The 72,089-nt window shown below is 39.5% G+C and overlaps 3 protein-coding genes across 3 annotated transcripts; 2 read left to right on the top strand and 1 right to left on the bottom strand.

The window, feature by feature from the left end:
• Window positions 1-28,016: 28,016 nt before the first annotated feature.
• Window positions 28,017-30,288, top strand: LOC103420622 (protein DNA-DAMAGE INDUCIBLE 1-like). Its single transcript, XM_029090449.2, has 8 exons — window positions 28,017-28,069; window positions 28,363-28,425; window positions 28,505-28,549; window positions 28,787-28,848; window positions 29,569-29,662; window positions 29,754-29,846; window positions 29,962-30,031; window positions 30,125-30,288. The coding sequence occupies exons 3-8, from the start codon at window positions 28,508-28,510 to the stop codon at window positions 30,271-30,273; spliced, it is 510 nt and encodes a 169-aa protein (XP_028946282.1). The 5' UTR covers window positions 28,017-28,069; window positions 28,363-28,425; window positions 28,505-28,507; the 3' UTR covers window positions 30,274-30,288.
• A 10,494-nt stretch (window positions 30,289-40,782) lies between these two features.
• LOC103438956 (glucan endo-1,3-beta-glucosidase-like) lies at window positions 40,783-42,657 on the top strand. The gene is made up of 2 exons (XM_008377497.4): window positions 40,783-41,241; window positions 41,510-42,657. Exons 1-2 carry the CDS (start codon window positions 41,151-41,153, stop codon window positions 42,457-42,459), a joined length of 1,041 nt encoding a protein of 346 aa, XP_008375719.1. The 5' UTR covers window positions 40,783-41,150; the 3' UTR covers window positions 42,460-42,657.
• A 23,810-nt stretch (window positions 42,658-66,467) lies between these two features.
• Window positions 66,468-66,977, bottom strand: LOC103421074 (uncharacterized). The gene has a single exon (XM_008359111.1). It carries the CDS (start codon window positions 66,975-66,977, stop codon window positions 66,468-66,470), a length of 510 nt encoding a protein of 169 aa, XP_008357333.1.
• Between the last annotated feature and the right edge of the window lie 5,112 nt (window positions 66,978-72,089).

Genomic DNA, 72,089 nt, shown 5'->3' with positions numbered 1-72,089 from the left:
TGGATGAGCCAAGTAGAAGAGGAACAAGCAAGGAAAAGTGTGGAGAAGAGTTCGGCCACCATGTTTTTGCTTACTACTTAGGAAGTTTGTTAGGCATTTAAAGATAGTCTTTAAACTTTCTTATTTTGATAAGAACTTATTATGTGGCTTCATATGATGGAAGACCACTATTAGTGCCTAAATGTATAAAGGTATTTAAATTAGTCTCTAAATGTATAGAGCTAATACTTTTTGTATTAAACATTACGAATGTTTGAATTATCATATTAATGTAATGTGAAGAATGCCTTTTCAATATACTATTTCCTTAAAGTAGTGTTATGAATTGAAAATTATCTTGTTGTATCCTAGATGAGATACAAGAGTTATATCACTTATTGTAATGTGATAACCAAACTTTAGATTTATCAATTATGGATAGATCTCACATGTAGAACATAAAAGGATACAATGAATCTTTAGATTTGGTTCCATTTGTCTACCTATGAGTTCTATATGAATTGACAAAAGTCTAGAGAATCCTTTCTTGATGAAAAGGAAGATCACATTATAATGATATAAGTAATAAGAAAAACGTTTCTTATATGGTTATCACTTGAAACACAATGATCAAGATCACTCTTGATTCAATTAGTAATTTTGAACAACTAATTGGGCATTCTTTAAAAAGTTTTTAAAATGTCAATTGTGTTAGTGATTAAACCAAGAAAGAAGTGTCTAAATCTATAAAATGTTTAAAGACTTTAGTCACTTAATAACAAGACATTAACTTAGTGAAGATTGAAACAAATAAGCTTGAAATGTTTTAAAGCTACTACACAATGTCTTCTTCCAATATACTCCACTTTCATACATTTTGAATATATGAAATGATTTCTCATTAAAGTCATGAGAAATAGTGGGAGGTGTGAAAATGGATATAAACTTGAATATGATTGGTTTATAGTTGTCTAAAGAATAATAGTATTTGACTATTATTAAGAGTTTGCAATTTTAATTGTTAAAAGACTCAAGCTCTTCAAACGTTAAAATTCTATGTTGTGTGACATTCTAAAGAATAGTCTTTGAATGTTGGTTTCGTCAACCTAGCATAAAATGGTTATATGTTGGGAGTTGTCCATAATTCTCTTTTATGAGAACAAGCTAAATAACCAAGCATATGGACAAGTTGATGAAACAAAAGGGAATAAGTTTCAAAATGAGTCACAACATATGGTTTAACAACAAGACAAACCAAATTCAACATCTCATGTAACAATATTGCTCTATGTAGTTTTAATAAAGAATTATATCAACCACCTAGAAGGAATGGTTGAGTTTCTATATCCTTAGTAGGAGCCATGCTTCCACTAAAGACTTGGATAATTCTTATATGACTACATTAAAGGTCTTAGTATGACTAAAACTTGAAGTATGGTGTATGACACCATATAATTTAAATGAATAGACTTAATGAAACAAGTCACACATTTCAAATGGAATTACTTGAGAAGGAATTCTTTAGTGTGTGATTCATTTAAGTTAGTGGGAGCAATATGCATTCAAATCAAGAAAATATAATTGTTATTTTTGAATGAATGCTAAGTTATAATAAGGCCAGTGGGAGTGATGTCATAATTTGAGCAACAAGATGTGAATAAAGTCTATTCGATAGACTTGATAAAACATAGATGTTGCTCGAGAAATGACAAAACATGACACGATCAATTTTGAAGTATAGACTTGAAATTGGACTTATTGATATAGCAAGGCTATCTCAATAATGTTATATGGGAATTAAATCTCAAATGTTGTAGATTTAAGAAAGCATTTTCCTATGTAATAGGAAATCACTTTCATAACCCTTATAATGAATGTGTCATAAAATCACAAAAGGGACACATGTATTGACTTGTGAAGTAGATATCCAAAAGTGAAGAACCACAGGGGTTGTGACTTTAAGATATTACTATATCCCAGGATCAGAACCAAAGCAACTGAAAGAGTATTATTGCCTTTAAGAAAGAAACATTAGAGTGGGACTCTGGAAGCGTGCATTCACTTAGGTTGTTAACCAAAGTGAAAATAAGCCATTTTAACAAATGGAACTTCATAATGGATGAAGTACTAATCATATGAATGAATTGTTAGTATTGTACTACAATGGTCTCAAGGTTGGAGCAAAGTTTGTATAAAGTATACAAACGAAATATATGACGATATATTGTTTTAGAAACTGCTTCAAAAAGGTATTTTGAATGAAGGGGTTCTTATAGAACCAATGATTGAATCCAAACCATAAGGTCGTTAGTAGGATACTACGACGTAATGGGGCGATAGCTCAAGCCATGGAATCAAGGTCTCATCAAAGTATTCGAACACAATAAAGAGACATCATCAAATGTTTTGGAAACATTTGATAAGAAAATCCCTTTTAAATAATAAAAGGGATTAATACATAACCAAGTTAACCTACGAGCATAAAGCTCTCTCAACAAGATGTATAAGATACACTAGTGATTGACTTTAGTGCAAGTGGGAGATTGTTGGAAATATGCCCTGAAAGTCAATCTTTGGAAGAAACCTTTCAGGACAAATAAATCGATGTATAGATGAATCTTATACATCAAATGGCAAAGATACTAATTAGGACTATCTCAATAAACGATATATGTCCTAAATAGTGTATCCATGGACAATGGATCGATTGAAGAAGTAATCTAATGATGTTAGAATACAGAGACCTTCTTCACATAACCAAATGTCCAAAAAGGTTCCTGGTCATTGGATTGTCGGAAGGATACTGACAATGCTTAGACCGGTACATACTGTGTCTGCTTCAAATGGAAGGATGGAAAGTCTCATCCCATTCGTGTTGTGACACTAAGACAAGTATGTAGGTGCTCATTAAGGGAATGAGTTCACTGAACACAATCGAACGAGAGTACTTGCATGGAGGTCTACTCACATGTCAAGCAAGTAACTCTAATGGTTGGAATAATGTAAGTAGTCCTTTGACCTGAGGCATCGTCGTTGTCTTGTGGTTAAGTACTTAATCTTTGATTATGTCAAAGTCTCCCCATTCGCGGGTGTCCACGGCATAATTAGGGTTAAGCCACTTAGTCATGAAGGCAAGTGTATGCGCAACAAGGAATCTCTAATCCTCGATAAGAGAGGAAGAATACTCTAAGATATGATTCGGGAATCTTCGGCCGAAGTATCGAGCGTAATAAAGGAAAGCGTTCCTATACAACTCAAAAGAATCATAAAGAAGGAATAATCACATTAGGGGTTTGACATAATATTTCCATACCCTAGTAATGTGATTGAGAGTATTGTTTTAGAGAAGGATCGAATTACATTGTAATTCCAACTGAATAGGTTCTCCGAACAAACTTCTACATTAGCTTGGGTAGCCATGATATATGGTTAGATGTCACTCATGGCTTGTGAGTTCTTCTAAATGATTAAATGTAGTCGTCAAAGAAGAAGGTGAATTAAAAGTATGTTTTAATTCACTAAGTGATTGGATTAAATATAATCAATTGGATTGGTGCCAATCACCTCACTGCCTTGCTAATTAGAACCTAAAAGATTGTTCACCAAGACACTATTGTAGTGAGTAACTAATGGATGATGGAAATAACTAATTGGATTAATTAAGTGTTGTGATTAATTTAGAAAGTCTAAAGAAATCATAAAAGCGATAAAGATCGTTTTGGGCTTAAAGAAACGTTCGGGTTTAATTGGGCCCATTGGGCCTAAACCCATTGGGCTTTTATTCAAGCATTGGATGACTTGAAATATATAAAAGCCCAAAGCCCAAATCCAACATAAGAGGCCGGCCACTTTAAGTGGAAAGGGAGAGATATTTAGTCAAGTGGTTTACTAGGTTTCTTTTTGTCTATATAAGGAACTTTATAGAGATATTCTTCATTAGGGTTTTTGAAGTGTTAAAACAACAAAGAGGAAAAAGAAAAATAGCTCTCTAACACTACAAAGGCCGGCCACCTTAGGGGTGTTTTTACTAACACATCTTTCACCCTTTTGGTTATTCCGTCATCCTTCTCACTACACTAGTGGGTGAGGATCTTTAGAGGTTTCCTACTTTGGAAACTTGAAGAGAACCTAGGAGCACTCATTCTAACAAAGTGGAGGAGGCAAGGAGGGAAGCTAGGCTTAAGGAGTTCAAGGAACAAAGGGCTTGGAGGTGGTCCATCCTTGGTCTCAAGTCTAGATCAAGAGGTATTAGACTAAACCTTCACTTTGTTCTTCTCTAAAATTGTTTTGATGCATTATATATAAACCTATGAACCTTGAAGGGGATTTGCATGACTATAGCTTTGATAATTTGTTATAAATGCTTCCGCTGCTTTCGTATATTAAATTTGATTTGTATATGTATGATAGTCATTTTGAAATCCCTATATGTGAAAACTCATAATTTTCCCTTCACCTACCATTACCCACAAGGGTAAAGGAACAGCACCATTGCTTGATAACTGGAAAGCCCCTGTGTGTGTCAACCTCCGTGCTTCGTGGCAAGGCAGACTGGCAAAAATGCCTAAGCTTTACTCACATCGAGAAAACACTCCCAACAGGATTACTTACTCAAAAATCGAAGAGGTACCGCTCCCCGAATCTCGAGAGCCAAACTCCCACCAGGATTGCTTTCTCAAAAATTGAAGAGGCACCGCTATCCGACTCTCGAGAGCCAGACTCCCAACAGGATTGTTTTCTCAAAAATCGAAGAGGCACCGCTCTCTGAATCTCAAGAGCCTGACTTCCAATAGGATTACTTTCTAAAATATCGAAAAGGCACCGCTCTTTGAAACTCGAAAGCCAGACTCCCAATAGGATTGCTTTCTCAAAAATCGAAGAGGCACCGTTCTCCGAATCTCGAGAACTAGATCCCCGACAGGATTGCTTGTTGGATAAAGCTTATCTTCAATCTTCACATGCTACATCAACTTTCCAGATACTACAGACCACTTTTTCAAAGTGCTCTGACAAGGTTAAAACACATGAATCTTGCAGCTCCTACTCTATTGCTATGACTGAGAAGGGTAAAGGAACAGCGTTATTACTCGCTATTGGGACAATTCCTATATATGTCGACCTCCATCCTCCACAGCTAGGTATACCTGCAAATAAAAAAAAAATGCTCAATTTTTATTCACATCCGAGAGGGCACTCCCAGCAGAGTCTCTCGAAATACTCAGCTTATTCCCCTCCTTCCCCCCGATAATACTTATGCAAACAAGCCACACCAGAGTAAGAGTATCTCATATCATCAGGGTTAAAAGCAAGAGTATCTCATATCATGCTTTTTCCCTATCTTTTCCTTTGCCCTTGCTCTTACCTGCAGGACAAGGAGAAAAAATGCAATCAGTCAGAACCTGAAATCAAACTTCCGATCTGGAACTGATTGCCCATAATCTTTGCATGGTTGTTCGCCTAACATTGCTCTCGAGTACTTATCCTCAACTGTTGTCAAGGTCATGAAGTCCTTCAGCAAATACCTCAGAACAGTTGATACGATATTGACGCTTTACATTGAAGCTGCCACGCATGGATGAGTCGCTGAGAAGTAGTGCTCTGAATGACCATTTAAATGCAAAGGTTGCATTCCACTCCTGCATCAGGGACAAATGTTGTAAGAGATTGAAGCAGAAGGATCAATGATGAGCTGGAACAGATCATTACAGCACGATGCCCTTCCTGCAGAACCACACAACCCAGACAGAGGAGTCTAAATCAAATCCAAACCCAGCATCGCTACCCTATCCGAAGAACTCGAGAAGCTTCAACAATCTTTCCCTATCACCATCACTAAAGAGCAAAGCTTCGCCATACGACACCCACTACTTTGTCGACAGCAAAAGTATTTCATATCATTAGGGTCGAATGTATTCTAGAATTGATGGACTTTTTTTTACCCTCAAATTCTTGAGTCGACCTTATACTCTAGATGAAACCAGAAAACCCTCCAGCCCAGTTCAAGAATAAGCCTGTGGAAAGTTACTTCTTCAAAAGTAAAAGTATCTCATATCATCTCTTCTCCATTTGCTTCTCCTTATCCTTGTTGTTGTTTACGACATAAGGAGAAGGAGAACAATCAACTGGAAGTCGAAGTCGAACCTCCGATCCAGGTTGCTTGCTTGGAAGTCTAATTGTTTACCTTGTCTGTTACCTCATTCGGCAAATCTCATAGCTCGGCGACTTGGGGGACTCATACTATAGGGTTTGTATCGCACTTGACCAAGCCCTAAACTACAAGTAAACTTCAAGTAAACTTCAAGTGAATTGATACATTACCTTGTGCATCTTCATCGGTTAAAGATACCACCCCTGGATGAAGGAAAAGTACTTTAAGAGAAGATGTCATATCTACATATGAGACAAATAAGGCAAGTGAAAATGATACCACACTTTGGTACTTAGAAGTTTTGTGATTACTCAATGGCTTGGATCTTGTAAGTCCCCAACCGAGGAGCTTCCCTCACTCGAAAACTTAAGGGAGCACTGTTTGTACCATACTTGACCAATCCCGGAACTACTGAGCACCGGTCAACGTTATACCGTCAAGGACCCAGAAGAGTTTCCCTTCAACCAGGAGACCAATCACAGCGCGACACGTGTCGACATCAGAAGCCAATCATAGCACGACACGTGTCAACATCAGAAGCCAATCACAACACGACACGTGTCAATGTCAGACTGAAACTAGAAACTCGTTTCTATAAATAGAGATCATTCTCTCACAATATTTCCTAATGTCATTTGTACTAAATCATTCACTAGTACTCACTAAAGGAGATCTTGAACCTATGTACTTGTGTAAACCCTTCACAATTAATGAGAACTCCTCTACTCCATTGACGTAGCCAATCTAGATGAACCACGTACATCTTGTGTTTGCTTCTTTGTCCCTATCCATTTACATACTTATCCACACTAGTGACCGGAGCAATCTAGCGAAGGTCACAAACTTAACACTTTTTGTTGTACCAAAGTCCTCATTAATTTTGTGCATCAACACACTGATTTAAGCATTCGTGGGATAAAACAAGCGTTCATTTGACACGCTTTGCAGCTTAAGCAAAAAAAACATAAATATAACGCTACTAAGACATTAATAATGAGTTCTCAAACGATCAAATGCTTATTTGGTGTCAAAAGTACACTATTTTTTTATTTGGAGTGTATTTGCACTATTTTCAGCATTTTTTGGATAAAACGAGCGAGCGTTTGACACGCTTCGGAACTTAAGCAAACAAACACATCTAATATGAGACATGGATATTAATAATGAGTTCTCTAAAGATCAAATTCTTATTTGGTGTCAAAAGTACACTATTTTTATATTTTGGGTGTATTTTGCACAGTTTTAAGCATTCGTTGGATAAAACAAGCATGCGTTTGACACGCTTTGGAACTTAAGCAAACAATCACATATAATATGCTACTATGACATTAATAATGAGTTCTCAAAAGATCATATGCTTATTTGGTGTCAAAAGTACACTATTTTTGTATTTTGAGTGTATTTGCACTTTTTTAAGCATTCGTGGGATAAAAAGACCGTTCGTTTGACATGCTTTGGAGCTTAAGCAAATAACCACATATAATACGCTACTGAGACATTAATAATGAGTTCTCAAAAGGTCAAATGCTTATTCTGAGTAAAAAATCCACTATTTTTGTATTTTGAAATTATTTGCATAGTTTTAAGCATTCGTGGGATAAAATGAGCGTTCGTTTGACAAGCTTTGGAACTTAAGCAAACAAACACATATAAGACATTAATAATGAGTTCTCAAAAGATCAAATTCTTATTTGGTGTCAAAAGTACACTATTTTTAAATTTGGAGTGTATTTGCGCAGTTTTAAGCATTCGTTTGATAAAACGAGCGTGCGTTTAACACGCTTCGGAACTTAAGCAAACAAACAAATATAATATGCTACTATGACATTAATAATGATTCCTCAAGAGATGAATTGCTTATTTGGTGCCAAATTTACACTATTTTTATATTTTGAGTGTATTTGCACTGATTGAAGCATTCGTGGGATAAAACGAGCATTCATTTGACACGATTTGTAGCTTAAGCAAACAAACACAAATATAACGCTACTAAGACATTAATAAAGAGTTCTCAAAAGATCAAATGCTTTTTTGGTATCAAAAGTACACTATTTTTGTCTATTGAGTGTATTTGCACTATTTTAAACATTCGTTGGTTAAAACAACCGTGCGTTTAACACGCTTTGGAACTTAAGCAAAAAAAAATACACAAAACACTACTAAGACATTAATAATGAGTTCTCAAAGGATTTATTTGGTGTCAAAAGTACACTATTTTTGTATTTGGAGTGTATTTGCACTGTTTTAAGTATTCGTTTGATAAAATGAGCGTACATTTAACACGCTTCAGAGCTTAAGCAAACAAACAAATATAATATGCTACTATGACATTAATAATGATTCCTCAAAAGCAGAATTGCTTATTTGGGGTCAAAAGTACACTATTTTTATATTTTGAGTGTATTTGCACTGTTGTAAGCATTTGTGTGATAAAACGATTGTGCTTTTGACACGCTTTGGAACCTAACCAAACAAACACACATAAAACACTACTAAGACATTAATAATGAGTTCTCAAATGAACAAATGCTTATTTGGTGTCAAAAGTACACTATTTTTGTATTTGGAGTGTATTTGCACTGTTTTAAGCATTTTTTGGACAAAACGAGCGTGCGTTTGACACGCTTTGGAACTTAAGGAAAAAAATACATATAATATGAGACTAAGACATTAATAATGAGTTCTCTAGAGATCAAATGCTTATTTGGTGTCAAAAGTACTCTATTTTTGTATTTTGAGTGTATTTGCACTGTTGTAAGCATTCGTGGGATAAAATGATCGTGCGTTTGACACGCTTTGGAACTTATGCAAACAAACACATATAATATGAGACCAAGACATTAATAATGAGTTCGCGAAAGATCAAATGCTTTTTTGGTGTTAAAAGTACAATATTTTTGTATTTTGAGTGTATTTGCACTATTGGAAGCATTCGTGGGATAAAACGATCGTGCGTTTCACACGCTTTGGAACTTAGCAAACAAACACACATAAAACACTACAAAGACATTAATAATGAGTTCTCAAAGGATAACATGCTTATTTGGTGTCAAAAGTACACTATTTCTGTATTTGCAGTGTATTTGCACTGTTTTAAGAATTTTTGGATAAAACGAGCGTGCATTTCACTCGCTTTGGAACTTAAGCAAACAAACACATATAATATAAGACTAAGACATTAATAATGAGTTCTCTAAAGATCAAATTCTTATTTGGTGTCAAAAGTATACTATTTTTATATTTGGAGTGTATTTGCGCAGTTTTAAGCATTCGTTTGATAAAACGAGCATGTGTTTGACACGCTTCGGAACTTAAGCAAACAAACAAATATAATATGCTACTATGACATTAATAATGATTCCTCAAGAGCTGAATTGCTTATTTGGTGTCAAAAGTACACTATTTTTATATTTTAAGTGTATTTGCACTGATTTAAGCATTTGTGGGATAAAACAAGCATTCATTTGACACGATTTGCAGCTTAAGCAAATAAACACAAATATAACACTACTAAGACATTAATAATGAGTTCTCAAAAGATCAAATGCTTTTTTGGTGTCAAAAGTACACTATTTTTGTATATTGAGTGGATTTACACTATTTTAAGCATTCAGACGGAGAAGTTATTTATAGGAGGAGATTTAAATGGACACGTGGGCAGGGAGACAGGCAACTATGGAGGTTTTCATGGTGGCCATGGTTTTGGGGAGAGAAACGAGGATGGGGAAGCTATCTTGGATTTTGCAATGGCATATGATCTCTTCTTAGCCAACACCTTCTTTAAGAAGAGAGAAGAACATGTGATCACCTACAAGAGTGGGTCGTCAAAAACACAAATAGATTTTCTTCTTATGAGGAAAGGGGATCGTATAACTTGTAAGGATTGCAAAGTTATACCAGGAGAGAGCGTGGCTAATCAACATCGCTTGTTGGTGATGGATGTACATATCAAAAGAGTGAGAAAAAAGAACAAGACTTGGAAGTGCCCAAGCACTAGATGGTGGAATCTAAAAGAAGAAAAACAAGCCATTTTCAAAGAGAAAATAATCACCCAGTGTGTGTGGGATAGAGAGGGGGAAGCTAACCAAATGTGGGATTCCATGGCTAGTTGTATCCGAAAAGTAGCAAAAGAGGTATTAGGAGAGTCCAAGGGCTTTGCCTCACACCAAAAGGAATCTTGGTGGTGGAATGAGGAGGTACAAACAAAGGTGAAGGCTGAGAAGGAATGTTGTAAAGCCTTATACAAGGATAGGATCGATGAAAATGGTGAAAGGTATAGAAAAGCGAAGCAAGAGGCGAAGAAAGCTGTGAGAGAAGCTAAGTTAGCGGCTTATGACGATATGTATAAGCGACTAGATACCAACGAAGGAGAGTTGGATATCTATAAACTAGCTAGAGCAAGGGAAAAGAAGACAAGGGACCTAAACCAAGTGAGGTGCATCAAGGATGAGGATGGAAAGGTTCTTGCTACAGAGAACGCGGTTAAAGACAGATGGAAATGTTATTTTCATAATCTTTTCAATGAAGGACATGAAAGGAGTGCTTCTTTAGGGGAGTTGAGTAACTCAGAAGAGTGTAGAAACTACTCTTTTTATCGTAGAATCCGGAAGGAAGAAGTGGTTGTAGCTTTGAAGAAGATGAAGCATAGAAAAGCAGTAGGCCCAGACGATATACCAATCGAAGTGTGGAAAGTTTTGGGAGAGACAGGTATAACATGGCTCACTGACCTTTTCAATAGGATTTTGAAAACGAAGAAGATGCCAAATGAGTGGCGAACGAGCACTTTGGTGCCTATCTACAAGAATAAGGGCGATGTACAAAATTGCATGAACTATAGGGGTATTAAGCTAATGAGTCATACAATGAAGCTCTAGGAGAGAGTCATTGAGCATAGATTGAGGCAAGAGACACGGGTTTCGGACAACCAATTCGGGTTCATGCCAGGGCGCTCAACCATGGAGGCAATCTATCTCTTACGAAGATTGATGGAAAGATATAGAGATGGGAAAAAGGATTTACACATGGTCTTTATAGATTTGGAAAAAGCGTATGATAGGGTCCCAAGAGACATTCTTTGGAGGATTTTAGAGAAGAAAGGAGTACGAGTAGCATATATCCAAGCTATACAGGATATGTATGAAGGAGCAAAGACTGCCGTAAGAACTCATGAAGGACAAACCGAAAGCTTTCCCATAACTGTAGGATTACATCAAGGCTCATCCTTAAGTCCTTACCTTTTTGCGTTGGTAATGGATGAGTTAACAGGACATATTCAAGATGATATTCCTTGGTGTATGCTTTTCGCAGACGATATAGTGTTGATAGATGAAACTCAGGAAGGGGTAAATGCAAAGCTTAACCTTTGGAGAGAAGTGTTGGAATCTAAAGGTCTTCGCCTAAGCCGATCAAAGACAGAATATATGGAGTGCAAGTTCAGTGCAAATGGAGGCCAAAACGAGTTAGGGGTGAGGATCAGATATCAAGAAATACCAAAGAGCGACCGTTTTCGTTACCTAGGATCTATCTTGCAAAAGAACGGAGAATTAGATGGAGATCTCAACCATAGAATACAAGCTGGATGGATGAAGTGGAAGAGTGCATCCGGTGTGTTATGTGACCGCCGTATGCCACTGAAGCTCAAGGGAAAATTTTATAGGACGGCAATAAGGCCGGCGATGCTGTATGGCACAGAATGTTGGGCGGTGAAGCATCAACACGTACACAAAATGGGTGTAGCGGAGATGAGGATGCTTCGTTGGATGTGTGGGCACACGAGAAAGCATAAGATTAGGAATGAGGATATCCGGGGTACAGTAGGAGTAGCCGAAATTGAAGGAAAAATGAGAGAAAATCGGTTACGGTGGTTTGGACATGTGCAAAGAAGGCCTACTGACGCTCCGATTAGAAGATGCGACTATGGGACAGAGGTTCAGGGCCGAAGGGGGTAGAGGAAGACCTAGGAAAACTTTGAGAGAGACCCTAAGAAAAGACTTAGAGTACTTGGATCTAACGGAGGACATGACACAGGACAGAACACAATGGCGTTCTAAGATTCATATAGCCGATCCCCCTCAGTGACTTGGATTTTCCAAGTCTCCAATCGAGAAGTTGTCCTCGCTCGGGAAATTAAGGGAATACTACCTCAATATACAAGCTTCACTCACAAAGCTTCAACATACAAGCTTCAACAAAAGAAAATTCAAAGAACTTAGCGAAGAAGGCTTTGGTGATTTAACACAATACGTTGAAATGAAGGAAAGCTTATTTATTGATATCCTCGATAAGTTACAAATATGTACATGTACTTGAGTCAAAATAAACAAACAAGATGGAGCCTTCACAAAGGTTGCTTAGGAGAAGTCTCAGCAGTCGGTAGAGCCCCAGAAAGAGAAGGCACCAGAGGGGGATCATTCGGAGCCTCAGTACTGGACAGAACCCTAGAAGGAGGAGGCATCAGAGGTTGATCATTTGGAGCTTCATTACGCGGTACAGCCCCAGAAGACGAAGGCAATAAATGCCTTTGGAACAAACCCACAAATCACTGATGATCAAGTAAAACCTGACCATCAGATTCCTTCATCTGGTCAAGCTTCCTCTTCATGTTTGTAGCATAGTCATGTGCGAGCCGATGCAATTGTTTATTCTCATGCTTGAGCCCTCTAATCTCCTGTTTGAGACTCATCACTTCAGCCACCAATGATTCAACTTGGCGGGTTCGAGCAAATAGGCGTTGGGCCATATTAGACACAGAACCTGCACACTGAACACTAAGAGCCAGAGAATCCTTAACAGCCAACTCATTAGACCGTTTGGAAAGTAGTCTGTTATCTTTGGGAGTGAGAATGTTCATGGCCACTACCGCAGTAGTCATATCATTCTTCATCACGGAATCCCCAACGGTAAGAGGACCAGTAGGGGAGACGAAGGATGGGCGCCATATGTTGTCTGGAGAAGGCGGGGCTGCCTCTTCAACAAGGTTCAAGTCAAAACAACGGTCGGAGGGGCCAGACATTTTCAAAGGTGTTGAAGAGAGAAGAGGTCGGACAAATCAAGATCTTAGAAGTGCAAGAATGGAGCTTCTACTGGTGGATATTCAAGTGTGCTTTGGAACTTAATGTCAACCCCTATAAAAATCTGCACTCGACGAAGCTTCAGAAATTGAAGAGGCGCCTGCTCAGAAATCGAAGAGGCGTTTGCTTTCTCAAAAGCTGGACTGCTCAGAGACCACGAGGGTCGATCTCAGAAATCGAAGAGGCGTTTGCTTTCTCAAAAGCTGGGCTGCTCAAAGACCACGAAGGCCGATAGCAAAGAAACAACACTAACAAAGTTTAGACACATAAATTTTGAAGGCCTAGCTACCATATTATTACCCACAAGGGTAAAGGAACAGTACCACTCCAAAATCGAAGAGGTACCGCCCTCCGAATCTCGAGAGCCAGACTCCTAACATGATTACTTTCTCAAAAATCGAAGAGAGGGTAAAGGAACAGTACCATTGCTGGATAATTGGAAAGTCCCTGTGTGTCAACCTCTGTGGTTCGTGGCAAGGTAGACTAGCAAACATGCCCAACCTTTACTCACATTCGAGAAAACACTCCCAACAAGATTGCTTGCTCCAAAATCGAAGAGGCACCGCCCTCCGAATCTCGAGAGCCAGACTCCCAACATGATTACTTTATCAAAAATCGAAGACACCGCTCTCCAAATCTCGAGAGCTAGACCCCCAGCAGGATTGCTTTCTCAAAAATTGAAGAGGCATCGTTCTCCGAATCTCGAGAGCCAGATCCCCGACTGGATTGCTTGTTCGAAAACCGAAGAGGCACCACTTTCCCAACTTCAATAGCCGGATCTCCTTGGATAAAGCTTGTCTGTAATCTTCACACGCAACATCAGCTTTCCAGATACCACAGACCACTTTTTCAAAGTGCTCTGACATAGTTAAAACTTGTGAAGCTGACAGCTCCCACTACCGTGCTATGACCAAGCAGGGTAAAGGAATAGCATTATTACTTGATGTTAGGTAGACTCCTATATATGTCGACCTCCATCCCCAACGGACAGGCAGACCTGTAAAAATGCTCAACCCTTCCTCTTATCTGAGAGGGCACTCCCAACGAAGCCTTTCGAAATATTCAGCTTTCTTTCCCCCCGATAATACCTCTGTAAACAAGCTATTCTAGAGCAAGAATATCTCATATCATCAGGGTTAAAAGCAAGAGTATCCCATATCATGCTTTTTCCCTGTCTTTTCCTTTGGCCTTGTTCTTACCTGCAAGACAAGGAGAAAGAGAGCAATCAGTCAGCACTTGGAATCAAGCTTCCAGCCAGGAACTGACTGCCTGGAACCCCTTACCTGATTACTTACCTGGCATTGCTCTCGAGTACTCATCTTCAACATTTTATGCCTCCAGGGAAGATACCGCATCTGCCTGAGGAACAGATAGGGCAAGTGAGAAGGATACAAGGAAGCATGTGGAGACAAGCGTAACAGCACACGTGCCGATACATCCACTACTCTGTCAAAAGCAAAAGTATCCCATATCAGCAGGGTCGAACGTACTCTAGATTTGATGGACTTGTTTTGACCCTCAAATTCTTCAGTCGGCCTTATACTCTGGAGGAAACCAGAAAACCCTCCAGCCCGGTTCAAGAATAAGCCTGTGGAAAGTTACTTCTTCAAAAGCAAAAGTATCCCATATCATCTCTTCTCATTTTTCTTCTCTTTATCCTTCATGCTGCCTGCAAGATAGGGAGAATGTGAACAATCAGCCGGAGCTCTGATTGCTTACCTTGTCTGTTACCTCTTTCAGCAGATCCCCTAGCTCGGCGACTTGGGGGACTCCTACTACATGGTTTGTATCGCGCTTGACCAAGCCTGAAACTACAAGTAAGCTTCAAGTGACATTGATACATTACCTTGTGCATCTCCACCAGTTACAGATACCACCCCTGGATGGAGGAATAGTACTTCTAGAGAAGATGCCACATCTACCTATGAGACAGATAAGGAAAGTCAAGACGATACCACACTCCGGTACTTAGAAGTTTCGTGGTTACGAGATCATTCTCCCACAATATTTCCTAATGTCATTTGTACTAAATCATTCACTTGTACTCCCTAAAGGAGAGCTTGAACCTATGTACTTGTGTAAACCCTTCACAATTAATGAGAACTCCTCTATTTCGTGGACGTAGCCAATCTGGGTGAACCACGTACATCTTGTGTTTGCTTTCCTATCTCTATCCATTTATATACTTATCCACACTAATGACCGGAGCAATCTAGCGAAGATCACAAAAAGTGACCGTTTTCGCTACCTAGGATCTATCTTGCAAGAGAACGGAGAATAAGATGGAGATCTCAACCATAGAATACAAGCTGGATGGATGAAGTGTAAGAGTGTATCCGGCGTGTTGTGTGACCGTCGTAGGCCACTGAAGCTCAAGGGAAAATTTTATAGGACGGCAATAAGGCCAGCGATGTTGTATGGCACAGAATGTTGGGCGGTGAAGCATCAACACGTACACAAAATGGGTGTAGCGGAGATGAGGATGCTTCGTGGGATGTATGGGCACACGAGAAAGGATAAGATTGGGAATGAGGATATCCGAGGTAAAGTAGGAGTAGCCAAAATTGAAGGAAATATGAGAGAAAATCGGTTCCGGTGGTTTGGACATGTGCAAAAAAGGCCTACTGACGCTCTGGTTCAAAAATGTGACTACGGGACAGAGGTTCAGGGCTGAAGGGGTAGAGGAAGACCTAGGAAAACTTTGGAAGAGACCCTAAGAAAAGACTTGAGTACTTGGATCTAACGGAGGACATGACACAAAACCGAGCGCAATGGCGTTCTAGGATTCATATAGCCGACCCCACTTAGTGGGAAAAGGCTTTGTAGTTGTTGTTGTTGTTGTTATTGTGTTGGTTAAAACAAGCGTGCGTTTGACACGCTTTGGAACTTAGGCAAACAAACATACATAAAACACTACTAGGACATTAATAATGAGTTCTCAAAGGATTATTTTGTGTCAAAAGTACACTATTTTTGTATTTGGAGTGTATTTGCACTGTTCTAAGCATTTTTTGGATAAAACGAGCGTGCGTTTGACACGCTTCGGAACTTAAGCAAAAAAACACATATAATAGGAGACTTAGACATTAATAATGAGTTCTCTAAAGATCAAATTCTTATTTGGTGTCAAAAGTACACTTTTTTTGTATTTTGAGTGTATTTGCATTGTTGTCAGCATTCGTGGGATAAAACGATCGTGCTTTTGACACGCTTTGGACCTTAAGCAAACAAACACACATAAAACACTACTACGACATTAATAATGAGTTCTCAGAGGATCAAATGCTTATTTGGTGTCAAAAGTACACTATTTTTGTATTTGTAGTGTATTTGCATTGTTTTAAGCATTTTGGGATAAAACGAGCGTGCATTTGACACGTTTCGGAACTTAAGCAAACAAACACATATAATATGAGACTAAGACATTAATAATGAGTTCTCTAAAGATGAAATGTTTATTTGGTGTTAAAAGTACGCTATTTTTGTATTTTGAGTGTATTTGCACTGTTGTAAGCATTCGTTGGATAAAATGATCGTGCGTTTGAGACGCTTTGGAACTTAAGCAAACAAACACACATAAAACACTACCAAGACATTAATAATGAGTTCTCAAATGATCAAATGCTTATTTGGTGTCAAAAGTACACTATTTCTGTATTTGGAGTGTATTTGCACTGTTTTAAAAATTTTTGGATGAAAAGAGCGTGCGTTTTACTCGCTTTGGAACTTAAGCAAACAAACACATATAATATGAGACTAAGACATTAATAATGAGTTAACTAAAGATCAAATTCTTATTTGGTGTCAAAATAACACTATTTTTATATTTGGGGTGTATTTTGCACAGTTTTAAGCATTCGTTGGATAAAACAAGCATGCGTTTGACATGCTTTGGAACTTAAGCAAACAATCACATATAATATCCTACTATGACATTAATAATGAGTTATCAAATGATCATATGCTTATTTGGTGTCAAAAGTACACTATTTTTGTATTTTGACTGTATTTGCACTTTTTTAAGCATTCGTGGGATAAAAAGGGCGTTCGTTTGACACGCTTTCAAGCTTAAGCAAATAAACACTTATAATATGCTACTAAGACATTAATAATGAGTTCTCAAAAGATCAAATGCTTATTAGTTGTAAAAAATCCACTATTTTTGTATTTTGAAATTATTTGCACAGTTTTAAGCATTCGTGGAATAAAATGAGCGTTCGTTTGACACGCTTTGGAGCTTAAGAAAAAAAACACATATCATACGAGACTAAGACATTAATAATGAGTTCTCAAGAGATCAAATTCTTATTTGGTGTCAAAAGTACACTATTTTTTTATTTGGAGTGTATTTGTGCAGTTTTAAGCCTTCGTTTGATAAAGCGAGCATGCGTTTAACACGCTTCGGAACTTAAGCAAACAAACAAATATAATATGCTACTATGACATTAATAATGATTCCTCAAGAGATGAATTGCTTATTTGGTGTCAAATGTACACTATTTTTATATTTTGAGTGTATTTGCACTGATTGAAGCATTCGTGGGATAAAACGAGTGTTCATTTGACATGCTTTGCAGCTTAAGCAAACAAACACATATATAATGCTCCTAAGACATTAATAATGAGTTCTAAAAAGATCAAATGCTTATTTGGTGTCAAAAGTACACTATTTTTGTATATTGAGTGTATTTGCAGTATTTTAAGCATTCGTTGGTTAAAACAAGTGTACGTTTGGCACGCTTTGAAACTTATGCAAACAAACATATATAATACGCTACTATGACATTAATAATGAGTTCTCAAAAGATCAAATGCTTATTTGTGTCAAAAGTACACTATATTCGTATTTTGAGTGTGTTTGCACTGTTATAAGCATTCGTGGGATAAAACGATCGTGCGTTTGACATACTTTGGAACTTAAGCAAAACAACACATATAAAACACTACTAAGACATTAATAATGGGTTCTCAGAAGATCAAATGCTTATTTAGTGTCAAAAGTACACTATTTTTGTATTTGAAGTGTATTTGCACTGTTTTAAGCATTTTTTGGATAAAACGAGCGTGCGTTGAACATGCTTCTGAACTTAAGCAAACAAACACATATAATATGAGACTAAGACATTAATAATGAGTTCTCTAAAGATCAAATGCTTTTTTTTTGGTGTCAAAAGTACACTATTTTAGTATTTTGAGTGTATTCGCATTGTTTTAAGCATGTGTGGGATAAAACGATCGTGCGATTGACACGCTTTGGAAATTAAGCGAACAAGCACATATAATACGCTACTAAGACCTTAATAATGTGTTCTCAAAAGATCAAATGCTTATTTGGTGTCAGAAGTACACTATTTTTGTTTTTTGAGTGTATTTGCACTATTTTAAGCATTCGTGGGATAAAACGAGTGTGCGTTTGACTCGTTTCGGAACTTAAGCAAGCAAACACATATGATGTGGAGACATCTAGCTCTGAAGACGTTTATGATGTGGCTGCTTCAATTGGATGAGAGCTGCCTCCAAGAATGGTACGTCTCACTGATCTTGCACAATTTATTGGAGCAAATAAGGGAAGGGGCAAAAGTCAAAGAGTTTGTTTTTCATTCTTCACTTGTTCAGTTCATTCTTCGTCTCACTATTTTTTTTTTATTTTTTTATTTTTTGACTAACGATAGCCTAGTGGGTTAAATTGTTAGTTGTTAGGGGGAGGGAGATTGGTGGGGATCGAACCCGCACCAAGGTGCATAGGCATGATTGCTTTCTGCCATGTGGTAAAGCGCCATCTTCATGCTTCATCTCACTACGATTCATAGTATGTTTGTCTCTAGCAGCTGGCTTCTATATTTATTGGAGTTGCTTGGTCTGGGTGCCATCCATTTGTACTTCTCCAGATATGTACATGGTCAATCATCCGACAAATCAGCACTAGTTTGCCCAGCTTATTAAAGTTGTGAATTTAATCATCATATTTCTGTAGGATTTCTGAAGGTGCGTTCTATTTGTCACCTTATTTCCATATTTTGAAGTATGCTCTTCCCTTGGTTAATATTGATATGTATATGTAGATCATGTATGTGGTAGTTATTGTGGGGTTATGGATGCTCAATGATAATGTGAGAAAACAGGGTTAACCATTATACTTTGGTTATTGTTTAGGTTGTTTGGATGAATTAGGTTGCAGCTTTTTGCATCTGGAAAATTTGGATTTTAGTGAAAATTTACAAGTGCACCTAGCAGTACAAATTAAAATCGATTCATCTGTTCTTTTCATCTCATTTCTTCCTCTTATCATTTGTCACATTTCTTTGCTAGCACTTTATGTTGTGGTGGATTGTGCGTCTGCCACAAGTATGAAATGACAGGCAAAACCAAGAATTTCGAAAAGCAACATGCTTGATGTGGGGAAAATTTCTATTAGAGGTGCGTGTTCTTGTCTGAAACTATTAGAGGTTTTTGGTTTTTATGAAATTTATAATGTGATTCTTATCTCATACTATGTATAGTTTGGTATATGTTGGCTGACAGAAAAGTCGCAATATGTCCATATCTTCAGAGGCGGTTGCTTCTACACTACCACATACGGGGAATCAAAGATAAGCCTTCGTTCAACCTCAGAATGGTGAGTGTTTCAATTTTAGTTTGTATTTATGACACTGCATATGAATATAGTTGAATACTATAGTCTCACTGCTTTTGTCGAACAAGGGGAGTGAGTTAAGTTGTGATTTCTTCATTTCGTGCAATATAGAATTGATTAATCATATGAGGCCAAGAGTGCGTCGTGTAAATCTACAAAATAATGTATCAGGCGAATGAAATTATTGGAAGACTAAGCTGAAAAAGCGGTCTCACTTTGCGCGACACATTCTAATTTCATGCATGTCTAAGAATTTGAGAATTAAGCTGGTGCTTTTGCTAAAATCATTGCTGACTCTGCAGATGGGGTTTATGTCAAAGAAGTTGTAATGAGAATTACAACTATAATTACACTTCGGCGTAAAGGGAATGAAATTAAGGTGTTCAACCTACCCGGAATCCAAGTATCAAAAAACCTAAATGACGAAGAGAAGGCTTCCCCATTTTCCAATTAGTCTGGGATGATGTGGTGTTTACTGTCCTCGCCAAAGCATTAAGCCAACTCTCGGAACTCAGTTCCTTAATATGATTATGCAGTCCTCACCATATACCTGCCTTTTATTTTGAAAATGAGCTTGTATAATGTAAAACATGTAGGCACTTGCTAGAAATTTGTTGATTCTAAATTCGAATGAGCTTCATTCTCATTGTTTCACATAAAAAATTTATGATGTTGCACTTATATCTCAAACAACTCCGCCGTGTAAGTTTATCTTACATTGCCGGTCCCAAGCCCGGATAAAGGAGGAGGGGGAGGGCGTCAGGTAGTCGACAGCCGGCACTCCATGATCACGTCGAATCCTTATGAAAATGAATCCAGAACGAAATCGCGCTAAAGCTAGGGCGTCATCCGTAAGTGGCGCGCTGTGTGGCCCGAGCACAGTGATAAGTGAGCAAGGGTCGCTGTATCTCCATCGGCACCCGGATGCAGTGTTAAATGAGCAAGGGGGCTATAGAAACTTCTTTTCGAACGACTCCACTCAAAGTTGTTTGGGAGCATATGCTCCTATCAACTTTACACGGGACACACAAAAGAAGTACTTTGATCCTATTAGACGGGGAAGGGTGAAGAAGCTAGGACAGAAGGGTAGAGTTCAAGAGAGCAAAATACGTTTAGGAACGTGGAATATAGGAACCTTGACGGGAAAATCTATGGAAGTAGTAGAAGTTATGGTGAGGAGAAGGATAAATATTATGTGCCTACAAGAAACTAAGTGGGTTGGTCGTAAGGCAAAGGATCTAGAAAACTCAGGGTTTAAACTATGGTATTCGGGCACAAATAGAACGAGAAACGGTGTTGGCATCATCGTGGACAAGACCTTGACACAAGATGTTGTAGATGTCAAGAGGGTAGGAGATAGAATCATGGCAATCAAGATTGTAATAGGACAAGAACTTATCAATGTGATTAGTGCGTACGCACCTCAAGTAGGGTTGGATACGAGTTCGAAGGAGAAATTTTGGGAAGACCTTGGAGACTTGGTGCAAGGAATTGCTCAGACGGAGAAGTTATTTATAGGAGGAGATTTAAATGGACACGTGGGCAGGGAGACAGGCAACTATGGAGGTTTTCATGGTGGCCATGGTTTTGGGGAGAGAAACGAGGATGGGGAAGCTATCTTGGATTTTGCAATGGCATATGATCTCTTCTTAGCCAACACCTTCTTTAAGAAGAGAGAAGAACATGTGATCACCTACAAGAGTGGGTCGTCAAAAACACAAATAGATTTTCTTCTAATAAGGAAAGGGGATCGTATAACTTGTAAGGATTGCAAAGTTATACCAGGAGAGAGCGTGGCTAATCAACATCGCTTGTTGGTGATGGATGTACATATCAAAAGAGTGAGAAAAAAGAACAAGACTTGGAAGTGCCCAAGGACTAAATGGTGGAATCTAAAAGAAGAAAAACAAGCCATTTTCAAAGAGAAAGTAATCACCCAGTGTGTGTGGGATAGAGAGGGGGAAGCTAACCAAATGTGGGATTCCATGGCTAGTTGTATCCGAAAAGTAGCAAAAGAGGTATTAGGAGAGTCCAAGGGCTTTGCCCCACACCAAAAGGAATCTTGGTGGTGGAATGAGGAGGTACAAACAAAGGTGAAGGCTAAGAAGGAATGTTGTAAAGCCTTATACAAGGATAAGACCGATGAAAATGGTGAAAGGTATAGAAAAGCGAAGCAAGAGGCGAAGAAAGCTGTGAGAGAAGCTAAGTTAGCGGCTTATGACGATATGTATAAGCGACTAGATACCAAAGAAGGAGAGTTGGATATCTATAAACTAGCTAGAGCAAGGGAAAAGAAGACAAGGGACCTAAACCAAGTGAGGTGCATCAAGGATGAGGATGGAAAGGTTCTTGCTACAGAGAACGCGGTTAAAGACAGATGGAAAGGTTATTTTCATAATCTTTTCAATGAAGGACATGAAATGAGTGCTTCTTTAGGGGAGTTGAGTAACTCAGAAGAGTGTAGAAACTGCTTTTTTTATCGTAGAATCCGAAAGGAAGAAGTGGTTGTAGCTTTGAAGAAGATGAAGCATAGAAAAGCAGTAGGCCCAGACGAAGAAGATGCCAAATGAGTGGCGAATGAGCACTTTGGTGCCTATCTACAAGAATAAGGGCGATGTACAAAATTGCATGAACTATAGGGGTATTAAGCTAATGAGTCATACAATGAAGCTTTGGGAGAGAGTCATTGAGCATAGATTGAGGCAAGAGACACGGGTTTCGGACAACCAATTCGGGTTCATGCCAGGGCGCTCAACCATGGAGGCAATCTATCTCTTACGAAGATTGATGGAAAGATATAGAGATGGGAAAAAGGATTTACACATGGTCTTTATAGATTTGGAAAAAGCGTATGATAGGGTCCCAAGAGACATTCTTTGGAGGATTTTAGAGAAGAAAGGAGTACGAGTAGCATATATCCAAGCTATACAAGATATGTATGAAGGAGCAAAGACTGCCGTAAGAACTCATGAAGGACAAACCGAAAGCTTTCCCATAACTGTAGGATTACATCAAGGCTCATCCTTAAGTCCTTACCTTTTTGCGTTGGTAATGGATGAGTTAACAGGACATATTCAAGATGATATTCCTTGGTGTATGCTTTTCGCAGACGATATAGTGTTGATAGATGAAACTCAGGAAGGGGTAAATGCAAAGCTTAACCTTTGGAGAGAAGTGTTGGAATCTAAAGGTCTTCGCCTAAGCCGATCAAAGACATAATATATGGAGTGCAAGTTCAGTGCAAATGGAGGCCAAAACGAGTTAGGGGTCAGGATCGGAGATCAAGAAATACCAAAGAGCGACCGTTTTCGTTACCTAGGATCTATCTTGCAAAAGAACGGAGAATTAGATGGAGATCTCAACCATAGAATACAAGCTGGATGGATGAAGTGGAAGAGTGCATCCGGCGTGTTGTGTGACCGCCGTATGCCACTGAAGCTCAAGGGAAAATTTTATAGGACAGCAATAAGGCCGGCGATGCTGTATGGCACAGAATGTTGGGCGGTGAAGCTTCAACACATACACAAAATGGGTGTAGCGGAGATGAGGATGCTTCGTTGGATGTGTGGGCACACGAGAAAGGATAAGATTAGGAATGAGGATATCCGGGGTAAAGTAGGAGTAGCCGAAATTGAAGGAAAGATGAGAGAAAATCGGTTACGGTGGTTTGGACATGTGCAAAGAAGGCCTACTGACGCTTCGATTAGAAGATGCGACTATAGGACAGAGGTTTAGGGCCGAAGGGGTAGAGGAAGACCTAGGAAAACTTTGGAAGAGACCCTAAGAAAAGACTTAGAGTACTTGGATCTAACGGAGGACATGACACAGGACAGAACACAATGGCGTTCTAAGATTCATATAGCCGATCCCACTCAGTGACTTGGATTTTCCAAGTCTCCAACCGAAAAGTTTTCCTCACTCGGAAAATTAAGGGAACACTACCTCAACCTACATGCTCCACTCACAAAGCTTCAACATACAAGCTTCAACAAAAGAAAATTCAAAGAACTTAGCGAAGAAGGCTTTGGCGTATTTAACACAATACGTTGAAATGAAGGAAAGCTTATTTATTGATATCCCCGATAAGTTACAAATATGTACATATACTTGAGTCAAAATAAACAAACAGGAGGGAGCCTTCACAAAGGTTGCTTAGGAGAAGTCTCAGCAGTCGGTAGAGCCCCAGAAAGAGAAGGCACCGGAGGGGGATCATTCGGAGCCTCAGTACTGGACAAAACCCTATAAGGATGAGGCATCAGAGGTTGATCATTTAGAGCTTCATTACGCGGTACAGCCCCAGAAGACGAAGGCAATAAATGCCTTTGGAACAAACCCACAAATCTCTGATGATCAAGTAAAACCTGACCATCAGATTCCTTCATCTGGTCAAGCTTCCTCTTCATGTTTGTAGCATAGTCATGTGCGAGTCGGTGCAACTGTTTATTCTCATGCTTGAGCCCTCTAATCTCCTGTTTGAGACTCATCACTTCAGCCGCCAATGATTCAACTTGGCGGGTTCGAGCAAATAGGCGTTGGGCCATATTAGACACAGAACCTGCACACTGAACACTGAGAGCCAGAGAATCCTTAACAGCCAACTCATCAGACCGTTTGGAAAGTAGTCTGTTATCTTTGGGAGTGAGAAGGTTCCTGGCCACTACCGCATCGGTCATATCATTCTTCATCACGGAATCCCCAACGGTAAGAGAACCAGTAGGGGAGACGAATGATGGGCGCCATATCTTGTCTGGAGAAGGCGGGACTGCCTCTTCAACAAGGTTCAAGTCAAAACGACGGTCGGAGGGGCCAGACATTTTCAAAGGTGTTGAAGAGAGAAGAGGTCGGACAAATCAAGATCTTAGAAGTGCAAGAATGGAGCTTCTACTGGTGGATATTCAAGTGTGCTTTGGAACTTAATGTCAACCCCTATAAAAATCTGCACTCGACGAAGCTTCAGAAATCGAAGAGGCGCCTGCTCAGAAATCGAAGAGGCGTTTGCTTTCTCAAAAGCTGGGCTGCTCAAAGACCACGAATGCCGATCTCAGAAATCGAAGAGGCTTGCTTTCTCAAAAGCTAGGCTACTAAGAGACCACGAGGGCCGATCTCAGAAATCGAAGAGGCACCTACTTTTCCAGCCTTGTCAGCACCTGTCACACGCACACTCAGCTCTGCGGAAATTATGGGCATTCTGTCGAAGATTTCTGGCGAAGTAGAAAGCACATGAATCGTACTGTTCAATCACCCACTTCCCACACGCAACAGTAACTCATGGGTACCACATATAACTTTGCCAAAGTTCTCTGACAAAGTTGAGACACGTGAAGTTTGCAGCTCCCGCTACATCGCTCTGACCAAGAAGGGTAAAAGAATTGCAAAGAAACAACACTAACAAAGTTTAGACACATAAATTTTGAAGGTCTAGCTACCATATTATTACCCACAAGGGTAAAGGAACAGTACCACTGCTGGATAATTGGAAAGTCCCTGTGTGTCAACCTTTGTGCTTCGTGGCAAGGTAGACTAGCAAACATGCCCAACCTTTACTCACATTCGAGAAAACACTCCCAACAAGATTGCTTGCTCCAAAATCGAAGAGGCACCGCCCTCCGAATCTCGAGAGCCAGACTCCCAACATGATTACTTTCTCAAAAATCGAAGAGAGGGTAAAGGAACAGTACCACTGCTGGATAATTGGAAAGTCCCTGTGTGTCAACCTCTGTGCTTCATGGCAAGGTAGACTAGCAAACATGCCCAACCTTTACTCACATTCGAGAAAACACTCCCAACAAGATTGCTTGCTCCAAAATCGAAGAGGCGCCGCCCTCCGAATCTCGAGAGCCAGACTCCCAACATGATTACTTTCTCAAAAATCGAAGAGACACCACTCTCCGAATCTCGAGAGCCAGACCCCCAGCAGGATTGCTTTCTCAAAAATCGAAGAGGCATCGTTCTCCAAATCTCGAGAGCCAGATCCTCGACAGGATTGCTTGTTCGAAAACCAAAGAGGCACCACTTTCCCAACTTCAAGAGCTGGATCTCCTTGGATAAATCTTGTCTGTAATCTTCACACGCAACATCAGCCTTCCAGATACCACAGATCACTTTTTCAAAGTGCTCTAACAGAGTTAAAACATGTGAAGCTGGCAGCTCCCACTACCATGCTATGACCAAGCAGGGTAAAGGAATAGCATTATTACTTGATGTTAGGGAGACTCCTATATATGTCGACCTCCATCCCTAATGGACAGGCAAACCTGCAAAAATGCTCAACCCTTTCTCTTATCTGAGAGGGCACTCCCAACGAAGCCTTTCGAAATATTCAGCTTTCTTTCCCCCCGATAATACCTCTGTAAACAAGCTATACTAGAGCAAGAATATCTCATATCATCAGGGTTAAAAGCAAGAGTATCCCATATCATGCTTTTTCCCTGTCTTTTCCTTTGGCCTTGTTCTTACCTGCAAGACAAGGAGAAAGAGAGCAATCAGTCAGCACTTGGAATCAAGCTTCCAGCCAGGAACTGACTGCCTGGAACCCCTTACCTGATTACTTACCTGGCATTGCTCTCGAGTACTCATCTTCAACATCTTATGCTTCCAGGGAAGATATCGCATCTGCCTGAGAAACAGATAGGGCAAGTGAGAAGGATACAAGGAAGCATGTGGAGACAAGCGTAACAGCACACGTGCCGATACATCCACTACTCTGTCAAAAGCAAAAGTATCCCATATCAGCAGGGTCGAACGTACTCTAGATTTGATGGACTTGTTTTGACCCTCAAATTCTTCAGTCGGCCTTATACTCTGGAGGAAACCAGAAAACCCTCAAGCCCGGTTCAAGAATAAGCCTGTGGAAAGTTACTTCTTCAAAAGCAAAAGTATCCCATATCATCTCTTCTCATTTTTCTTCTCTTTATCCTTCATGCTGCCTGCAAGATAGGGAGAATGTGAACAATCAGCCGGAGCTCTGATTGCTTACCTTGTCTGTCACCTCTTTCAGCAGATCCCCTAGCTCGGCGACTTGGGGGACTCCTACTACATGGTTTGTATCGCGCTTGACCAAGCCTGAAACTACAAGTAAGCTTCAAGTGAAATTGATACATTACCTTGTGCATCTCCACCAGTTACAGATACCACCCCTGGATGGAGGAATAGTACTTCCAGAGAAGATGCCACATCTACCTATGAGACAGATAAGGCAAGTCAAGACGATACCACACTCCGGTACTTAGAAGTTTCGTGGTTACGAGATCATTCTCCCACAATATTTCCTAATGTCATTTGTACTAAATCATTCACTTGTACTCACTAAATGAGAGCTTGAACATATGTACTTGTGTAAACCCTTCACAATTAATGAGAACTCCTCTATTCTGTGGACGTAGCCAATCTGGGTGAACCACGTACATCTTGTGATTGCTTTCCTATCTCTATCCATTTATATACTTATCCACACTAATGACCGGAGCAATCTAGCGAAGATCACAAAAAGTGACCGTTTTCGCTACCTAGGATCTATCTTGCAAGAGAACGAAGAATTAGATGGAGATCTCAACCATAGAATACAAGCTGGATGGATGAAGTGTAAGAGTGCATCCGGCGTGTTGTGTGACCGTCGTAGGCCACTGAAGCTCAAAGGAAAATTTTATAGGACGGCAATAAGGCCAGCGATGTTGTATGGCACAGAATGTTGGGCGGTGAAGCATCAACACGTACACAAAATGGGTGTAGCGGAGATGAGGATGCTTCGTGGGATGTATGGGCACACGATAAAGGATAAGATTGGGAATGAGGATATCCGAGGTAAAGTAGGAGTAGCCAAAATTGAAGGAAATATGAGAGAAAATCGGTTCCGGTGGTTTGGACATGTGGAAAGAAGGCCTACTGACGCTCCGGTTCGAAAATGTGATTACGGGACAGAGGTTCAGGGCCGAAGGGGTAGAGGAAGACCTAGGAAAACTTTGGAAGAGACCCTAAGAAAAGACTTGAGTACTTGGATCTAACGAAGGACATGACACAAAACCGAGCGCAATGGCGTTCTAGGATTCATATAGCCGACCCCACTTAGTGGGAAAAGGCTTTGTTGTTGTTGTTGTTGTTGCACTTATATCTCAAACGAGATTGTTTACATGATAGAGCAACCATTGACATTGTCTGACATTGTCGTCACTGCAGATAGTGTAAGGATCAGTTGCTTTTGATGTTGAAGCCCAGAAGAAGATTGAAGCTGCTATTCGCCAGGTTAGTGGTAATGTGATTATTGTCTTTGTCAAAGGAGTGAGGTTCACAGAAGATAATTCAACTCCATAGTTTCTTTAATAACCTGGAGCTGTAGTTGTTCTTTCCTCAAATATTTGCAGTGGTAACGTACTCTTAAAAATCAATTCTTAATTGTTCACAATATGTATTTTGTTTTTTATTTTTTTATTTTTTTTAGGGTAGTGCTATCCACACGCCCTTTTTACTTCCACACACCCCTTTTGGAGTGTGTGGATAGCACCACCCTTTTTTAATATTGCTTATTTCCTTTGCAGAAAGGAATTGATGAAAATTGGGCTGCTGCTCTGGAGCATAACCCTGAAGCTTTTGCAGGAGTGGTATGTATGATTATCAGCTTTCTCTACCAGTGTTATCATTTTAAATTGGTATTTTGTTTGATGTTCTATGTTTTTCCAGGTTATGTTGTATGTTGACATGGAAGTGAATGGTGTCCCGTTGAAGGTAATTATTCCCTAATAGCTTAGGAATGTTACTCTTCTTTCTCTTCAGTTCAATGTGATATGAGATGGCTGGAATATTTTTCTGTCATCTGTGTTGCCTTCCTAATTCGACTGCCCTTTATGTTTCCTGTACAACTCAATAAAGGCTATCCATCTCAACTAAGCCTTCTTTATGGATTGTCTGTACTTTAAGTACTTGCAAAAGTTACATACTTTGTTGATTTCCACTTGTATCCAGGCATTTGTTGACAGTGGAGCGCAGTCAACTATTATATCAAAAAGTTGTGCCGAGCGTTGTGGGTATGAGCTAATTTTAACTATTAGACTACTCTTTACTGGTTGTGAAAGTATATTTAAACAATCGACTCATTTTAATATTCTATTGATGAATATGCTTGGATCATGTACTCGAGTCTCGTGCCTGTTTGGATTAGCAAGTTTGGTGCTATTATCTGGGCTATTGGTCCACTGTCTATTAATTGTGTGGTTGTGTGTTTCATGGTGGACACTTAGTGGCCCAAACACAATAAATATGCATGCATGATTTTAAGATGAATACGGATGTTGATTTGGATAACAATCTCAGTGGTTGTTTTCACTAGCTACTTTATATCATGTCACTATAGCCACTTTTAGATAAGATCTTGCCACCAACCCTCAGATAAGTTCATGTGACAAGGAGACAATTTTTGAATGCTTTATTGCTGTTTTCTTTATTAGAATTTCTGTTGATTTTTTTTTTTCATATTTTTATGAATACTGATGTTGATTTGGATGCATGAGAGAACCGTAGGAGGTAGTTCAACAACAATCTCAGTCGGTTTTTTTTTTTTCACCGACTATATATCATAGAACTTTAGCCACATAAATTTTGCTTTGCGACCAACTCTTCTGGTAAGTTTTACTGCTGCTTTCTTTATTAAATTCTTTTGATTCTTTTTATTTCATATTTTATGAATAATGTGAGAGTTACAGGAGTAAAAGCCTAAGTTGTGTTGTTTTGGGCATTAAACTCTCTAGATTGTTGAGGCTTTTTTATCAACGTTATAAGGGCATTGCTCATGGAGTTGGTCAATCAGAGATATTGGGTCGTATACATGTAGCTCCAATCAAGGTAGCTGCCTATGCTGAGCAAATCCATATTATTTTATACTCTATCTGAAATGTTTACTTGAGTGACAGGCTTTTTAACATTGTTTCTGTAGATTGGAAGTATATTTTACCCTTGTTCATTGATGGTTCTCGATGCTCCGAATATGGAGTTTCTCTTTGGGTTGGATATGCTCCGTAAGCATCAGGTACGTAGAATCCATGCTCCAAATTCTGTGAAAGCTGTCTTTCTCAATTGTTGTAATTAATGAGGAGCATGATTTGTTAGTCACTTAAGTCTTCTAACATTAAAGATGTCTTCAGTGCATTATAGATTTGAACGAAAATGTCTTGAGAGTTGGCGGTGGAGAAGTTTCTGTACCATTTTTGCAAGGTACCCATGATCTCTATGTATGTATGTATAAATATTCTGGAATATTTATGGTCCTTTGCTAAAGAAAAATCTAAAACTATGTATTTGTTTCAGAAAAAGGCATCCCATCTCGTTTTCTCGATGAAGAAAGGTTCTCCAAGGAAGCATCCAGCTCAGGAGCTCCTGTAAGTCTGCTCGAGTTTATGCTTTTCCTGAAGTCAAGGATTCTTGCTGTTTGCAGTTTCCGGTTCTTAAATGCATAATAATAATAAAATTTAGGATCAAAATTCTGTTGTTATCCGTAAAAACAGTTGGATCATCTTGTATGAGGCCATTTGTGGAGCCAAAAATAATCACAAGACGACACGTGGATTTTTGGGTAAAAGAGGACAAAAATAACCTTGAGGCATACCGGGATTCCTACGCACGAGCAGCGGACAATCATCCATCAATCAAGTCAAAAGTGTCCAAAATAGGTAACAAATTCAAAGATATTCTTATCCATCCTCATCTTAGGTAATTATTTTATAACCTACATAACATTACATTTAAGTGGAGGTTAATTGGCTAATTAATGGATTAATTCCTAATTAATCCATTAATCACCAATTAAAACACCTACAAAATATACCCAAAAATCCCAAAGGCCACCCTTGTTGATCCCATTATATTTACCTATTTTATCTAGTTAATTTGGCAATAACTTTATTTGCTAAATTAATTAATCAATTATTCCCATAACTCCTAAATTCAACCTAAATCAAGAACCCTATCCCTATAAATAGACTCTCATTCTCACCAAAAACCTAGGTCTTCACTCTTGCTAAAATTCTCCAAAGCTCTCAAACACTTTTCTCTCAAAATTATAACTTTGGCATCAGAGGTTCTTCGGCCAAAGCCCCCCCCCCATTCATCGTGGGCACGTGAGGCTCTTGGCCTTGACCTAAGATGTTATATGTTTTGTAGGTGCAATTTTGTCCAAGATCAAGGAGGAAAAAATTTGCATCCACAAATTGGTGCTTTCATTGAGAGGTGAGATCCATACTTGTAGAAGACTCTCGCATAAAAAGGTTTTTCTCTATTTTTTAGTCCATTTGAATATTTTTCATACGTTCTTATGATTAGAATTTTTTATTTGCAAAGGTTCTTTGATAAAGAATAAGAAAAATATAATGGCTAGAAATTTAGAAAATTCCACAAGTGAAAATTCTAATACTCAAGAAATGGGACCGCGGTGATCCATGAGGCTAAATGTGGTCATAGGCGGAGTGGTACCACCACGACGAGGTTCCACCATGGCCCAAGCCGTGCCATCCAAGCTTGCACGAGCCCGAGCCCAAGCCTCGCATCCGCATGCATCACGCACTGAGCAGCCCACTCCCGTGGCCCAGCCTACTCCCGCGGCCCAGTCTGCTACCGTGGCTTTCCAAGCAGCCCAAATTGATCCAAAATTAGTTCAACTGTCCCGGTTTCAAATTTCCAGACCGAAAATCGAACCGGGAGCATTTTCACCATATTTTTCTTCGGATTTGACATTTCCCAACTCAAATCTCGCGCCCGGAGTCTACCACACTTCCACTGCTCAAGAAGATGTATTCATTCTGAGATATTCCGATCCAAATGGCGAACAACACTTGTCTCGACAAGTCATAGAGTTGACGAGCGCCTTTGCACAACAGACAACCTTGGTGAATCAACTTTTGCAACGCACTGGGATCCAACGTGCCCCAGATGAGGTATCCTGAAGTAAGACAAGGGCAGACAAACCTTTCCAGCAGCGTCACGGCAAGCAACCACTCGACCAGCCATGAGCCGAGTGTTCGGGCAGTGTACACTCCCGATTAGGCACTCGAGATAGCGTATACTCCCGTCTTAGCGTGAGGAGGAGGGTGCATTCTCGACTAGGCCCACAGATGAGCATACATTCACAGTTGGGGTCACACTCCAATAGTCAACATGAGCAACCTTCCGGGCAAAGTGTTCATTCGCGACTAAGCCCGCAAAGAGCATCATCCACCTCACATCAGAGTAGGCAACACGACGGACGGAGAGAAGCAGTCACTCAATCCAGCTCAAGTTTAACCAGCAGCCTGCGAAGAACTCGCTTGCCTGTTAGGAATGCACCACATGCATTGCATCCGCGGCATAGACGAGCCAGACACATGGAAGAGCAGCCTAGACCAGCAAGTCATGGCTGGAGACAACCGAAAGCCTTGCTACCCCAACAAAGGCAAATTCAGGAAGAAGTAGAGAGACTCTTGACCAAGCGATTGCACAATTTCCAACGCAACGAGGTCACCGACGAGGCATTACGACGGAACATGACTAACATGAGCAGGTCACCCTTCACGGACGAGATCGAGCAGGCAGAGCCTCCACGCGAGTTCAGCATGCCACATTTCACATCTTTCAAAGGGGATGAAGACCTGGAGAGACACTTAAAGCACTACCGAAGCGCAATGATCCTTTATAGAAACAACGATGATCTCATGTGCAAGATATTCGCCACCACTCTACAAGGCAAAGCACAAGATTGGTTTTACACCCTGCCGTCACAATCCATCTGGAATTTCTATGAACTTTCTTTGGTTTTCACCAAAGAATATTCATCATATCGCTCGATCAAAAAGAAGTCCGACCATTTGTTTGACGTCAAGAAGAACCCAAATGAGTCACTTCGTGACTATGTGAGGAGATTCAACGCAGAGAAGGCAATGATGGTTGGATGCAACGACTCGATAGCTAGAGCAGTCTTCCAAAAAGGCCTTCCAGCAGACCACCTGCTATTCAGAAAATTGATCATGAAAGAAGATCTAACTCTGGCAGACTCTTTTGCTTTGGTAGAGAAGCATGCACTTTGGGACAAGGCTCGCCAATGCACATTCAAGGACTTGAAGAAGTACCCGACATCACCTCCCTAAAAGCAGCGGAGGACTTATTTGCATGTTTAATGGTATCTAAAGTAGCAATAAGCTCTACCATCATGCGAGAAGAGATAAGGGCCCGACTACCTGTATTATACAATTACATGTATTCTACAGTTCAAAAGCTCTCCTCGATGCTATTAAAAATTCAAAAGCTAACTTTGGCGATAGTTGTTGTAACCCAAAAGCTTAAGTTTTACCTTCAAACGCACGCAGTCATCATCATGACGTACTATTCTGCCGAATCCAAACCTACGACGATAAAGGCGTAGACCCTAGCAGATGCAAAGTTTTCTGATGAACGCAACAACTAGGCCTAAAAGACACGCCAAGTGCAGACGAACACTAGAAGGAACACTCAGAAGCAAGTTTTGTCCTCGTCGCCCCAGAAGATTATACATAAGAGCAACATGTACTGGCAGTCGAGCACTACCTCCTGCTGCGCATCACATGGCCCTAGCCGACCCTTGCTCCATTATTCAGCTCTAGAGTGACCTAATACCGAAAGTTGAGCATCTTCTGCTACATGTAACATGGCCCCAGCTCCACGGCTCCCTACCGCCCCTTCAAGCCTAGCCTTAACAATGTAACAGAGCGGCCCAACGACGCCCCTAAGGTAGCTGAGCACACTTTAGCCACACCTACTCCCTCAATGGAGATTTCTGGCATTTGCATGTCGATGGCGCATCCAACTATAAAGGCTCGTGAGCAGCCGTGGTTCTTGCCACCCTAGATGGTTCAATGCTCGAGCAGGCGATCACTCTAAGCTTCAAAGCATCTAACAACGAAGTAGAGTACAAAGCCCCACTAGCAGGCCTTCGAATGACAAAAGACTTAGTGGTGAAAGAGCTTTCAATTCTTTTCGATTCCCAGCTAATCACCAGCCAGACTACTAGGGGCAAAGGCATGATAATCGTGGCAACCGACTACTTCACCAAATAGATAGAAGCAGAGCCCATGATGATCACGATTCAGACTGACATAGAGCACTTCATATGAAGGAACATCATTTACCGATTTGGCATCCCTCAGTCCATCGTCACCCACAACGGCCCGCAATTCATAGGCAGAAATTTGGCGAAGTTCTTCCAAAAATATGGCATCAAACAGCACATGTCCATGCCAATATATCCTCAAGGCAATGAGTAAGCCGAAGCATCTAACAAAATGATCTTCGAATGCCTCAAGAAATCCCTCACCAACAAGAAGGGAAAATGGCCAGACGAACTCCCCGGATGTCTATGGGTATATCGCACCACCAAAAGATGAGCAATCGATGAAACTTCTTTCTCTTTGGCATTTAGTTCGAAAGCAATCATTCATCCAAATGTCATCAAGCCAAGTATCAACGCTCTACTACCAAGCATTGAGCAGAACAGTAAGGAGATGGTCACAAGCTTAGATCTAGCAAAGGAGAAGTGCGAGCAGACCAGCACCTGCATTGCAGCCTACCAGCAGCAGCTCCTCACTAACTACAACAAAAGGGCCAAGATCCGGCAATTCCAGCCCGGATATCTAATCCTAAGAAAAACCTTCATCATTGCCCGTAGAGAATGCTCCAAAAATATGGGTCTCATCTGGGAAGGTCCATACAAGATCAGCAAAGTAAGCGGTAAAAGTAATTACACCCTCGCCACCATGAAACGACAAAAAAATCGAAAAGCAGTGGAACGCCTACAATCTGATGAAGTACCATGTGTGACCTCTCGCTACATAAAAGCCTGAAGACTCAAGCAACTCGACGGGCACCACCTCATAAGCCGATAACTATCCAGTTGTTATGCAGTTCCTACCTTACAGCTAAGTTCTCGTTCGTTTCACTCATTTTTCAATGAGGAATTTAGAAGTAATCACAACTTGGCTTGGCTGCATGCTTACAACAACTAATCACTTATGCACTTCAAAAGAAGACTACGCCTTTCTTAGGGACTCATTGCAGAAATTGCGCACCCCGAGAGACCAACCATTGCTTTCCAGTGCGAGAGGGTAAACTAATTGCTCTCCAATGCGAGAGGGTAAACCAATTCCCCGACACCCATATGGGTCAGTTCTCCAAGACGAGAGGATAAATTTTAAACTCCGAATATCCAGACGTGGATGAGCCTGGCTACCCTAGTATAACTAGATGCACGATGGCTTACACCGGGATTCCTAGAAGTAGCCACAATGGTCATTTTCAAGACTTAGCTAACTGAAGGATTTTGGGTCTCTTGGCCTAATTCGTGGGGAATCGGGCCCTAGAGACGGAGGGGGCACATTACGCAGTACGCCCTACAGACGGCTGCCCTGGAACCCTAAAGATGCTACCAAGTGCACTAAGGTAGTCTACGGATTCCAGAAGACTGCCTACGGCTTACCCTTCGAGCAGTATAGTCACGCTAGACTTATACAACCGCACATTCTTGTGGAAGGATAAACAAGCTAGCGCGCTTATATAAAGCTTTATTCACTACCGACATGCTACGTAGTCGATAAGCTTCACCTCTGCCAAGTGCGGAACAACCTGCACCAAGTCCTAGGTGTAAAGTTACTGTGTGTAGTACGCATTCATCCAGACAACTAACTTTCCCACATTCCTACCTAATCACGTGTTTAATTGAATCGGTCACATGTATTAAGAAACATGATTCAATTAACTCATATTCAAGGACAATATCAATAAGATTATCCATAAGTAAACTATACACCAAACTTGAATCCAAGAACATGGAAAAATGTTCACAAAGTAAATGGTTTACTAAGGGGATTCGGCCAACAAGGCTATCCATGTCAAAATTCTGCTCTTCCAACAATGTTTAGTGGAGCAAAATTAGTGTCACATATTGACTACTAGAATGGTACTCCTTAACAATATTGGTAGGGGCACGAACAAATGCATAACCAATGATCTATTCCATCAAGACGGAAGTAGATTCTACAGGGTTAAGGTTTAGGAATACTATCCCTTATTCTTGAAGTTTTAGGTCTTAGGTGTCAAGGATCACGCTTCGGGCATGAGGCCACACCTTGGCAAGCCCTGATTCTACCATATGTTGTAAAAACAAACTCGAAATTGGATTGTAAGAGAGTATGCCATTCAGTGTATTCCTGCCGAAGCAGTGCATCACCATTCGGTTAAGCTTTGACCGAACTGGGTTGAGCCATTCGGTAGACTCCAGCCGAACTGAGTCTATACCGTTCTCTCACATTTATGGTAGTAATCAGATCCGAGAATTTGGTAAGCTTCCACTTTCTACACTGCTGCTTCAGGGGCGAGTTAGAAACATGGAAAGACGATAAAAGTATTATCCAGTCAAAATTCAATCAGATTTATAAACTTCAGAATTGTGCTCATTTATGGACGTAATCATGGTGTGCTTCAGGCAATGTCTTTCATGATTAGACAGTCCGTAGGAGCGAGCCAAAGAGCCATGGAATCCTTGTTCGGGAGGTACTTCCGTTTGTAATTCTTTAGGCATAAGTGTTCGAATGAAGATCATGGCGGAGGCTTATTCAGCTCTTCCTTTCCAGCTTCAATGGTTTCTCAGCTTCTTGATAGTCAAGTGGAGATTCACGTCTTGTACCCCACATAAAGTGGTTTCTAATAGAAAACATCCAAATCAGGAAAATCAAACTTGTGACAATTCGACATTCCACTGAATTGGAGGGAACAAGATTGTGATTGGTGCTATGGAAATGAATCATCCATAAGCATCAAAGTTAGAATATTCGGGTTCTAAGACATGGTTTTCATAAAAAAATCAGGTTTTCATGGATGTATTGTTTTATGAAAACTTCGGGTTTCAAAGGCATTAAATTTAAAACTACATGTTCAATTTAGTTTGGGATGTGATATTCACACACCTCATTTTACTTCTCACACACCTTTTTAATTTTCAGCCATTAGATCGGATGAATTAAAGAAGATCAATGGACAGAAATTATCAAAGGGTGTGTGAGAAGTAAAATGGGGTGTGGATAGCACATCCCTTTAGTTTATGAACGTTTAGTTCATAAAATAGAGGTTCCTGCAAGAATACAGAATGCAATATACAACTAAGTGTAGTGGATTTGAGGTTATTCGAGAACTCAAGTGTGAGCGCTTCGGGATTACGAAAGTGAGTCAACGGTTCAAAGAAAGGAAATAAAATATTGAATCGTTAATGTCCAAAAGTGATATTCAGGTCAATAATTTTGGATTCATTATCAGATTAATGGACTGCATGTCACTTTTAATTAATTCAATAGATCGAGACCATTCGGGGTTGATCGTAAAAGCAAAATAATAAAATTTGTCTAGGCCCATATTATTTAATGTTGGCTGCAGGTCATACAAAAAAAATAAAAAAATAAGGCCCATGTTGGGCACGGGTTGGCTGCATTGAGCAGCCCAATAACAAACAAAGCAAGCTACATGCTTGCTGCAGTGTGACGGGCCGAGGAAAGGAGTAGCCCAAGGCATGCTGGCATGCGGACTAAAACAAGGGAAAGCCCAAATTGGCTTTGGTTTGTGAAAAAAGAAGACAAACTTATCTCAGCCTTTGGATGTGGATCGAGCGAGAATAAGGCCCAAAAAGGAAAAAGGTCGGCTGTTGGGTTGTTGCTGAGCAGTGCAGGCTTGGCCATGCGGCTTCAGGCCGTTACTCACTGGCGGAGGGAGTTAAGGACCAGGGGTTGCCTGGGCCTATCCTAGCTTTCTAAAACAAATATATATATATATATATATATATAAAAGGGAATTATGCATCCTTATATTGCTTCAAGTCCTGCTTTCCAAGTTTCAAGCATAACCCCATCTCCCAATTAGCTTTAATATTTTATCTATCTCCTTAACACAAATTAATAGCATTTAAAATCAAAGTAATATTTCGGTTTTCTTTAAATAGAAAACATTCAATTTTAATTATGAAAATTAAAAAAATTCCCCTTTTCTTTTTGATATCTCATACATTTTATAATCCTAAATTTGAAATCTATTAAACAAATAAGTTTTAAATTTCTTTGTTTCTCTGTTGTTTCTGCTTTATTCTACATATTACATGAGATTTATGGTTCGTAAAGTTTTTATTTATCTCATTGAGTTGAATAGTCGTCAAGGATAATTATAATTTTTTGTATGTAATATTATATGTGCATATGTTGTTTTGAACATTTGATTTTGATATATATATATATATTATATTAGCTTTGTAAATACCATCCGCTTAAAAAAAATTTAAAAAAAAACCTTTATGAGAGGCCTCTCCTCACCGAAAATTCTAGCTCCGCCACTGCCGTTACTCAACCAATTTTTTCTTTTTTTTTCTTTTTTTTTTCGCTTCTGCTTTTAACAGATTTTAGGGTTTTCAGAACCCAAAAAACATTATGCTTCTATTTTATTTAGATTATTTGACTCACAAATTCCACATAGCATAATTGCGTAATGAATGAAACAAATATATATATTGACAAATATATAAAACATATATAATGCGTTGTGGGGAATGTTTTCATGTTTCAAGGTCGTTTCAAATATCTTATTTTATTGTAGAAGATCATTCTTTGAAAGTCGGAATTTCATCTCCAATGCGTTGTATCACGTTCAATAAAGAAAAATTCAATTGAATCAATAGCATGTAGATCAATTCAATAAAATAATAAATTAATCATAAAAAGAATGATTAAAATGTAATACTCCCCATATTGAAGATCAAAGTCTCTTTAGCACAGCGTCAAGAGCGTGTTGTATGCATAATTTACTGAACAATTATGGAGGCCAGAGAGAGAGGGGGCGTGCGGCAATAGTAGAGAGAAGAGAGAGATGTGTAATTGTGGGTGTGTGTTATTCCACCCCATTGTGCCTTTATTTATAATAGTAAGGAAGGTAAAAACATTTCCCCTTAGGATTACAACATTTAATAGGTAATTTACTCCTAATAGGAATATAAGATACATTCCCCATATCTACTAGGATTTACACAATCACATTCCTAATCTAATAGGACTGCAACAAATTGTTGTTTTTAGAGTAAAAATTGAATTCTTGATTATTGATTAATTAATTATTAATATTGATTGAATTTGTTTCTTGATTATTTAGTAGTTATATAATATATTTTACTCTAGGATTAAGAGTGTAATTTTTTTCACACTATACAGTTACATAATGGAACGATATAATAAGAAACAATGCTTAAATCCTCATTCAAATATTCCGGGTAGTCCTCCTTCGAATATTCTGATAGTTCTCCTTCGAATATTCCGATAATTCTCATTCGAATATTTTGAGTAATCCTCCTTCCCATTATTTGTATTGATAGATTATGGACGATATTACTATGTAAAAAGATTTGGTTGTTGCCTTTTTTTTTACGTTGTACCCTTTTAAATTCGCCCTTTTCCCAAAAAATTCTTGACTCTGCTATTATTGCTAGCCTATTGTGAAATTAAGTTCAACCTCTTATCCTTAATGTAAATAATATCGTTTGTTAAAAAAAAATAAAAAATACCACATACTAATGACGACAACTATGAATATCCCTTCTCTAATAAATGATTAAGGCTGCCCCTAACTAAATTCATCTAGAAAACGTACGAGAAGTATATATATTCATTCCTGTCAAGGTCATGAAGGAGTTGAATATAACCACTAGCTTCGGAGTTGGACTTGAACCTGGGTACTTTGATTTGACTGCTGACTTGGAGATGAGAGCAAGTCGTGCTTAATTAATGCTTGTTGCTGTGAAAAGAAAAGAAAATAGATTGATGCGAAAAATAGACAAACTGACTAAACGAGCTTTCACTAAAAGGCATTCTTAAAATTCCTCATAAATTATATGATTTTATCATTCAGTGTTTGTTTTTCCTTGTTACATGCCAGTGAGTAGTCTGAAAAATTAACAGTTAGACATTCTAAATAGGGTTCTAATGGATCTTTGCAATAGATAATTTTTTTATAAAACACTAGTGAGACGTAGAATTGTAGCCGGACTTTTCTTTTTGATAATTTTAATTTTATCCTTAAATCCTATTTAGAGTAAATTGTAGCAATGGTCCCTTAACTTTAACTCAATTGGAGCAATGGTCCATCAACTAAAAATCTATTACTATTGGTCTCTCAACTCATCAAAACGTGCAACTATGACCCCTCAACTAAAAATTCATTACCATTAGTCCCTCAACTTTAATCTAACTGGAGAAATGGTCCCTTAACTTTAACCCAATTCGAGTAATGGTCCCTCAACTTTAACCTAATTGTAGCAATGGTCCTTCCAACATAACTTGATTTGATAAAATTCTGACGAAGTTGATGAAAATGACCATAGTTACACGTTTTGATGAGTTGCGGGACACAAATTGTAGCAATGGTCCTTCAAACACAACTCATTTTGACAAAATTTTGACGAAGTTGATGAAAATGACCATAGCTACACATTTTGATAAGTTTTGAGGGACCAATGGTAAAGAATTTTTAGTTGAGGGACCACTGCTCCAATTTAATTAAAATTAAGGGACCATTGCTATAATTTACTCTAATTAAGCTGGCCCCTAGAGAAAAAATATGCACGTTGGACTTGACCATAATTTTGATATAATTATAACTTCTTGGATTTGTTAGGCTTATTCGTGTCCAAGTGCCAAAACAAGACGGCAACGCGGAATTGAAATTAGACTTCCAATTTGAATTGTCCATGGAAATTGTTCAAAGTATATTTATAAGGACCAGGAAATTATGAATCCATGATACTGTTGATATTGTCGTATATTTCACTTTATTAGTAATTAACTAAATACTGTATAAAATACATTTATCGAGTAGCATAATTTTTGGATAATGAAATACTAAACTTAAAAAGAATTTTACAAAAAACTCGCTAAAATTTGTTACAGGATCCTCGGGAAGGAGGCTGCTGTAAATTCAATCCACAAGTCCATGGTGCAAGTATACTCCAATAAGTTAACAAGTAGCAGTAATTATATTTATTTTTGAAGTAATATTCTAACTGAATACACACACACACACACACATATATATATATATGCAAGTTGTAATAAATATTGTTATCCTGTGAAATCACTTAATTTCCATGGAATCACATGCATGGACCCGTGACTAAGGTAGGTACGTCTATGGTTCTTCTGATGAGTCTCTGAATGGATTATATATAGAGAATTAGGGCACCACAGAAGTTGTAGAGGCAACCTCTTACTTTATAATCAGTTTCATTCATTTTTCTTCCCTTTTGCTCCTTTCCACAATGGCTAAGTCCCATTTAGTTGCGAAAAGCCCCTCCAGGGTTTCCATTCTGCTACTTCTCGGACTGCTAATGGCTACCCTTACTACAACTGGTCTCTCTCTCTCTCTCTCTCTCTCTCTCTCTCTCTCTCTCACACACACACACACACACACACACACAAGAAAAAGATCAAAATATACGTACATACACGTACTGTACCTACCTTTTTTGCACACCTTCGACTGGTGTTAGACATTCCGATGTTGATGGTTTATGCAAATCAAATAACGTAGATCATAACTCCAAAAATCAAATGCATGGCCTTTTTCTTGAATAATTAAATTTTCAACACCATTAACTTATCTTTGAATTTGATACAGGTGCACAAATTGGTGTTTGTTACGGAACGGTTGCAAACAACTTGCCACCCGCACAAGAAGTGATATCTCTTTACAACCAGTACAATATTCAAAGAATGCGGCTCTATGGTCCCAACCACGATGCTCTCCAAGCCCTCAGAGGCTCTAACATTGAGGTCGTGCTTGGTGTAGAAAACGAACGCCTTCAAGACATTTCTTCTAGTCAGGACAGTGCAAATGATTGGGTCCAAAATAATGTTGTAAACTACAACGATGTCAAATTTAAGTATATTGCAGTCGGAAATGAAATAAATGCCACAGGTCCAGATGCGCCATTTGTTGGCCCTGCAATGGAAAGAATTCAAAATGCTATTTCTACGGCAGGGCTTGCAAACCAAATTAAGGTCTCTACCGCAGTTTACCCTATAATCCTCGAAGAATCGTACCCTCCATCAAAAGGTTCCTTCAGACAAAACTATCGGCCATTTCTTGATCCAATCATCGGGTTCTTAGTTGGGAATCAATCTCCGTTACTTGTTAATATGTACCCGTATTTTAGTTACATTCAAAGTCGTGACATTAGTCTTGAATATGCTCTTTTTACATCCCCATCCGCTCCAGTGAATGATGGTGATCTTCAGTATCAGAACCTATTTGATGCAATTCTGGATGCAGTTTACTCAGCGTTAGAGAAGGCTGAAGGTGGCTCTTTGAAAATTGTTGTATCAGAGAGTGGTTGGCCCTCAGACGGTGGGGATGGTCAAGTGACAACGAAGGAGAATGCAAGAATTTACAACTCAAATTTGATAAAGCATGTGAAGGGCGGGACTCCAAAGAAGCCTGGAAACCCCATCGAAACTTACGTGTTTAGCATGTTTAATGAGAATGAAAAACAAGGGGAGGCGACCGAGAAGCATTTCGGGCTCTTTTTTCCTAACAAAGAGCCCGTATATCCCATTGATTTCAACTAGGTAGGTGTTGAAATTCTAGCTTTACCAACCAGAATAAAGGGGTGATAGTAACCCTAGTGAACACAAGAGGAATCGTTTTATGAGTTCGAATTCGTGCCGGTGTAATGCATAGCATGTAATACTACAGTGTGATCTTTCTCCATATATATGTGTTATTTTTTTTTTTAAGTATACCAAGCTCAGTTTATATTATTACAATGTAATTCTCTTTGTTATTTATAGAAGTTGAGGTTTTTATTTTTCAAGCTTGGGTTATAGAGAATCGATCACATGACTTGTGGGAATGAATAACATGAACTATTATTGCATGCTTTTAACCATTTAAACTATAAATATATCTTTGATTCGAAACAAATAATTTATTTTCTTTTTGTAAGACACCAAGAATACAAGTTTCTTCGGCTACAAGTCTGCTGTCTTTTTTAAGCAAGCCAAAACAGGTGTGAAATGTGGAAATTGAATTGATCGAATCAAAGACAGACTAGTTTGGGAAAATAGATGCAAAAGACTAAAGGGAGTTATCATACCAAGCCAATTACATCTAGACGGTTCATTTCAAATTGGACTACGTTTATCGTGTTAATAGAGGCAAGGGCATGCTAAATTGCCATGCTTACTTGTGGAAGTTTTAAGTTTGTGTGAATGTATTTTTCATAGATTGACTGAATGTACAAGAGGGGATATATAATAAGGTGGAAGGTTACAAGCAATCCTACCTTGGCAAATCCTACTAACCCGGTAAACCCATAAAGATGTCACTCCTTAAATTAAGGGAGCGCAGCAAGTAGCTAGCACATAACTATCAACAAGTCATCTAGATGTCAATCTTCCTCAAATTAAGGGATTAGGCTTAATAGAGAATCCCATGGAAAAAGGAAACATAAAATCTGGCAACATGGCAGCATGGGTATCAGTCACCCCTTATCCCATATCTCATCCCATATCGTCTAATACTCCCCCTCAAGCTGGATCGAGGAGATTGATCGAGCCAAGCTTGTCAAGGAGACGCTGAAAAGGAACTAAAGGAAGTGCTTTTGTGAACACATCTGCCAGTTGATCATGACTGCGAGTATAGATGGTTTGAATAACTTGGGATTGAACTTGTGCCCTAATGTAGTGATAGTCCACCTTATTTTTGGTCCTTTCATGGAACACGAGGTTAGCAGCGATATGCATGGCTGCTTGATTGTCACACATGACATGAGTGACACTAGAGTAGAACTAGAGAATCTCAAGTCTAAAAGTAACCATTTGAGCCATATTAACTCACATGATGTTGATGCCATTGCACGATATTCAGCCTCTGCAGTAGAACGTGCAATAACTTGCTGTTTTTTGCTTTTCCATGCGACGATGTTTCCTCCAACAAACATACAATAGCTAGTGGTAGACTTCTTATCAATTGCATTTCCGTCCCAATCTGCATCAATGTAACCACTGATTTGAGTGGATTGGTTGTTCTTCATAAGAATACCTCTACCAATAGAGCCTTTGAGGTAACGTAGAATTCTTTTGACAATGAGAAGGTGTTTCACATATGGTGCATGCATGAATAGGCTAACCAGGCTAACATTATAGGTGATATCAGGTCTGGTTATGGTAAGGTATATAAGCTTTCCAACTAACCTTTGGTAGTGACTCACATTGGTGAGAGGTTCTCCATCCATATCAAGGTTTAGCTTACTATCAAGGGGAGTGATAGCAGGCTTGCAATCAAGTAATTTAGCCTCAGTGAGAAGATCCACAACATACTTGCGCTGATTTAAAAATAAACCCTTTTGAGATGTTGCCATTTCAATGCCAAGGAAGTATTTTAGTCTCCCAAGGTCCTTTATGGCAAAGGTGTGAAATAATTCACCAATATACTAGCTGATCCTTTACGAGTGAACAAGGATAAGTCCGCATTACTTCGAACAAAACTAGCAGCTTTCAACACTGAACTCAACTTGGCCTACCATGCAAGTGGAGATTGTTTCAAACCATAAATTGCTTTGTGCAATCGACACACCATATCATTTTTACCTTGAGAAGAACCTAGTAGAAGTTGCATATATACTTCCTCTTGTAAATCCCCATGAAGGAATGCATTTTTTACATCCATTTGATACAATGGCCAGCCACAATTCACAGCCACTGAAAGAAGAACCCTAACGGAGTTCATTTTGGCTACTAGAGCAAATGTCTCCTTGTAGTCTACCCCAAACGTTTAAGTGAAACCACGTGCAACTAATCTAGCCTTGTGACATTCAATTGATCCATCAGCCTTGAATTTTGTCTTATAAATCCATCTACTCCCAATAGCCTTTTTCCCTAGTGGTAACTTCACAATGCTCCATGTTTGATTGTTTTTCAAGGCATGAAGTTCATCCTTCATTGTATTTATCCACTCAGGAATTAGTTGAGCCTCTTCAAAGGTTCGTGGTTCAATGTGATGAGAGATTTCAGCCAGGAATGTGGCATGATTAGGGTGAACATGACTATAACTCAGCACCTCAGTGTTGGGGTGTTTGGAAGCAAAGGTGACATAGTCTCAGAGCCTTGTTGGAGGTTGTCGAGCATGCGCAGGATTACACCTTGTAGGAGGTAAAGTAGGAGCCTCTTCGTGACTTTCATCTTAAGTAGACTCAGTACCATCATCCAAGTTTCTTGGTTGAGAAGACTCATGAGTAGTTTCACTCATAATATCTGCTTGTTCATGATTGCTAGTGGCTTCTGGATCCAAGTGCACTAAGTGATCAATGCACGCAGGCAAAGGGAATAAATCACATATTAGCTCCCCTCTCAGGAGTAAGCAGTCTTCTTGGAGAAATAGGGAACTGTTTCCTCAAATCTTACATCTCTAGACATTTGTAACCTTTTTGGGTGGATGAATATCCCATGAAAACACACTTTGTAGCCCTAGCATCCAGTTTGTCACTGTGCAATGCTTGAACATGAACAAAGCACGTGCAGCCAAAGACTCTCAAATGTCATAAAGTTATATGTTTTCCTTTAAGAGTTTCATAAGGAGACTTAAACTCTAAAACACGACTAGGCAATCTATTGATTAAATAGGTTGCAATGAGAATGGCGTATGACCAAAATTTCATGGTATGTTCATATGCAACATCAATGCACGAGTCTTCTCAAGTAAATCCCTGTTCTTTCTTTCAGAGATCCCATTTTGTTGTGGAGTTCCCACACAACTTGTCTGGTGAACAATACCATGAGAGCTCAAATATTGACTTATATTGTTGGATAAGAACTCAGTGCCATTATCGGTTCTTAGGTTCTGAATAATTGACTGAAATTGAATTATGATAAGTTGATGAAAGTCTTTGAACATAGTGAAGACATTCTTTTTTTTTTAAACATATATAGCCATGTTGTTCTAGAAAAATCATCCACAAAGATAAAAAAATATTTATATCCATCAAAAGATTCAATAGTTAGACAACTAACATCGGAGTGTACAAGTTCAAAACATTTGCTAGCCCTAGACATTAAAGAGCTAAAAGGGAGCCTAGTAAACTTGGAAAACTAACATGTATCACACATTATAGATGATTGATACATTTTGGGAAAGAGTTTAAGCAAAACAGTCTCTGATGGATGGGCTAATCTTTGATGCCAGATTTGTTGGTCCTTGGAAGGAATTGAATCAACTTGGAAAGCTTTGACTAGACGAGGTTCCTTGCATAGATAGTAAAGACCATTAAGGAAGAACCCTTCACCAATCGTCTTCTTGGTGAGAGAATCCTGAAACACAACACTGCTTGGTGAAAAAGTGACAAGACAATTTAGGGTTCTAGTGATCTTTCCTATTGACAGAAGTTGAAAAGGAAAGGGAGGAACAAACAATGCAGTAGACTCAAGGTTGTTTGAAAGCAACTTTACTTTTCCCACGCCAAAAACCATGGCATTTTTTCCATTAGCAACTGACATATAAGAGGGTTTTGACAAAGTTTGAAAACTGTGTAAGTTTAAGGCTTTGTTTGTTATATGGTCAGTGGCTCCTGAGTCGATAATCCAACAATCATGTTCAATACCAGTGTGAAGAGTAGTCGAGAATGCACTAAAAATACCTGGAGCTTTGCTTTTTGGTATATTTTCATTTTCAGCAAGGAAACCTACGAATTGTCCCAGTAGCACTATGGGATTTTCAGTTGTATCCCTTGACCTTTCTATAGCTTCTCTATGTCCCTTGGTTTGCATGTATATTGCAAAGTCATTTATGAGCGAGACAAGATTTGAAGTGAAGTCCTGAATGCTCTCAGGGAATAAGGTATAGCTATGATTTGCTGCATGCTGAGGTTTGTATAAGCCAGTGTGGAATTGATTTGAAGGAATCATTATGTGATCCTTGTTGAACTTATGTTTTAGTTCAGGGTGCAAAATCCAGCACATTTCCTCCACGTGACCTGCCGCGTCACAGTAACTGCACTTGAAGTGTGGATTTTTACCCTAATAAGGCTTGCTGTCTGAGGGTTTATGTTTGGCAGCATAGACTTTTGACTTAAAAATCTTGGAATTCTTCTCCAAGTTCATCACTCTTCTTCGAGCTTCCTCATGTTGAACCGTGGTACACACCGTTTTGAAGGAAGGAAGTTTAACATTTATCAAGATGTGACTCCTGAGATCCTTTTAGTCCGAGTTCAAACTCGCAAGCAGCTGACATATCTTATCTTCTTCAGCTCTTTTTCAGAAGAACTGCAGCATCAATGATGTGAAGTAAATAAACATCTAACTCATTCCACATAGTCTTGAGACTTCCCAAGTGATGCACAAAGGTTTTTCCATCTTGTTGAAGATTGGCAATGTCCCTATTTAGCTGAAACACTCGTGCATAATTATTTTGATTCCCGTACACGTCCTTCACATATTTCCACAGGTTGTGTGAGGACTCGGAATAGCTGAAGATTTCAGCGATATGTTTCTCTATTGAGTTAAGAAGCATTGACATGACTTGTTGGTCCTTGGACAACCATACTTCGTATGCTTAGGTTGAAGGCTCGGGTGCTTCAATTCCTCCATTGATGAACCCTAGCTTTCCTCTTCTATCGAGAGCAAGAGACACTACTCTAGATCATGGGAGATAGTTGAATTCATTCAACAAAACTAAGCATAAACGCTGATTCATATTTATCTTAGTATCTGGAACAAAAGAGGGAGAACTTTATGAGTTTTTTCCCCCAAGGGTGACACTGGAGCTTGAAGATGAACAACAGCAGAAAGAAAAAAAGGGCAAAGATAGGTCAAGGATGACACTGCTCTAATACCATGTGGAAGTTTTAAGTTTGTTTAAATGTATTTTTCATAGATTGATTAAATGCACAAGAGGGGATATATAATGAGGTGGAAGGTTACAAGCAACCTTACCTTGGCAAATCCTACTAACCCGGTAAACCCTTAAAGTTGCCACTCCTTAAATTAAGGGAGTACAACAAGTAGCTAGCACACAACTATCAACAAGTCATCTAGATGTCAATCTTCCTCAAATTAAGGGATTAGGCTTAATAGAGAATCCCATGGAAAGAGGAAACATAAAATCTGGCAGCATGGCAACATGGGCATCAGTCACCCCATATCCCATATCCTCATCCCATGTTATCTAATATTACTACTCAGCTCGTAACTTGTAAAACATAGACGAGGCGAAAAATAGTGTTTGTGACCAAAATTGTAAATTTATTTGCAAAATGCAACACAGTGATGCCATCAATGGAAGAGCTTGTACAGGAAGACTAGCTGATATATTTAATTCAAGAATTGGACTAAAGCAAAGGTTGAATTATTACCTTTGTAACATCTTCTTATTTCTTTTGGGTTACCACTCATACATCTTTTGCATTAAAGTCTATTAGACTGGTTAGATTGCAAACAACAGCCACCCTTTATTGTCAGAAAATAGTTACCTAGTTGAATTTGATTGGGTATTTAGGCAATTACGAAGATTGATGGAACGATATGGAGATATGAAAAAAGTTTTGCACAAGGTTTCTATAGATTTGGAAAAAGCGTATGATGGCATCCTTGGAGAAATCATTTGGAGGTTTCTAAAGAAGAAAGAAGTACGAGTAGCATATATCCAAGCAATAAAAACTGTGTGATGGAGTAAGGATTACAGTAAGAACTCATGAAGGACAAACCAAAAGCTTTCCCATAACCATAGGGTTACATTGACATCAAGGCTCAGTTTTAAGTCCTAACCTTTTTGCATTGGTAATGGATTAGTTAACGAGACATCTTCAAGATGATATCCCTTGGTGGATGCTTTCGCATATGATATAGTGCTAATAAATGAAACAAAGGATAGAGTAAATGGGAAGATTAACCTTTGATGGGAAGTGTTGGAATCTAAATGCCTTCACTTAAGTAGGTCAAATACAGAGTATACGGAATACAAGTTCAATGATAATGGAGGTCCAAGTGAACCCCAAAACCCCTTTTAGATTGGCCTTTGGGCCATTGAACCATCCTAAAACTCACGGGCCTTTAGCCCAACGCATGACCCTTGAAACCCTTAAAAGCCTAACCCATTAACCCTTATAACCCATGCCTTTGGGCTTATGACCTTTTGGCCCAAACTCTCAAACCCAGCACATATCCGGTTGGAATATTCTAAGCATATTCCCTTGTTGACTTTTTAGAAATTTAACCAGGACCCTTCTTAGGGTAATTCGACATCCTGAATCCGTTTCCAACATCCGTTTTCCCAAATTCAATTGTTATAATAGAGTTCAATTAATTGTACCCTTTATGTGCTTAAGGGTAATTTATTGTGGCGTTCTGTCTCCTTTAGTTTGTGTGGCTCTTGGGCAGAGTATTTGTGAGTGGACCATTTCTAAAATGCATGTTTTAATAGTAGAAATGCATACATGATAAGCATGATTTAATGATTACGTTTTATGAGATAACATGTTTACTGAGGCTATTTTGAATTATTACTATTTTTTCTATAACCTGTGTTCTTTATAGAATATCTGATGGATGAGGATATCATATTTAGAACATGTTTCGAACACCTCTTTGTAGTATAAATGATGGATGACTTTATACTATGAAGTTGTTTTTCAAATATATGTATGTTCAATGATTTTGTACTTACCTAATGGTCCCTATTCCGCTACGGGGCAAGGGATAGGTTACGTCCTGGGCGACGGTTACGATGTTGGCATAGGGCCTGAAGGGTTTTTCCTTTGGCAATTAGCCGAAGGACGGGGAGTCGGCATGGGGCCTAAAGGTGATTTTCCTCTGGCAATTGGCATAGGGATGGGGAGCTGGCATGGGGCCTGGAAGGATATTAGACATTCACTAGTGATTATGATATATACGAGATATGCTTTGATACATTGCACGACATGCTAGGTTTTTGGAAAACCTATTTTTATCATGTTATATGAGTTTTCATAAAACTTGGGGGTTAGTATGTTGATAACTTTTTATTATATATATATATATATCAACTTGGTCCACTCATGTTTGTTTTGCATCCCCTTCAGAACTTAGAATCGAGGCATACAATCCTGGCGTCCAGGCACTTCCGCATTGGCATCTTCGAGTCCTCTCGGTGTAGGACCCATCCTCTTATTCATTCAATTTTATATTATTTCGTTTTAGTATTCTAGTTAGTTGTATGCTCTGAACACGTTCCTTAGATGCATATTCATTATATTTAAATTTGTAAGTCTTATTTATTCCTTGTTCTTAGCATTTGCATTCAATAAATGGCTTTCGTCACCCTTGGATGTCAGCCAGCACATGACCATCCTGATGTTCCAAGGACATCGGGATCGGGGCATGTCAGATTGATATCAGAGCCTAGTTTATTCAGAGCATAATTAAGACCTTCTGTTATTGTAGTGGTGTGTCAGTCATGACGTAATTTGGATGTCACGACTTCCAGATTTGGTGCCATTCGGCGCAGTTGTGCAAACGTTTCTCTATTTAGATTGTCACCTTCTGGTTGAAATACAAGAATTCATGTCGGGACTGTGCCTCAGCAGTGATGACGTGGATTGTCGGATGACTTTCAACATCAGATCGATACTTCGCAACATGCGTTCCCTAGGAATTGCTGGTGAAGTCGGATCTACATAAGAGCGTTGGAAAACAGAAAAACCTAAGTGGTTTCAATTTGGAAGATCTGAAGTGTGTTGTACTTTGCGACATGCATTCCCTAGGAAAGGCGGGCAGAGTCGTATCTCTTTGGAAATTACTAGATGTTGATGCACAAAACCGGAGGTCTTGGAACAACGTAAATCCGACCGTGAATATGTAGGAAAGTAAATAACACAAGATGTATTGTGGTTCACCCCAATGTTTGGGCTACATTCACACTGATATTGTATTTCTCTGAGAGGATTGAAGATGAGAGGGTGAGAGCTTCTGAGAGTAAGAGAGCTATTTCCCATGGCCTAAGGATTGGCCTCTCCTAATGAGGAGAGTGAGTAGTCCTTTTATAGAATAAGGGCTCCTCACTTATTTCATATTTGCCCCTTCCTTTATTACATAATTACATTTAAGTCCCCCAAGTATTTATACGAGATCTAAATACGGAGGCCCTAAATATGGTACAAATAGTAGTCCTCTAAGTCTTCAGTCAAATGAGTCTTTTGGCTGGAGGCTTGAAATTCAGTCCATGTGTGGGCCGAAGTAACTAGATGTCGTCTAGGACTGATACTCGATATGAGGCGATGCTCAATCTGAAATGATGCTAAACTAAAAGTAGCACATATTACGAGGCTGCTCTGCTTGTGGCTTATGTTGCCTTGGTTGGCTCGACTTGTGGCATTGAAGGTGAGGGAGACCCTTTTATAGAATAAGGGCTCACTCCTCAATACATAAGTGATGAGTTAGGAGTGATGCTCGCGGCGAGGCGGTTGCTCAGTTGGCGGCAATGCTCTTTAATGAAAATGAAGGAGTCCCTTTTATAAAATAAGGGCTCGCTCCTCAATACATAAACGATGGGCTAGAGTTGATGCTCTCTAATGATGGTGAGGGAGTCCCTTTTATAGAATAAGGGCTCGCTCCTCAATACATAAGTGATGGGTGCTTTCTAATAAAAGTGAGAGAGTCCATTTTATAGAATAAGGGCTCGCTCCTCAGTACATAAATAATGGGCTAAGTCCCCTAAGTAATTTTCATGAGGCCTAGTTGAGGCCCAATATATGGTACATAATGTAGTCCCCCAAGTCTTCGGTCAATAGAGTCTATTGGCTGGAGACTTCAAATTGAATCCATGTATGGGCCGAAGTGGCGGTTGTTCGGAGGCGGTATTTGTATACCCTGCACTGAAGCTTTGTAGGTAAAACTTTGCAAGTGAAGCTTTTGAAGCTGGAGCTTTGTAAATGAAGCTTTTGAAGCTGGAGCTCTGTTAAATGAAGTTTTCGAAGCTGATTGACATGAGTGATGCTCATGAATGTTTATGTTGATTAACATGAGTGATGCTCATGAATGTTAACATGAGCGATGCTCATGGATGTTGACATGAGTGATGCTCATGAATGTTGACATGAGTGATGCTCATGAATGTTTATGTTGATTGACATGAGTGATGCTTATGGATGTTAACATGAACGATGCTCATGGATGTTGACATGAGTGATGCTCATGAATGTTGACATGAGTGATGCTCATGAATGTTGACATGAATGATGGTGATGAATGTTTATGTATAACTGACATGAGTGATGCTGATGAATGTTTATGTATGATTGACATGAGTGATGCTCATGTATAATTTTGGAGTACTGGACGTACTTTTGATCACCTGGTTGGTGATAATAGCGGTAGGCTGGCGAATAATTTTGGAGTACTGGGCGTACTTTTGATCACCTGGTCGGTGATAATAGCGGTAAGTTGCCGAATAATTTTGGAGTACTGGGTGTACTTTTGATCACCTGGTAGGTGGGAATAGCGGTAGGCTGCCGAATAATTTTTTGTAGTACTGGACGTACTTTTGATTACCTGGTTGGTGATAATAGAGGCAGGGTGCCGAATAAATTTGGAGTCATAAGGCCTGGCTCTTTTGGGCATATGGGCCTTCGTCCTCCACATGACATTGCAGCCCACTAATTTGGGCTTGCCTTTTTTTTTTTTTAAATTTTATTTTTTTATTACCCTTTGATGGGGTTATACAGATGTCTCCGAAAGATAAGAAAAATAAATTACATCATTAAAAAATAAAGCTACTGAAGGTGGGTATGGCAGATGGTTGGAACAAAATCGGAGGTCTTGGAACAACGTAAATCCGATCGTGAATCTGCAGGAAAGTAAATAACACAAGATGTATCGTGGTTCACCCCAATGTTTGGGCTACGTCCACACTGATATTGTATTTCTCTGAGAGGATTGAAGATGAGAGGGTGAGAGCTTCTGAGAGTGAGAGAGCTCTTTCCCATGGCCTAAAGATTGGCCTTTCTTAATGAGGAGAGTGAGGAGTCCTTTTATAGAATAAGGGCTCCTCACTTATTACATATTTGCCCCTTCCTTTATTATATAATTACATTTAAGTCCCCTGAGTATTTATACGAGATCTAAATATGGAGGCCCTAAGTATGGTACAAACACTAGAAACTTTATAAATGCATATTGAGGAAGGGAGTAAGCCCTAGTTGTTACGATGTTTAGTAAGTGGTAATTGGTGGGATTAAACCAATGTTCTCGAACTTGTTTTCGCTGAAGAAATTTGTGTGAATCTTTAGAACAATTCTTGGCGATTGTTATATCGATAACCCTCTTGCAAACCCCAACAATGAAGTCAAGTTCCTTAACCTTTGACTATCAGCTTTACACCAAATTCTTCGAGTGTTGACTTCGTTTACATTAATTGCCTTTCTTGGGAAACTCCTCGGTAGCAAACGTTGTTCTAACCAACTTCCAAAAGGGGTTGCGATTCTCATTGTTGTTGTAGTCGAACTTGGATGATGAAGATCCAGTCTTGTTTAGATTAACAGACTCCTTGAATTTCACCTGAGTTTGGCACTCGGTGGTAAATCCTAGCTCTTTGTCCCCGTACTTTTTGGTAAATAAGAACTTAGCCTCTTGCTTTTAGCCCAACTGACCAGTGCTCTTGTCCACTAACTATTCAGCCTTGTAAGTTTCAGTGTAATGGCTTGAGACTTCACAATATTCATCATTGTAGGAAGATCGAGCTTTGCTCTGAACATTCTCTGGACTCATTAAGCTTTGGTTTGCTCAGGTAGCTAATCGTGCTACTGCATGCATACGCAGGCTATTTTGTATCTTTCTTCTTCGTTATTATGTTGATTTTGGGGTTCTATGTTTAATTTTTGAACTTTGAAACAACTCTCACAAAGTATTGTGAATTTCGAAATGTCTTTGGCCTCGCCAAATTTTATTAACAGTTTTGTACTCTAGATTTTAATGGACTTGTTTTGACCCTCAAATTTTTTAATGCTCTTTCAGCCTTCTCGACATGGTTTCTTGCTCAATCAGTGAGAAATTCACGATCGATCGATGCAGTGGAAGTGTGCACCCAATTCTTATCGATATGGACAAGAACATTATAAGCATAACCTTTTCACAAGCTTACCAGACTTACTAGAAAACGTTCCACGTGGGTATGAGGTTTGAGCCATTTTTTGGGAAGAGACTGATGAAGATTGTAGCGCAGGTGATCAGCAGATTATGTCACTATCTTCACGCTGAATTGCATGGTCACCACTCATTATCCTGCTATAATTCATAAACACCATATCGTACTCTAGTAGTTCCTTTCCAACGATATGTAAATAAGTTCATTTGCCCAAATATTTTAAAGGTATCTTCCACCTAACCCTAACACAGCTTTGATAAGCATCTATTGAGTTTAGATTCCATCTTGAGTTCCAAGTCTGGTATCTGAGCAAACTATCTAGACATTGGAAGACACGTTGTGTTCACTCATATTATGGCGTTAGCACATTTAGAAGTTGCATTTCTCTCAAAATGTGTGTGCACTCATTGGGTTTTTTAGGTTGATCACTTGCGAGCCTTTCTTCCTTACAGCAACTTTGACCTTGTTTGACTAAAAGTCTGCAACTAAGGAAAAATGGATAGGTGGATTGAGCATTATAACAGTTCCCAAGAGATACTGCTTGTTGAGGAAGATGACTTCTCGTTTTCTGTTACTTGGCTCGAGCTTTTAGGCCTACTATTAACATGGTAGCCACTTCTCTTGAATGCCAAGGTACAATTTTCAAGTGGGTTCTTTGTTGACAAAATTTTGGAGTAGTTGGTCACATTTAGAAGAACTGAGGAGGATGGTGTGCTTGGTGTTGGATGGAGTCATTACGACGACAATTTTTGTTTTTTTCGATTTGGGTATGGCACTTTTTGGGACATGGTACAAGAATGTTTTACATGCAACTCTAGTTGGCAGAGGAATATTGTGAACTGGTATTCGGAGGATTGAATTTACGACATATGAGATTGTGCATTGTCAAGAAATCATCGTTTGCTTAACAAGACAACAAATGGGTGGTCGATATCGTGGGTGGTCGACTGTGATATCGATAGCTTATTCGTTAGGTTCGTCAAGCAAGTGGGCAGGAAGACCCGTTTACGGCAGCTATCACGAAATTGTTATTCTTGGGACTTAACCCAAAAACACATATATTCTCGGAGTACGTGAAGTACGTATGTTTGGGGGAAACCCACTTTTGTTTTTAGTTTGGTTTTCAGCAAGTATTTTAACTTCTCTTCTTATAGTTATATATTTGTTTTAGACGTTACAAATATTTTGGGGGAAATATTTCCATTTTTAGTTTTAAATTCAACACAAATTTTTTTCGACCTATATGTTAGTACATATCTATTTTGATGTTATCGCATTTTATGTTCTTACTTTTGACCCTAAGCTATTTTATGTTTTTGAGTTTATACCTTTATAAAGTATAAGCCTAGAGGCACGAAAGATGGAATCATTGCAACCCGATCGCGACAGGGTGGCATTTTCCCTTTTGTGCAACTACTCTGACTTGATTTCTTCGCTACATATATATATATATATATATATATATATATATATTTTTTTTTTTTTTTTTTTCTTCTCCCTATTTTCGAGTTTTTCAGCGTAGCAAGTTATTTTCAATTTCGGGGACGAAATTTTTTTTTTATAAGGTCTCCTCCATCCCTGGGCTAAATGCCAAATTACCTCATTTATTCCCCCCCCCCCACCAAACACCACCCAACCTAAGCTAAAACATTGGGCTAAAAGCCAAACACTAAAGCTGGGCTAAATACCCCCCTAAACGCGTGGACTCGATTGTATTTAGGCCACTCTCGGCCCGCCCATTGGCTGATGTACCCTATGCGGCCCGCATTAATTCAGTTCCCGTCAGTGCCCACTGTCAGGGCCCCTATCGGCCACTTCCCCGAGCCCAACGACTCGTTTCCGCATCGAACGACCACAATTTAAGGACCGTTGGTTGATCCAACGGTCCAGATTCAAATTTTATTTTTTTGAAATATGTTATTTTAAAATACATTCAATCCAACGTCTGAGATCGAATATAATGAAATCTAACAGTAAAAAAAAAAGATCTAATGGCCCAAATTTAAATCCAACGTATGTATTTGTTCAATACCTATGTATTTGTTCAAACATCCACACAAAACTCAATTTTCTCCTACAATTCTTCCAATTTATCTTTCTACCATTTCTTTTCATTTCCAAATTGTTCAACATGGCAAGAGAGCATATTAGAGGTAGTAATTGGACCTGTGAGGAAGATGTTGCTTTATGCTTGGCATGGGTTTCTGTTAACGAAGATGGTGCAGTTGGCACAAATCAAAATAAAAAGGTTTTGTGGGATAAAATCATTGCAAAGTTTCAAGAAAATTGCAACAGCGGCAGGTGGGACGGTGGTGGTGTTTATGATCGGTGGAAGACTATTAACAAAGCATGCACTTTATGGAAGGGAAGCTTGGAGAGAGCCGTGCTTGGCATGGCTAATAACTCACCAATCACCTTAATAATTGGATTCCTATATTCACATCACACATCATTTAGAATTTTATAACTCATCACAAAGTCTAAAACTAGGTAGGAATGAGATTTCTTATTAACATTACCAACTCGTGTAGGAATGAGAATTTCACTTCACATTGGCCCTTTTTCTTTCTTTTCCTTTGTGAGTAGGAATGAATTACATCCGAATTCATTTCACAACAACAACAACAAAGCCTTTTCCCACTATGTGGGGTCGGCTATATGAATCCTAGAACGCCATTGCGCTCGGTTTTGTGTCATGTCCTCCGTTAGATCCAAGTACTCAAGTCTTTTCTTAGGGTCTCTTCCAAAGTTTTCCTAGGTCTTCCTCTACCCCTCGGCCCTGAACCTCTGTCCCGTAGTCACATTTTCGAACCGGAGCGTCAGTAGGCCTTCTTTACACATGTCCAAACCACCGGAACCGATTTTCTCTCATCTTTCCTTCAATTTTGGCTACTCCTACTTTGCCTCGGATATCCTCATTCCCAATCTTATCCTTTCTCGTGTGCCCATACATCCCACGAAGCATCCTCATCTCCGCTACACCCATTTTGTGTACGTGTTGATGCTTCACCGCCCAACATTCTGTGCCATACAACATCGCTGGCCTTATTGTCGTCCTATAAAATTTTCCCTTGAGCTTCAGTGGCCTACGACGGTCACACAACACGCCGGATGCACTCTTACACTTTATCCATCCAGCTTGTATTCTATGGTTGAGATCTCCATCTAATTCTCCGTTCTCTTGCAAGATAGATCTTAGGTAGCGAAAACGGTCACTTTTTGTGATCTTCGCTAGATTGCTCCGGTCATTAGTGTGGATAAGTATATAAATGGATAGAGATAGGAAAGCAAACACAAGATGTACGTGGTTCACCCAGATTGGCTACGTCCACGGAATAGAGGAGTTCTCATTAATTGTGAAGGGTTTACACAAGTACATAGGTTCAAGCTCTCCTTTAGTGAGTACAAGTGAATGATTTAGTACAAATGACATTAGGAAATATTGTGGGAGAATGATCTCGTAACCACAAAACTTCTAAGTATCGGAGTGTGGTATCGTCTTGACTTGCCTTATCTGTCTCATAGGTAGATGTGGCATCTTTTCTAGAAGTACTCTTCCTCCATCCAGGGGTGGTATCTGTAACTGGTGGAGATGCACAAGGTAATGTATCAATTTCACTTGAAGCTTACTTGTAGTTTCAGGCTTGGTCAAGCGCGATACAAACCATGTAGTAGGAGTCCCCCAAGTCGCCGGGCTAGGGGATCTGCTGAAAGAGGTGACAGACAAGGTAAGCAATCAGAGCTCCGGCTGATTGTTCACATTCTCCCTATCTTGCAGGCAGCATGAAGGATAAAGAGAAGAAAAATGAGAAGAGATGATATGGGATACTTTTGCTTTTGAATAAGTAACTTTCCACAGGCTTATTCTTGAACCGGGCTGGAGGGTTTTCTGGTTTCCTCCAGAGTATAAGGCCGACTGAAGAATTTGAGGGTCAAAATAAGTCCATCAAATCTAGAGTACGTTCGACCCTGCTGATATGGGATACTTTTGCTTTTGACAGAGTAGTGGATGTATCGGCACGTGTGCTGTTACGCTTGTCTCCACATGCTTCCTTGTATCCTTCTCACTTGCCCTATCTGTTCCTCAGGCAGATGTGGTATCTTCCCTGGAAGCATAAGATGTTGAAGATGAGTACTCGAGAGCAATGCCAGGTAAGTAATCATGTAAGGGGTTCCAAGCAGTCAGTTCCTGGCTGGAAGCTTGATTCCAAGTGCTGACTGAGTGCTCTCTTTCTCCTTGTCTTGCAGGTAAGAACAAGGCCAAAGGAAAAGACAGGGAAAAAGCATGATATGGGATACTCTTGCTTTTAACCCTGATGATATAAGATATTCTTGCTCTAGTATAGCTTGTTTACAGAGGTATTATCCGGGGGAAAGAAAGCTGAATATTTCGAAAGGCTTCGTTGGGAGTGCCCTCTCAGATAAGAGAAAGGGTTGAGCATTTTTGCAGGTCTGCCTGTCCGTTAGGGATGGAGGTCGACATATATAGGAGTCTCCCTAACATCAAGTAATAATGATATTCCTTTACCCTGTTTGGTCATAGCACGGTAGTGGGAGCTGTCAGCTTCACATGTTTTAACTCTGTCAGAGCACTTTGAAAAAGTGGTCTGTGGTATCTGGAAAGCTGATGTAGCGTGTGAAGATTACAGACAAGCTTTATCCAAGGAGATCCAGCTCTTGAAGTTGGGAAAGTGGTGCCTCTTCGGTTTTCGAACAAGCAATCCTGTCGGGGGTCTAGCTCTCGAGATTCGGAGAACGATGCCTCTTCGATTTTTGAGAAAGCAATCCTGCTGGGGGTCTGGCTCTCGAGATTCGGAGAGCGGTCTCTTCGATTTTTGAGAAAGTAATCATGTTGGGAGTCTGGCTCTCGAGATTCGGAGGGTGGTGCCTCTTCGATTTTGGAGCAAGCAATCTTGTTGGGAGTGTTTTCTCGAATGTGAGTAAAGGTTGGGCATGTTTGCTAGTCTACCTTGCCACAAAGCACAGAGGTTGACACACAGGGACTTTCCAATTATCCAGCAGTGGTACTGTTCCTTTACCCTCTCTTCGATTTTTGAGAAAGTAATCATGTTGGGAGTCTGGCTCTCGAGATTCGGAGGGCGGTGCCTCTTCGATTTTGGAGCAAGCAATCTTGTTGGGAGTGTTTTCTCGAATGTGAGTAAAGGTTGGGCATGTTTGCTAGTCTACCTTGCCACGGGGCACAAAGGTTGACACACAGGGACTTTCCAATTATCCAGCAGTGGTACTGTTCCTTTACCCTCTCTTCGATTTTTGAGAAAGTAATCATGTTGGGAGTCTGGCTCTCGAGATTCGGAGGGCGGTGCCTCTTCGATTTTGGAGCAAGCAATCCTGTTGGGAGTGTTTTCTCGAATGTGAGTAAAGGTTGGGCATGTTTGCTAGTCTACCTTGCCACGAAGCACAGAGGTTGACACACCGGGACTTTCCAATTATCCAGCAGTGGTACTGTTCCTTTACCCTTGTGGGTAATAATATGGTAGCTAGACCTTCAACATTTATGTGTCTAAACTTTGTTAGTGTTGTTTCTTTGCAATTCTTTTACTCTTCTTGGTCAGAGCGATGTAGCGGGAGCTGCAAGCTTCACGTCTCTCAACTTTGTCAGAGAACTTTGGCAAAGTTATCTGTGGTACCCATGAGTTACTGTTGCGTGTGGGAAGTGGGTGATTGAACAGTACGATTCATGTGCTTTCTACTTCGCCAGAAATCTTCGACAGAATGCCCATAATTTCCGCAAAGCTGAGTGTGCGTGTGACAGGTGCTGACAAGGCTGGAAAAGTAGGTGCCTCTTCGATTTTTGAGATCGGCCCTCATGGTCTCTGAGCAGCCCAGCTTTTGAGAAAGCAAGCCTCTTCGATTTCTGAGATCGGCCTTCGTGGTCTTTGAGTAGCCCAGCTTTTGAGAAAGCAAACGCCTCTTCGATTTCTGAGATCGACCCTCGTGGTCTCTGAGCAGCCCAGCTTTTGAGAAAGCAAACGCCTCTTCGATTTCTGAGCAGGCGCCTCTTCGATTTCTGAAGCTTCGTCGAGTGCAGATTTTTATAGGGGCTGACATTAAGTTCCAAAGCACACTTGAATATCCACCAGTAGAAGCTCCATTCTTACACTTCTAAGATCTTGATTTGTCCGACCTCTTCTCTCTTCAACACCTTTGAAAATGTCTGGCCTTTCCGACCGTCGTTTTGACTTGAACCTTGTTGAAGAGGCAGCCCCGCCTTCTCCAGACAACATATGGCGCCCATCCTTCGTCTCCCCTACTGGTCCTCTTACCGTTGGGGATTCCGTGATGAAGAATGATATGACCGCTGCGGTAGTGGCCAGGAACCTTCTCACTCCCAAAGATAACAGACTACTTTCCAAACGGTCTGATGAGTTGGCTGTTAAGGATTCTCTGGCTCTCAGTGTTCAGTGTGCAGGTTCTGTGTCTAATATGGCCCAACGCCTATTTGCTCGAACCCGCCAAGTTGAATCATTGGCGGCTGAAGTGATGAGTCTCAAACAGGAGATTAGAGGGCTCAAGCATGAGAATAAACAGTTGCACCGGCTCGCACATGACTATGCTACAAACATGAAGAGGAAGCTTGACCAGAAGAAGGAATCTGATGGTCAGGTTTTACTTGATCATCAGAGATTTGTGGGTTTGTTCCAAAGGCATTTATTGCCTTCGTCTTCTGGGGCTGTACCGCTTAATGAAGCTCCAAATGATCAACCTCTGATGCCTCCTCCTTCTAGGGTTTTGTCCAGTACTGAGGCTCCGAATGATCCCCTTCCGGTGCCTTCTCTTTCTGGGGCTCTACCGACTGCTGAGACTTCTCCTAAGCAACCTTTGTGAAGGCTCCCTCTTGTTTGTTTATTTTGACTCAAGTATATGTACATATTTGTAACTTATCGGGGATATCAATAAATAAGCTTTCCTTCATTTCAACGTATTGTGTTAAATACACCAAAGCCTTCTTCGCTAAGTTCTTTGAATTTTCTTTTGTTGAAGCTTGTATGTTGAAGCTTTGTGAGTGGAGCATGTAGGTTGAGGTAGTGTTCCCTTAATTTCCCGAGTGAGGAAAACTTCTCGGTTGGAGACTTGGAAAATCCGAGTCACTGAGTGGGATCGGCTATATGAATCTTAGAACGCCATTGTGTTCTGTCCTGTGTCATGTCCGCCGTTAGATCCAAGTACTCTAAGTCTTTTCTTAGGGTCTCTTCCAAAGTTTTCCTAGGTCTTCCTCTACCCCTTCGGCCCTGAACCTCTGTCCCGTAGTCGCATCTTCTAATCGGAGCGTCAGTAGGCCTTCTTTGCACATGTCCAAACCACCGTAACCGATTTTCTCTCATCTTTCCTTCAATTTCGGCTACTCCTACTTTACCCCGGATATCCTCATTCCTAATCTTATCCTTTCTCGTGTGCCCACACATCCAACGAAGCATCCTCATCTCCGCTACACCCATTTTGTGTACGTGTTGCATCAAAATTATATATGAACTTACTAAAAATAAAATATTGCTTCGAATAATTTGCAACAATTACTAGTTTTATAAAAGCACCAAACAATTAAGCATGCTGAAAAATAAGAACATCACTAGAAAGGTGATAAAACAGTTTTTTCTTTCTAGAAACTGGAATTGCAAAACGAAGTGAGATCATCACACATATAGATATATAAATATAGTACACATTTTCCCGTGCTTTGTAATCCTTACTTAGCAACCTGAAATGATCTCTATTTCCTTATCTTTGCAGCGTAGTAATACTAGTCCAGAAGCACAATCTAGTTCACAAGAAACTACCCATATAGGCATAAGTCAAATCCCAACCTTAACATAATACTTCTAAAATCATAACAAGGGAATGTAAAATCCGACAAATTTGGTAAACACCACAGCTACGATCCTAGGGTATCTAATCCCTAAGCTCTGATACCATTTTGTCATGCCCTGATCCACAAGCTAGGGTGTGAGCCATATCTTAGCTATAAGAATAAATTCTACAACCAAGATATGGTGGAAAATAAAATGAAATAATTAAAATATATTGAATATGCAACGGAATAACAATAATGCACAAATTAATTCACAACAAAAACTACTAACAAAATAATAATTAAATTGTAACAAATATTAGTATAAAAAATTAATTCATAACAAAAATACCAACTGAAATAATAATTGAAATGAGTAGCTTTTGAAAATACATAAAATGTATGCAATGAGAGGTCTGAACGTACTCACTCCCTTCTAATCTCGTCAACACATACCTAAGGCACCCAAGCCTGCACGTCCCATACCATGCTTATATCACTTGGCTCCGAGTACATTAGAATATAAGTTAACTCCCGTTCATCCTTTAACCCAATTTTTATAATTAAACTCTTAGTTTCCACTTTATTAAACAGGCACTTCCTCCGACGCCCAAATGTATACTAAAGCCTTGCACCCTACGCCTGACATATACAAGATTTCATTATTTTATAATCAACCAATTGTATACTCAAGCCCTGCACCCTACGCCTGACATATACACGGTTCATTATTTTATATTCAAGGCAAACTTTAGCCCTTGAATATCCTCACAACTTTAACACTTTACACAAGTGAGCACTTGACACAACACAACTCTTTTTCTTGCTTTGCAATGCATATGTATATGCCATGTTCACATAGATATCAATACTCATACTTTATCTTACAAACCTGCAATTTCAACATAACTCAAATTGATTAGTAACAAGAGTAGTATAATCATAATGTTAATAACAAAATAATAATTTATAATCCATCATATAAAATGTTGCTCGTTGACCACTCCATATATATTTTTCCAACATTAGAGAAAATAATTATTAGAGTGAAATATATGTCTCAAAGGCCACAAGGCATGGAATCATGTTTCTAGCTTTTCCCTTTCCAAACATCATCATTTATTTTTATTGTTTCAAGTTCTTTTCTTCCCTCTCGTCCTCTTTCTTCTTTCACCACATCCTCTTCCTCTTCTTTAGGATAGCTGAAATTCTTAACCAAACATCAGCTGTTTGAACTGGAATACAGGTCAGCACATAGATTAGATTGTCATGGTTTTTGGATATGTTATATAGGAGATGATAAGGAACAACTTTTGTGGGGAAATGTTTCGATCATAGCTACTAAAAATGGGGTTTTGGTAATCATAACATGGCCGTCCAGTTTTCCGCGGAATTAGAAACATAAGTTGGTATTTCAAACACATTGGAAGATTGCACCATTGGATTTTCCTGAAATTTTGATATGTCATGGTAGAGAGACAGACAAACAATTCTCATGGAGAAAATACTATGATATAATCTATGGATGATGGTGTTTTGGTCTGATAAATAGGCTGGACGAATTTCTAGTTTTTGGATATCTTTCTTTTGATAGATGAAAATGATGGTAGTTTGATGGAGAGATTTGTTGAGTAAGATCTCTTGTATTTTTTCTGGGATTTGTCTCCCACGTTTTGTACATCATTCTCAAGGGAAAATAAATAGAGATTTTCTATGGTTTGGTGGAAGTGCTTCTCATGGAAATTATCTCAAAATGTAAACAACACAAGATTTAAGTGGTTCACCAATTTGGCTACATCCACTAGGGTTGTGTTTTCATTGTATTTCACTATATGTGGTAGACTTACAAATACAATGAAAGATGGTTTTAAGCCCTAAGAACATGTAAAAGAAAATAGGAAGGTAATATGAAGGGAAAAATGACTTTTTGTTGGAGTTGTTCTTTTTCTTTCTTTTGTTCTTCTTCTTCCTCTCTCTTTTCTTCTTCCTCTTTCCTCTCCCTTTTCTTCTTCTTCTTTCCTCTATCTTTTCCTCTTCTTCTTTTCTCTATGTCCTTCTATTGTTTCTTTCCTCCTTCCTTTATATAAATTGCATGACATCTTCTTGTCCAAAGAATCTCCACAAGTGTGCCAATGGAAAGAAAGCAAGTGTTGTGCTAATTATTACCATCAAATGTGTTCCAATGAAAACACACCAAATGTTAGCCTAATCATCACAATGAAATGTGGTCCAATGACAAAATAATAAATGTGAAACTAATCATGAACTAAGGAATAATATGCAAGATGTTCCTTGCATCCAAAGGCCACGTCCAAACAGTTTGGGGGATGAATCCTCACCAAACATTTAACTCTTAGATTCCTAATGAATACAAACTTGCCAACTCACCCTTAAGTAGACTTCCAGCTTCACATTTAGAGTGGTGAGTAATCACCGAATCATTAACTCCTAATGCTACAAACTCTCCACCTCAACCTATTTAGAGTAGTGACTAACCCCTCCCCTTCATTCTCTAATGGTTGCCAAAACGCCACTTAGCCTTTGTGAGAACAATAAAGCCAAACTCATCATAATCACCTTCTCTAATTCAAACTAAAAATATCTCTAATTACATATGAACATGAAATACTACTAGCTAGTTTTTGAAATAATTTGTAGTAAAAAGGATTTTACAATGAAACTATTTTACATATCGAAAGTAGGTTCTTGCATAAAATAAATTTAATAAAATCATTACGTAAAATAATTACCCACATACCCACACACACACACACATATATATAATCATTTTTTTTATACGGGGTATTACAATTTTATTTGTCATGTATATAATATTATTTTGCAACTAATTATTTTTATGTATTTTTTGCATAGGGTGACAAAGCAATGGAAATTTACAAGACAAGAGTAACACCAAAAAATCAAGTTTTTAAGTTGCAACATGCTTGAGACGTCCTCAAGGATTGTCCGAGGTGGGGAACCGATGCGGACCAACAATGGGAAAGATTATTTCCACGTGAAGCTGCACCGACAAATGTTGGAGGTGAAGGTGTCGATGAAATGACCCATTCTCCTTCTTTTGCAAGGCCCCCAGGAAGAGATAAGCAAAAGGAAGCAAAGAGAAAAGGGAAGTCCCAAGATCCGATGAGTGGACACTTTGCTACCGGAATTGCAAAATTGAATGAAACCCATAGCGCTCGACAAAAAGAAGCGTCCCGAATGCGTTTGCAAATGAAGGAAGAAGGGGATAGGGAGAAAGATAGGTTTGAAATTAATTTCATGATGGAGGACCTCAACAAATACACTCCAGAGAGGAAGAAGTTCTTACGTGCTAAGCAAAAGGAAATGTTGCCAAAGTATGTCTCAAGGAGTATATTTCAAGATGATGAATCCTCTGAACCCTATATCCCAAGTCAACCACGAAGTCCATCACCAAGTCAAGATGGTGGATGTGATTATTAAGTTTATGTAGTGTATGAATTATGTGCTTTATTAATTAAGTTTATTAATTGTCATTTGTTTTAAGTTTATGTAGTTTATTAATTATGTGGTTTATGAATTATCGGTTGTATTAAGTTTATGTGGTTTATTAATTATGTGGTTTATGAATTATCGGTTGTATTAAGTTTATGTGGTTTATTATATGGTTTATGTACTTTATTAAATTTATGTCTTATTAATTATTGTTCCTATTAATCTAGATGCTTTTAATAATTATTGTACTTATTATTCCACACTTTGATGTAGAATAGATGCCTTCAATAATTCAACCTCCATTCAATAATTTATCCAATGTACTAGGCAAAATACGTTGCACAAGAAGACACTTAAATTTATTAAAACAAATTAACAATATAGTACACTTAAAATTATTTCATAAATGCTCAACCAACATCATCAACGTTCACCTTCTTGGCGCTCTCAACCAAATCCTTGCGGAATGTGTCATGACCTTGAGGAGCTTGAATTCTATTTAAACGTCTCATATACTCACTCATGGTGACCCTATCATGTTAGGTCTCATATGTGGTTGAAGCGAGATATTCAACATCTCTGGCAATAGCTCTCGCATGTGTTGGTTGGTCATCATCCACATCCTCATTTGTACTCATCTTCCACAATCATGTTCTGCAAAATTATGCACGTCATCATGATAAAATGGAGGTCTTCGGTATGCCAAAGTCGTGCAGGCCCTCTAACAATGGCCCATCGAGCTTGTAGGATCCCGAATGCTCTCTCCACATCCTTCCTGTAAGACTCTTGCCTTGGGGAAAATAATTTCTTCTTTGCACTATTTAGATGAGAAAAACTTTTGACAAAGGTAGACCAACTAGGATAAATACCATCATTTAGGTAGTAACCTAGCTCATACCTATTACCATTTACCTTGTACCGAAATTCTGGTGCCCATCCATTGATAACATCATCGAACAGAGGAGAAGACCAAAGAAATTTGATATCATTCTGAGGGCGCCGAAGAAAGCATGCCAAATCCATGTGTCGTAAGACACCACAGCCTCGAGCACGATGGTTGGCTTGTTATGATAGCCCTTGAATTGGCCAGCCCAAGCAGTAAGACAATTCTTCCACTCCCAATGCATACAATCGAGACTTCCTATCATGACAGGGAAACTCTTTTGTCTGCCTTGCATAGAAGCCTCTTCAAGTCTTCACGATTTGACAGAAGCGCTTCAGGTTCTCAATAGTAGTACTCTCCGCAAGCCGGCAATACTCGTCAGTTAAGTCTACAAAGCACCTATTAGCTAGCATCCGAAATGCAAATGTGAGCTTCTGATAAGGTGATAGACTTTTTCGGCCTACTGCATCTATCTTCCTTGCAAAGTAGTGGTCATGATTAACAATTGCATTCAAGATGCTTTCAAAAAGCTTTCTCCTCATCTGAAACTGTATTAAAAAATCATGAGTAGCAAATCTCAGATGCTCGATGAAATAATCTTTCATCATTTGGTCATGATACTCTTTTCTATCATACTGCACAAATGAACGCCCCGTGACAAAACCATGATGGCGAGATTCGCTATGGTGCTCATATTGCATAAGCAAGTTTACAAGTTCAGTTTCAGTGTTAATCAATTCTGCATCCTCAATGTCAAGCCTTGCTTGGTATTGTGCCATCTGCATTGCCCTGCTATGCCTTCTTCTATCACCCATTGATGAGATATTGAGGATTTTTAGGAAACAAAAACTCTTTCAAAGTTGAAAGATTGGTGAATATAGAGGATGCTTAAAGGTTGAAAGATTGTGTGATCAACTAATATTGGACCTGTGTTTATATAGAGGATGATTGATGAAAGTTGAACGGTTGGTGAAAGTTGAAAGTTTGGTGAAAGTTGAACGGTTGTTGAAAGTTGAAAGTTTGGTGAAAGTTGAAAGATTGGTGAAAGTTGAAGGCTTGCTTTGTTGAAAATTTAGTGATTTTTCAATAATTATCGGAATTTAAATATTTTTAGATTAAAATGTTCATAAAATTAATTTACAATAGTCTACATATTTTTTTTAATTTAATTTAAGAAAAAAATTAGCCTAAGTTCATTCTTTAATAATGCGGAGCTAAAATTTTAGGTCAGAAGGGTTGGAGCAGAAAATCTTTTTCTGGGCTAAAAGCTAAATTTTCCGGGCTAAAAAATTTGGCTTTTAGCCCAAAGGTTGGAGATGGTCTAAGGGGGGTAGATTGTTACATCCCACCCTTGATTTTAAATGGTAATTTCATTTTATCCCTAAAAGTTTATAAAAAAGTGTTTGAAATAGGTTTGTTTTTGGTGTTAAATGGTGTGCCCAAGGGGCCTACCCCTGATATCTATCCCCGGTCTCTCGTGCTCCCTCTCTCATCTCTCACAATTCTCTTTTCTCCCTCACTCTCCCTTATCTCTCCTTCTCGACTCTCTGAAACTTTCTCATTCCTCATTCCCTGAACTCACACACGCACACATACCTGTATACACGCAAGCAGCCATCGCCACAATCACATCATCACAATCACTCGGACACCCTTCTATCCCTCACCTCTCTGGTCTATCTATCTCTCTCTCTCTTTGCACCGCACTATGCACACAATGCTCTTACTTTTTCGACGAGATTTTGTGTGTGTCGACCAGGGTAAGCATCCTAGACCTCTTTAGTTGTTGTTATAGATTAGATTAGGATGATTTTGAGAACCTTAGGACGTTGGAATGCAGAGATAGCTCCGGGAAAGCTTTTCCCAGTTTCTCGACAATTGGAACGACGATTGCAGGTGTTTTTCCAGCCAACTCCAGCCACCACTCGCCTCAAAATTGGTATAGATCTCTTCCTTGCTTCACATGCTTTATTTTGGTATCTTGGTTTGTTTTAAATGGTGTTGTTTCGAGCTCCGTCGGAGCTAGAGAAGTTTCCAGCCTTCTCCTTCGATTGGGTCCGGCGACCCATGTTTTGAACTCAGGCAAGGCTTTCAAGCCCAAAGCCTATTCGAACCAGGCCCTTGGGGCCATGTAGGCCCATTGCCCTTAAAACCCAAACCCTTTTCCTTTTATTTAGTTTAAACCCCAAAAACCTTTTTAGACAGGCCTTTGGGCCGTTGAACCAGCCCAAAACCCACATGCCTTTAGCCCAACCCTTAACCCTTGAAACCCTTAAAAGCTTAACCCATTAAGCCTTATAACCCAGGCCTTTGGGCTTTGAACCTTTTGGCCCAAACTCCCCAACCTAGCCCAAATCCGGTTGGAATATTCCAAGAAATATTCCTTGAATATTCCCTTGTTGACTTTTCAAAAATTTAACCGGGACACTTCTTAAGGTAATTCGACATTTTGAATCCATTTCTGATGTCTGTTTTCCCAAATTCAATTGTTATAATAGAGTAAAGGTCCTGTTATGCCCCCAATGCCAAAGTCTGTACCAAGATGTTTGTTGGGAGCTAAGTCTGATTCACCTTTGGAGAGGCTTGCTATTATGAAGAGCGATAAGGTGTACTTTACTGCTAAAGTGGTGCGAAGGCTCACTCCTGCTGCTGCTGAAACTGATTCACCTGCTGGGAAGAAGGAGACTATTTGCGTAGGCAACTGTGAAAAATCCATTAAGCCTACTTATAGAGAGGTTGCTAAGATCTGTGTGCTTTTGAAACCAGATCTGCTTGAAGGAATGAATGTTTGTGCCAAGTTTATTGATGACATTAGAAGGATTGTTTGCCCAAGTTCCTTTGCAAAACATACGACAGAGTATAGGAAGACTGCCCTACTTGCCATGATGCAAAAGACGACTATTCTAGCAGCCGAGTGTATGCTCCTTGATCAAATGGATAACAAGGCTTCCAAGGAGGTGGCAAGGGCTCTAGCAGCCAAAATTTATTTTTCTACCGAGAAGATCAAAAGGTTGGAATCTCAGCTCGTTATTTTGAAGGGGTCTAATATTTCTACCACTACTTCTCTGCAACTTAAGACTGCTCGCCAAGAGATCGTTGACTTGAAGACTAGGCTTGACACAATCAAACTAAAGTATGAAGGCCTAGAAAAGGAGATTGGATGTCACATACCTCAAATTCAAGATCTTAAGTTTGCAGTTTCTGAGCTTCGTTTCGCTGCTTAAGCAAAGGATGAAAAGTTGATTGCTGCTTATAATCAAGTGATCCCCTTCAAGAGAATCGTCGATAAGCTTGAACCCCAAGTGTTGGAACTTCAAGGTGTATTGAAGATCAACGAAAGTCTGAAGAAGGAAGTGGATGAGCTGCAGCGCGTCTGTGTTGGTTTGCTTGAGGAAAATGAGCAGCTGAAGGGTGAGAATGATGGGCTCGAGGTTTCGAGACCTTCTCTATTTCTCCCGAAGACTTGCTTGTTTTTACTTTTGAGGCTTTCCTTGGTGAAGTAGGTGGAGAAGTTGGTGCCCAGGCTGGGGCAGCCGGGGATGAAGTGCTGGATGATGCCTCTTCTAAGAGTGTCGCGGTTGCTGAAGGTGTGGCGACCGAGTAGTCGTGGGATGTCCAAGCTGCTAAAGTGTAGTCTCTTAAGTAGCCTTTAGGATTTTCTTTGTTTTTCCTTATAGCTCTTGTTTTGCTTAAACTCCCTCGGCCTTTGCTAGTTGTTTATAAACATGCTTGCTTCATTTTTCTTCATCTTTACTTCTTTTATTCATGCCCTAACCTTTAGACTTTATAGATTAGTGGTAGGCATGTTACTTTTCTATAAGCAGACAGACCCATGTAGCCTATGCAGCCATAGGTGTTAGTGTATAACTTTGTAAAGTTGTTAGCTATAGGGTTGGCAGCCGGATGCCTTACTTATAGAAGTAGACAAGTCCGCATAACCACTAGGTTGTTAACCTTGGCTTTCTCCAATTCCGTAGGTTACGTAGCAAGTATCACAACACTTTAGGATTTGGTGTAGGTTGTTTAACGCTTGGCAGAGATGAAGCTTATCGACTGTGTAGCATGTTTGCAGTGGATAAAGCTTCGTATATGCATGCTAGCTTGTTTAACCTTTAACAAGAATGTGCGATTATATAAGTTTAGCATGGTTTTATTGCTCGAAGGGCAAGCCGTAGGCAGTTTTCTGGAAACCGTAGGTTACCTTAGTGCACTCAGTAACAGTTTTAGGGTTCCAAGGTAGCCGTTTATAGGGCATACTGCGTAATATGCCCCATCCGTCTCTAGGGCCCAATTCCCCGTGGATTAGGCCAAGAAACCCAAAATCCTTCAGTTAGCTAAGCCTTGAAAAAAACTATTATGGCTACTTCTAGGAATCCCGGTGCAAGCCATCATGCATCTAGTTATACTAGGGCAGCCCAGCTCATCAACGTTTGGACATTCGGAGTGTAAGTTTATCCTCCCGCCTTAGAGAGCAGACCCATGTGGGTGTCAGGGAATTGGTTTACCATCTCACACTGGAGAGCATGGTTGGTCCCTCGGGGGGTGCAATTCCTGCGATGAGTCCCTAAGAAGGGCGCAATTTTCTTTTGAAGTGCAGGGATGATCAATTGTTGTAGGCATGTAGATGAGCCAAGTTTCAAATTACCTTTTAATTCCTCATTGAAAAACGAGTGAAACGAATGAATAACTTTGCTGTAGAAGATTGCATAACAATTGGATAGTCATCGGCTTGCGAGGTAGTGCTCGTTGAGCTGCTTGAGTCTTCGGGTCTTGATATAGTGGGAGGTCACACATGGTACATCCTCAGATTGTAAACGTTCCACTGCTTTTCGATCTCTTTGTTTTTCATGGTGGTGAAGGTGTAATTTTCTTTGTCGCCTACTCTGCTGATCTTGTACGGACCTTCCTAAATGGGATCCATCTTTTTGGAGCATTCTCTACAAGCAGTGATGAAGACTTTTCTTATGACTAGATTTTTAGGTTGGAACTGCCGGATCTTGGCCTTTTTGTTGTAATTGGAGAGGAACTGTTATTGGTAGGCTGCGACGCAGGTGATTGTCTACTCATGCTTCTCCTCTGCTAGATCTAAGCTTGTGGCCATATCTTTATTGTTCGGTTTCTTGTCTTTTGGTGGTGCAATACACCCATAGACATCTGGGGAGTTTGTTTGGCCATTTTCCCTGCTTATTGGTGAGGGATTTCTTCAGCCAGTCGAGTATCATCTTGTTGGATGCTTTGGCCTACCCATTGCCTTGAGGATATCTCAACATGGACTTATGCTACTTGATGCCATACTTTTGGTAGAACTTCACCAAATCTTTGCCCTCGAATTGTGGGCCGTTGTCGGTGACGATAGGCTAAGGGATGCCAAATTGGTAAATGATGTTCCTCTATATGAAACGCTCTATGTCCGTCTGAGTCGTGGTGATCATAGGCTTTTCTTCTACTCATTTGGTGAGGTAGTTGATAAGCTCATATTTATATATATTTTACATAAAATTCACTTGTCTTTTGTTAGTTAGTTCCTTATATTTTTGAGCTATTTACTATGTTTTTGTGTTTTGTGTGATTTATCAAGCAAAGAAAAGAAAAGTAGCACAAGTGAGTTATTAAGTAACAAATTGGTCAAAACTGCTTGTGCAGATTAGCTGACTTTGGAAGCATGTTACGAACAGCTCAGAATGAATGAAAGAATGAGCCTTATATGTTTGGAAAGCTACGGATGTCTACTTTCTGGATAAATTTACGGATTGTTAATATCAGTTTTCTAGAAGAAGTTATGGGCATTGTAACACTAAAAGGTTCAGAAAAGGGCTAAGCAGATTTGGCTAATAAAGTGAGAAAGTAAAGGTACTTGTTTTGTGTTTTGCTTTGTCATCAACACTCAGCAGCAAATGGGATTATGATTGCACTCATTTGGCTTTGGA

This window comes from Malus domestica, chromosome 12 (genome assembly GCF_042453785.1).
Source record: "Malus domestica chromosome 12, GDT2T_hap1".
NCBI lineage: Eukaryota > Viridiplantae > Streptophyta > Magnoliopsida > Rosales > Rosaceae > Malus > Malus domestica.
This window is presented reverse-complemented; position numbering and strand designations above follow the sequence as displayed.

Bases quoted from the DNA above. Each gene is read 5' to 3' on its own strand.
- LOC103421074 (XM_008359111.1), bottom strand. From the start codon at position 66,977: ATGGGTGATAGAAGAAGGCATAGCAGGGCAATGCAGATGGCACAATAC.
- LOC103420622 (XM_029090449.2), top strand. From the start codon at position 28,508: ATGTTGTATGTTGACATGGAAGTGAATGGTGTCCCGTTGAAG. The intron at 29,847-29,961 runs GTACGTAGAATC...AGATGTCTTCAG, and splicing joins ATATGCTCCGTAAGCATCAG to TGCATTATAGATTTGAACGA. The intron at 30,032-30,124 runs GTACCCATGATC...TATTTGTTTCAG, and splicing joins TTCTGTACCATTTTTGCAAG to AAAAAGGCATCCCATCTCGT.
- LOC103438956 (XM_008377497.4), top strand. From the start codon at position 41,151: ATGGCTAAGTCCCATTTAGTTGCGAAAAGCCCCTCCAGGGTTTCCATT. The intron at 41,242-41,509 runs GTCTCTCTCTCT...AATTTGATACAG, and splicing joins GGCTACCCTTACTACAACTG to GTGCACAAATTGGTGTTTGT.